Raw genomic sequence first — 70,997 nt, forward strand, 5'->3', positions numbered from 1 at the left:
GGGCCCGTGAGCCATGGCCGCTGAGCCTGCGCGTCCGGAGCCTGTGCTCTGCAATGGGAGAGGCCACAGCAGTGAGAGGCCCGCGTACCGCAAAAAAATAAAATAAAATAAAATTTCAAAATGTAATTTTGTGACATCAAAAACTGAAAGGGATGGGAAGAGTGCTGTAAAGGAGCAGAGTTTTTGTATGTTTTTGAAGTTAAGCTGGTATAAATTCAAATTAAGAGTGTTATAACTTTAGGATTTAAATGTAATCCCTGTGATAACCACAAAGAAAATAGATATAAAATACACACAAAAAGAAATGAGAAAGGAATGTAAACATTCCTCTACAGAAAAATCAACTAAACACACAAAAAAAGACAGTAATGTAGGAAATCAGGGCCAAAAAAAACCCTCTAAGGCTTATAGAAAACAAACAGCAAAATGACAGTAGTCCCTCCCTATCAGTAATTACTTTACATTTAAATGAATTAATTTTTCTCATCGAAAGATGCAGATTGGCAGAATGGATAAAAACACATGATCCAACTTTATGCTGCCTGCAAGAGACCCACTTTAAATCCAAAGACACAAATAGAGTGAAACTGAAAGGATGGAAAAAGACATTCCTTGCAGAAGACATTCCTTCCTGATTTTCTGCATTACTGTCTTTTCTGTGTGTTTAGTTGATTTTTCTGTTGAGGAGTGTTTACATTCCTTTCTCATTTCTTTTTTTGTGTATTTTAAATCTATCTTCTTTGTGGTTATCACAGGGATTACATTTAAATCCTAAAGAGAGCAGGGGTGGCTATACTAATATATAAAGCAAATTTTAAATCAAAAATAGTTGTAAGAAACTAAGAAGGACATTATATATTAATAAAAATTTCAATACAACAAGAAAATATAGGGACTTCCCTGGTGGTCCAGTGGTTAAGACTCTGTGCTTCCACTGAAGGGGGAGTGGGTTCGATCACTGGTCAGGGAACTTAGATCCCGCATGCCACGCAGTGCAGCCAAAAAATCTTTTTAAAAAAAAGAATAAAAAAAGGAAAATATGGGCCTCCCTGGTGGCGCAGTGGTTGAGAGTCCACCTGCCGATGCAGGGGATACGGGTTCGTGCCCCAGTCTGGGAGGATCCCATATGCCGCGGAGCGGCTGGGCCCGTGGGCCATGGCCGCTGGGCCTGCGCGTCTGGAGCCTGTGCTCCGCAACGGGAGAGGCCACAACAGTGAGAGGCCCGCATACCGCAAAAAGAAAAAAAAAAAAAAAAAAAAAGGAAAATATAACAATTATAAACATCTACACACCTAATGACAGAATATCAAAATATATGAAGAAAAAACTGACAAAATTGAAGGGAGAAATAGACAGTTTTACAATAATAGTTGGAGACTTCAATACCCCACTCACAATAATGGATAGAACAACCAGACAGAAGATAAGTAAGGAAACAGAGGACTTAACCAATACCATAAACCAACTAGATCTAACAGACATGCACAGAACACTCTACCCAATGACAACAGTATACACAATCTTCTCAAGCGCACATGGGACACTTTACAGGATAGATCATATGTTAGGCCACATATTAAGTCTCAATGGATTTTAAAAGGTGATATCATATAAAATATCTTCCCCAACCACAATAGGATGAAGTTAGAAATCAACAGCAGAAGTAAAACTGGAACATTCACAACTTTCTGGAAATTAAACAACACACTCTTAAACCGATGGATTAAAGAGGAAATCACAAGGAAATTAGAAAATACTTAGAAAGGAATGAAAACAAAAACACAACATACCAAAACGTACGGGATGCAGTGAAAATAGTGTTGGGGGGTGGGGGGGTTATAGCTATAAACACATTAAAAAACAGGAAAGATCTCAAGTCATCAATCTACCTTTACAGTCTAAGGAACTAGAAGAAGAAAAAAAAAAACTACACCCAAAGCTAGCAGAAGGAAGGAAATAATAAAGATTAGAGTAGAGATAAACAAAATACAGAATAGAAAAACAACAGAGAAAAGTCAATGAAACCAAAAGCTTGTTCTTTGAAAATATCAAAAAAAATTGACAAACCTTTATCTATATGGACTAAGAAAAGAAGAGAGAAGACTCAACTTACTAAATCAGAAATGAAAGTAGGAACATTAAAATCAATACTACAGAATAAAAAGGATTACAAGAATACTATGAATAACTGTACACCAATAAATTAGACAATTTAGCTGAAATGGACAAATCCCTGGAAATACAAAACCTACCAGGACTGGATCATGGAGAAATAGAAAATCTGAATAAAACTATAACTAGTAAGGAGATTGAATCAGTTGTAATAATAATAATAATAAATCTCTTGACAAAGAAACTGGACCTGATGGCTTCACTGGTGAGTTCTACCAAACATTTAATGAGGAACTAATACCAATCCTTCTCAAACTTTCCAAAAAAATTTAAGAGGAGGGGACACTTCCTAACTCATTCTTTGAGGCCATTATTACCCTGATCCAAAGCCAAACAAAGACACTACAAGAAAACTACAGACAAATATCCTTTATGAACACCAATGCAAAAACCGTCAATAAAATATTTGCAAACCAAATTTAGCAGCATATTAAAAGGATTACACACCACAACAAAGTGGGATTTATTCCTGGAATGCAAGGATGGTTCAACATATGGAAATCAATCTATGTATTGAATATTATGACACATCAATAGAATGAAGGCAAAAAAAAAAAAAAAAACCAACACATGATCTTCTCAAGTGATACAGAAAAACCATTTGACAAATTTCAAATTGATGCAGAAAAGCATCTGACAAAATTTCATGATAAAAACATTCAAAAAACTGGAAATAGAAGGAAATTACCTCAACATAGTAAAAGTCATTTATGAAAAACTCACCACAAGCATCATACTCAATGGTGAAAGAAAAAAGCATTTCCTCTAAGATCAGGAACAAAGCAAGGATGCCCACTTTCATCACTTCTATTCAACATAGTACTGGAAGTTCCAGCCAGAGCAATTAGATAAGAAAAAGAAATAAAAGGCAACTAAATTGGAAAGGAAGAAGTAAAATTGTCTCTGTTTGCATATGTTCTTAAATGTAGGAAATCCTAAAGATCCCACCAAAAATCTGTCAGACCTAATAAATGAATTCAGCAAAGTACCAGGGCACAAAGTCAACACACAAAAATCAGTTGCATTTCTATTCATGAACAATGAAAAGTCTGAAAAGAAACTTACAAAAACAATTACATTTATAGCAGCCTCAAAAAGAAGAAAATACTTAGGAATCAATTTAACCAAGGAGGTGAAAGACTTGTACAGTGAAAACTATAAAATATTTTTATATTTTACACAGTGTGAGTGTGGCCCTCTGCAGCCCGGAAGCAGGCCCTCACCAGAACCCAAAAGAAATTAAAGAAGACATAAATAAATGGAAACACATTCTATGTTCATGGATTGAAAGACTTAAAGTTGTGAGAATGCCAAAACTATCCAAAGCAATCTAAAGATTCAATGCAATCCCTATCAAAATCTCAATGATGTTTTTTCAGAAATAGAAAAACCCATCCTAAAATTCATATGGAATCTCAAGGAGACTCAAATAGTCCAAACAATTTTGAAAAAGAAGACCCAAACTGGAGGACTTAAACTTTGGGATTTCAAAACTTACTACAAAGCTACAGTAATCAAAACAATTTGGTATTGGCATAAAGGCAGGGATATAGACCAATGGAATAGAATAGGTGGCCCCAAAATAAACTCTCGCATATATGGTGAAACGATTTTGACAAGGGTGCCAAGACCATTCAGTGGGGAAAGGACAGTCTTTTCAATTGGATATCCATAGGTAAAAGAATGATGTTGGACCCTTATCTATACCATATACAAAAATTAACTCAAAATGTTTCAAGAACCTAAATATAAGACCTAAAACAATAAAACTCTTAGATGAAAACATAGTAGAAAAGCTTCACGACATTGGATTTGGCAATGATCTCTTGAATATGATACCAAAGGCAGAGGCAATAACAAAAATAGACAAATTGAACTTCATGAAAATAAAAAAATTTTATGCATCAAAAGACACTAGCAACAGAATAAAAAACCATATATCTGATAAGGGATTCATATCCTGAATATATAGAGAACTCCTAAAACTCAACAACAACAAAAGCAAACAACACGATTCAAAAATGGGTAAATGACTTGAATAGACATTTCTACAAAGAAGATATCAAACGAACAATAAACACATGAAAAGATACTCAACATAACTAATTATTAGGGAAATGCAAATCAAAACTACAATGAGATACCACTTCACACCCAATAGGAGAGCTACTATCAAAAAACAGAAAAAAATGAGTGTTGGCCAGGATGTAGAGAAGTTGGGACCCTTGTGCATTGTTGGTGGGAATGTAAAATGGTACAGCCACTGTGGAAAACAGTATGGCAGTTCCTCGAAATGTTAAAAGTAGAACTACCCTATGATCCAGCAATTCCACTTCTGGGTATACACCCAAAAGAATTCAAAGCAGTCTCAAAGAGATACCTGTACACCCATGTTCATAGCAACATTATTCACAATAGCTAAGATGTGGAAGCAACCCAAGTGTCCATTGATGCAAGAATGGATTAACAAAATGTGCTACATCCATAAAACGGCTTAAGAAGGAAGGAAATTCTGCAATATGCTACAACATGGATGAACCTCAAGGGCATCATGCTAAGTGAAATAAATCAGTCACAAAAAGACAAACACAGCATGATTCCTCTTATCTGAGCTACTCATAGCAGTCAGAATCATAGAGACAGAAAGTAGAAGAGTGGTTGCTAGGGGCTGGGCAGAGGGGGGAAAGGAGAGTTACTGTTTAATAGGTTTCAGCTTCATGAGATGAATAGGATTATGGAGATGCAAAGTGGTGATGGTTTCACAACAGTGTAAATGTATTTAATACCACTGAACTGTACACTTAATATTGGTTAAGAAAGTAAATTTTGTTATGTGTAATTTACCACACACACAATAAAAGGACATAGGAGCCAAACTGAAGGGACTGCCAATGGCCAAATGTGGGGTCATCTGAGCATCCAGAAGAATAACGACTGCAGTATATGGGGAAAGCATTAAATATGTAACAACTCATGAGTTCATGATGATACATGACGGAAGCCCCACTGGTCACCACAGGAGGTTACTGAGGCACCGGTGTCTCACTTTGGAAGTTGATAATTACAGGGAAAGAGTCAAGCATGCAGCCTGCCTCTGCTGTGCAGACTGTACTTCAGGGTAACCAACTAGCTGATGAGGGAGCACTAAGGAGCTTGTCCGAGGTCACACAGAGGTACGCGCAGAGGAGGAATTCCAGACGGGCCCACGTCTAGGCTGTGAACACCACCCCATAGCGCTTCTCAAAGGGAAAGCATGGTGGTTGCTATGGTCTAAATGAGTCCCATCAAAATTCGTATGCTGGAACCCTAACACCCAACATGATGGTGTTCGGAGGTCAGCCCTGGGATGTGATTAGGTCACGGATGGGACCAGTGTCTCACAGGAGGCCCCACAGAGCCCCTTTGCCCATTCTGTCACATGAGGACACAGTGTGAGTGTGGCCCTCTGCAGCCCGGAAGCAGGCCCTCACCAGAACCCAACCAACCTCCAGAACTGTGAGAAACAAACATCTATTGTCTGTGCACTGTGCGGTCTGTGGTGTTTGGTTGTAGCAGCCCAAACAGACTACGCCAGTGGACAGGGAGGGACATGGTGTGGAGGACACAGGTCAACAGGAAGGGAAAGGCTGAAGCCCCCGATAGAGCAAGGTCCCTGACGACAAGGAGAAGGAGGGCTCCAGTGCCAGGAGGGCTGGGGGCACGGTCACAGGTGGAGACAGAGACAGAGGACCTGTGCCTGGTGGCCACTGCCTCCCACGAGGAATGCACCCAGCAGCCCCCCCACCCAGTGCCAGAAAGGCCACCGCACACATCTTGTACTGAAGGCCTACTGTGTGCCTGGCACAGAGCTAGGACCCCCTACTACCGGCCTCACCTAGGCCCAACCACATTGCTGTGAGGTCAGTGCTACCACTAGCTCCCTGCTTTACAGATGACAACCCTGGGGTCTGCTGGCCTGTCTGTGTTCTCACAGCTAAAAAGCAGGTCAGTGAAACAGCTCAGCCATAGGAGCCTAATCTCTTAATCCAAAAGCAATGCTGCATTTTCCCCGTTTCTCTACTTGTTTCAAGAGTGTTTATAATTACTTGCTGAAGCATTCTTTTGACAGCACACTCACATTTTAAAAAAATGAGTGTGTGCAAAAGCTGATGAAATCCATGTAAGGTCTGTAGTCTAGTTAACTGCACTCTGCCAATGTCAAAATCCTGGTTTCCTTGATGGCTGTGCAGTCCGTTGGTCATGTAAGATGTTACCCCTGCGGGGATCTGGGTGATGGGTACGATTTCTGCAACTTTTTGGGAGTCTGTAAATACTTCAAAATAAAAGGTTTAAAAAGAAAACATTGTTGCATGCCAGAACTGAAAGAACATAATAAATCACACTGGGTGACTTTAACTATTTTTTTTTTTTAATGAGAAAACGGAGACTCAGAGAGTCGTTTGGGGTGAGGACTCTGTTAGACTCCGGCTCTCACCCCTTCCCAAGCCCGGCGGACTTGCGTTTCTCTCCCCCACGAAGCAGCCTTCACTCCCTCCTCCCCCCACCTCCCGCCAAGCAGTGGAAGCGACCAGAGAATGGCCATTTGGGTTTGGTCACTCCCGCACAGCTCAGGCCATCTCTGGGCCTCTGCCGGGTGCGGCACTTCAGGGTGTCCATGGCTTGTCCCTTGGCCTCACTTTGTCTTTCATTCCATTGGAACATTTCAAAATCCTTAAAAGGAACCGATCCAAAGGAATTCTGATGTCATCACGCTTGGCAAGGTCCCAGGGTCCAGGCGTCTTTTATCTTGTTCTCTGGGACCTGCTGCAATCACCTGCCCAAGTGTAGCCACCATATGTCACTTCTCACAAAAATCAATTTACAAAGCTATCCAATGAAATGTAAGCACTCAGTAAGTAAGCAGTATCACCTGCAACTGATCCATTTCAAAAGAAGTAGAACCAGAAGTAGCAAAAGCAACAGAAATGCAAATGTTAACATTTCTTTTGAGTTTTTGTTTTTCACTTTCAGCTGCTTTTTATTTCCACGTGGGGGAAAGAGAGGAGAAATGCATAATAGAAGACATTCCAAGTGACACCTTGATAACAGGTGGGTTAGATGAACTCTGTTGAATGTTGAACTCAAGATGTCATCTTACGGTGGTGTCGTGCTAACCTCTTTTGTTTCTAACATCTTTATTGGACGTGCTAACCTCCTGACGTGCATGCTCTTTGGCAGAGAGCTTCACGCTGTGCGCTTTTCTCTTGAGACACGTTAGCAAATTATGCAGAACTGGCTTGAAAACAGCCTAAAGAGGGAATTGCATAATTCATAAAACAGGAAACCCAAACACAAGACCACAGGATCCAAGCTTGATTTGTTTTTCCAGTTGTCAGGTTACCTTAAGTAAAACAATCTCTGATGCCGTTAATCATGCTAATTGTGGTTGAATTCTCAAAAGACAAGCGAGGTCTCTAGACTCTGGTCCAGTAACACAAGACAAAACAGCAGAAGTCAGTGTGTCTTCTGAACTTCAGCTTCCAGAGGCTGATTTAATCATCAGCCTGCTACTTACATGTGCCAAATACTATAATAGCATACCCTCGATACAATTCTTAAGCATTTCCTTTAAAAGTCCTTTTTATACGGGCTTCCCTGGTGGTGCAGTGGTTGAGGGTCCGCCTGCCGATGCAGGGGACGCGGGTTTGTGCCCCGGTCCGGGAAGATCCCACATGCCATGGAGCGGCTGGGCCCGTGAGCCATGGCTGCTGAGCCTGTGCGTCTGGAGCCTGTGCTCCACGGCAGGAGAGGCCGCGACAGTGAGAGGCTCGCATACCGCAAAAAAAAAAAAAGTCCTTTTTATAAAAAATGTCATTGCACATTTACTCTCTGCTTTTTGTTCACTGTGTGTTGCAAGCCCCTAAGTCTACAGCCAGGACCTTAGCTCAGCCCATCTGCTCTGAGCGTGAATACATTCCCGACCGCTGTGGGCTCTGCATGCTTAGGCTGCCTGCACCCCAAATAACTCTGTTTCCACTCCTGTCTCACTGAACTATCACTAAACCTTCACTGCCTGTCAAATCCCTGACTTTAACCTAGTGATACTTGATCATAAATGCATGTGTCAAACCCTGCCTGGTTAAGAAGTGTCAATCCAGAATATGCTATATTTAATGTTTAGATCACCATTAAAATGGAAAAACAAATGTTAAAATTTCTGTGGATCTGTGGGGACCTGAGACCATGCCTCGTGGCCCAAGTCCAGGAAGAGTACACGGCAGCTATGCCTTTTCTCTTCACATCTCTGAGTTCCTACGAAGTCCGATGAAACACACCATCTCGAACGTCCAAGAGAGATGAACTCAGAGCCAGTCATTTAGTCAAATCTACCTAAAAGCGTGTTTTTGCTCCTCTGGACTAAAAGTAGGCTGCCGCCTTCCCCAGGCGGAGGCCGTGCAGGGCACCGCAGGAGGACAGAGGTGTGCCGGCCATCGCCGTCATCGCCAGCAGCTTGGTGACTTTGAGCTTCGTCCCCTATCCATGAGCTGGAGGCAGCACCTGCCTGGAGCACCTGGCAGCCCCGACCAGCTGCAGGTGTGCGTCCCACTTTCTCCCAGCCTCTTGGACTCTGTTTCCAACCTGTCAACTCGGCCTCCCAGGGTCTGTCCGAAGGTACCAGAGAAGCAGGTGTGGCCCTGATTCTGGCTCCAACCCCTCCCTGAAAGGAAGGAAATTCCTGAGCAGCAGAGGAGAGCCTGGAATCCCTCTGCTGGAGGCTGAAAGGGAGACAAACCCACCTGTGCACCTGTGAACCGTGCCAGTGCAGGGCACTGCAGCCAAGCGCAGGACTAGAAATCCTTGCTCTGTAAATTTGCTTGGAAACTTCAAAGTCAAATATATTGTGTACTTTTATACTGTTTCTCTTAGCTTCTCTTAGTAATGCTCTTTAATGATAAATTCCAGGTTGTTTTGAATGAACACGGGGGCAAGGTTTTTAGGAGGAGAGGGACGAGAGGGACGAGGGAGCTCTGGGGGACTGTGGGGTAAGTGACCGCCGCCGGCCCGACGAGCTTTACAACCACCTACTTGCTGATCCTTGGAAACACTTTTTTAAAAAATAAATTTATTTATTTTTCATTTATTTATTTTTTGCTGCGTTGGGTCTTCATTGCTGTGCACAGGCTTTCTCTAGTTGTGGCGAGCGGGGGCTACTCTTCGTTGCAGTGTGCAGGCTTCTCATTACGGTGGCTCCTCTTGTTGCAGAACACTGGCTCTAGGCACATGGGCTTCAGTAGATGCAGCACACGGGCTCAGTAGTTGTGGCTCGCGGGCTCTAGAGCACAAGCTCAGTAGTTGTGGTGCACGGGCTCAGTAGTTGTGGCTCGCGGGCTCTAGAGTGCAGGCTCAGTAGTTGTGGCACACGGGCTTAGTTGCTCCACGGCATGTGGGATCTTCCCAAACCAGGGCTCGACCTGTGTCCCCTGCGTTGGCAGGCGGATTCCTAACCACTGCAGCACCAGGGAAGTGCAGAGACACTTTTTAAACAAGGCTGTCAGTTCTCATAGAAAGCAGGCGCTGAGCGAAGGCGAGAAGTGCCGTGGAGCACAGTGATCACATGTGGGAGGCGGTTCATTAAAAGGAAAAGAATTAGAATTCAGAAGCAATGAAGTCTCGCTCCTGCTCACTCCCTTTCAAAGGGTCCTTGGATATGACCCTTGCACTCAGCCGAAGTCTCCAGGGTTCTGCAGTTCTTTTTCTTCAGAGTGCAAACCTTCAGCAAGACCAGGAGATGGAGGAGGAAGAAGCAAAGCTGAACGAGGATCATCGCTCATCACCGCACCTCAGGGGGTCAAGGGCTGGGTGCCCCCCGAGCCAAGGAGTCAAGCACAAGTGATTCATTAAGGGGGCATCCCCCAGGAGAAGGAGGCAGAGAGGCCAGGTGAGGGGAGCCTCTGGGTGAGGCTAGGCTCAGACTGAGCCCAGGGAGCTCGAGAACGTGAGCCAGCACTGCAGATGCCCACCCAGTGCCCCCACCACCGAGAGGACACCTGGGAGTGAGGCTGGGGACACAGACAGACCCTCAGACCCCTCGTTCAGGCAGCATCATTCACAACAGCCAAAGGAGGCAGCGACCCGTGTCCGTCAACAAACGGATGCATGAACAAAATGTGGTGCATGGCACAGTGGAATATTATTCAGTCATGAAAAGGAGTGAAATGAATAAAAATGAAATTCGGAACCCACTGTAGCATGCAACAGGACAGATGCTGTGTGGTTCCACTTGTATGAGGCCCCTAGAGGAGTCAGATTCAAAAATCAAAAAGTAGGAGTGATGTGACCAGGAGCTAGAGAGGGAGGGGAAAGGCAGCTATTGCTTAAACAGGTGCAGAGTTTCTGTTTGGTGGAGAAGTTCTGGAAACGGATGGTGATGGCTGCACAGCAACGTGAACATCCTTAATGCCATCGATTTGCACACTTTAAAATGCTTACAGTGTTAAATTTTGTTATATATGTTTTACCACAATTTTAAAAAATTAAAAATTAGTTGGCTAAGAAGCCCCCCAGAGTTTTCCCACCTCCCAGCAAAGGAGCTGGCGGCCGGGCTCCACCCCACACGCTGGCTCTGACGCTCTGGACCCCTCCCAGGCCCTGCTCCAGCCTCGGGGCGCACAAGCCACAAGAGTCACAGCCGCTCTTTCTGCCACCTCAGAGGCACCACCGTCTCTGGGTGCCCCGCCTGCCCCAGGCCCTCCCTCTGCAGACACCCCGGATTCTACGGACACGGGTTCGGGAGATGTGTCTGCGTGTCCGGCCTCTCCTTGGTGACACAACTTTGACACCCAGAACGAGTGTGCAACTAAGATGCACACCTCTGCACGGAAGGACCAGCGTGGAGGACCATCCATGGGAGGGAGACACGAGCTGAAGAGCAGCAGACACTTCACAGGAGGGGGAACCCAAAGAGCCAGGAGCGGGTGGAAAGGCGCTTGACTCCGTGTCCACCAGGCAACACAAAGCCCATGAGATGCCGCCACACATGAGAAAACCGAGTGTGCTGGTAGGTGTGCACCATCACCCCCGCTCCAGGCTGCAGACTTCGCCCCCAAAATGGTGCCCCCCCGAAGATGAACACAGGCCCAGTCCACAGGCTGGGTAAATGCAGGACATGCCCAACAGAAATGCACACACGTGCTCAGCTGCACAAGAATCTTCAGAGAGGCACAACCCAAAATGGCCCAAACCAGGCCTGTCCAGTGCCCATCCACAGACAGATGGAAAATAAAGTCAACCGTTCACATAACGAGGCACTCAGCAGCAGCAACAAGGGACGGTCTCCACCTGCATGTGACACGGACAGATCCCCAACACACGCTGATGGTGTTCACAAGAGGACATGCATCATATAAAGTACAAAGACACAAAAATGCTGTGTCTTCACAAGCCAGAGGGCTGGTGGCCTCCAGGGATGGATGGTGAGGGGCACGGGGGTGCTTGGGATGTCAGCAATGTTTTGGCTGGTGAGTTGGTGGCAATTACTCATTGGCTGTACCCTGATGGCGTGTGTGGCGTAGGCAGTGTGTGCTCACGTCCGGTCAGTGACATGTCACCTCCTGCGCTCCCTCCACACAGGAAGAATCTCAGAAAGGCTCACAGGTCAGAGGGAAACCAAGGTGCTCGGGGAGCCTGGAGCATCTGGAAGAGGCCACTCTGTATTCACAGCGACTCTTGGAAGCAACTGCTTTCTATGCCCACGTTGCACCCGGGTCAACAGGACGAGCTGGCTTTGAACCCCCTCCTGCCAGGCGGCCGATCCCAGTTCCTTCTCTCGTTCCTCAGACACTGCATGGTCAGTTTGTCTGTAGAGCTCTGTGCTCAGCACTGGACAAACGACACTGGATCTTTCTTCAGCTCTCTGAATAGACCTCAATTAGGTTACAGAAGAACATTTAAGGACATAGAAACATGGTCACAAAAAAATTGGGTGGAAAAATCAAATCAGAGATGTACAGTATGATTTCATTTTTTAAATAAAATATACGATGTGTACTTACAGGGAAAAGGTTAGAAGGATAATACTGAATACCAAAGACTTCTGGAGGGGATTTTTACTTTCTAAAATTCCTACAAGAGATGCATTTTACTTTTCTAGTATCAACTCAGATGGCCCTCAGTTCCAGGCTCAAGGACTCACAGGCTGGAGCAGAAGACACAGCCACCTCAGGGGTTGCAGGACGAGCTGAGTGCCTGAACGGGGTGCACACAGGGTCCCAGGGAGGCAGGTGGCCTCCTGTGGCACGCGGCTCACACCTGGCACCCAACAGCTCCCATGCAGGGTCACTGAGTGGAGCCCCCAGGAGGACGGGTCCCTGGGGAGCTAGGTCAGCGCAGAAGTTCTGCCAGAACTACACCTGGGGTTTAACACGTGCGCCACACAGCCCGGGGCTGCGTGCAGAGCAGGGGTGGAGTTTGTGATGCGGGGCCGAGCGCTGCGTTGGGAACCGAGCCTGCGGAGTTTTCATCCGGGCTCAGCCTTTTATTTTCTGGGTGGTGTTAGACAAGTCCCGTAGCCTCGTCTGTAAAGGTGGGTATTATTATACCGACTTTCCAGGGTTGTAGGCCCTAATGGGTGTTGACATCAAAAGCCCAATAATAACGTAAGGAATCATTCATCAAGTTCTTGCATAGTGCTTACAATGTGCTAAGTGCTGCATTAAGCCGTTTACAAATACTAACTGGGTCTTCACACCCCAAGTGGTATACACCGTTGTTATCCTGATGAGAAACACGTCAGGCAGCCTGGCCCGCTCTGGGTGCCCGTCACATGGACTGTCCTGTCCACGCTGGGAGGACCGCCAGGCCCATTCAACCGCGAGCAGTGCTACTCTTCTGCCACCTGGTGGTAGCCATAGGGCATAACACCTCCCTCTGGGCCAGGAAACCGGCGCTGTAACCAGGGGCCACGGGTGCGCATCCGTTCAAAATCCTTTATCGAACACGGACAAATCCTCAGCGAGCTCTGCCCTCGCTCAGTCCGGGCCCAGGAGGCCCACAGAGGAAGACGCCGCACGTCCCCAGACTCCAGCCCCTCCCAGAATGCGGGGGGGCGGGGGCGGCACTGGGACAGTTGGCACGCGGACAAGAAGAGGGCGGATGGTGAGTGTGGGGAGAGTGACAAGAGCAGAGCCCTAGAGGACAGGGAGGGGGAGGCAGAGGGCCGTGAGCTGCCGGAGTGAGGGTGCTCGTGGTGAAAGACGGGGATGCTGAGTGCGTCCACGTGGGCAAGGCAAGCCCCGGACGGGCGAGGGGCTGGAAGAGGCTCCCGAGGAGACCCGTCGTCTCAGAGGACGGGAACCCACGCGGGCATTTCCAGGCGGCTGTCCGCCAGCCTGGCTGTGTGCTTTTCTCCAGGAACGTTCGGCGCTTCAGCAAAAGTGCCACATCAGGTTTAGGACTTTGTGGCCTAACTTGGTGAAAGTTCCACGTGCACTTGAAAAGAAATGTGTACCCTGTTGTTTGGGGGCCATCCCAAAAATGCCAAGCAGGCCCTGCTGGTGGATGGTGCGAGTCAGCTCTCCCACGTCCACTAGCCGTGTCCATGGCCGAGGAGCGCTGATGACCCATGGGGTGGACTCGTCCACGTCTCCTTTCAGCAGCTTTACTTCATGTGTTTTGAAACTGTTGATGCATTTAGGATGGTTATGCCTTCATATTGAATTGACCCCTTTATCATTACGTTAAGGCCCCTCTCTGTCCTTGGTAATTTCCTTTGCTGTGGAGTCTACTTTATCTGGTATTTATAGAGCCACGTGAGCTTTCTTTTGACTGTCATAATGATATGTCTTTTCTATCCTTTTAACTTACCTACAGCATTATATCCAAAGTGATTTTCTCAAAGACTGAATAGTTGGTTCATTTTTTTAAAAATCCATTCTGACAATCTTTGTCTTTTCTCCGTTTATACCATTTGCTTGTAATGTAATTATTGATACGTCAGGATTTAGGTCTGCTGTTTTATTATTTGTTTTCTTTTTGCTCCCTTTGGGTTTTGTTCCCATTTTCTATTTTGTACCTTCCTGTCGGTCACTTGACTGTTTTGTAATCCATTTTGTGTTATCCATAGTATTTTTCACTGTATCTCTTTGTATAGTTTTTATTAGTGGTTGCTCTAGGGATTACAATACACATACTTACCACAGTCTACAAAGATCAATATTTTACCATATCGAGAGGAATATAGAAACCGTATGACCATGTAAATCCCTCTGCCCCCTACTCTGTAGTATAGTTGTTGTAAATATTATGTCTACATACTTTGAGAACACCACCAGGCAATGTTGAATTTTTTTTTACCTTCAACTGTCAAATAACTTTTTTTTAAAGGGGAAGAGAATACTCTATTGTTGTTTCCCCGGTGTTGACTTCCCCATTGTTCTCCCTTCATTCCTGCTATTCCAAGTTTCCATCTTACCGTTTTCTTTCTGTCTGAAGAAGTTCCTTTAGCAGTTGTTTTACAGTAGGTGTTCTAGTGAAAAAATCCTTAGTTTTCCTTGACCTTAACAATATTTTGCCTTCACTCTGAAGGGTATTTTTGGTGGATATAGATTTGACAATTCTTTTTCTTTCAACACTTGGAAATGTGCCCCTTCCTTCTGGCCTCCATGTATCTGATGAGAAGTCTGCTGTTACTCAAATTGTTTTTCCCCATCAGTAATGCAGTGTTTCTCTCTGGCTATTTTTCATAGGTTTCCCCCCGCTTTGGTTTTGAGAAATTTAATCATGATGTATCTGGTGGTAGATTTGGGGGAGTCTGGCCTTGTAGGGTTCACTTAGCTTCTTGAGTATGTAGGCTTATCTCTTTCACCCAGTTTGGAAAGTCTTTAGCTATCATTTCTTCCAGTGTTTACTCAGCCTTACACTCTTTCTCCTTTCTTCTGGGACTCACAAATTATAGACCTTTGATTATTGTCCCACAGGTTCGTAAGACTGTTGGAGGTTTTTTTTTTTAATCTATTTTTTCTCCATTGACCAGATTTGATTACTTCTATTATCTATAGTTTTTTGTTTGTGGTTTTCTTTGTTGTTGTTGTTTTTTTGGCCATGCCATGCGGCATGTGGGATCTTAGTTCCCCGACCAGGAATGGAAACCACTCCCCCTGCAGTGGAAGCACGGAGTCTTTTTTTTTTTTTTTTTTTTTTTTTTGCAGTACGCGGGCCTCTCACTACTGTGGCCTCTCCCGTTGCGGAGCACAGGCTCCGGACGCGCAGGCCCAGCGGCCGTGGCTCACAGGCCCAGCCGCTCCGCGGCATGTGGGATCTTCCCGGACCGGGGCACGAACCCGTGTCCCCTGCATCGGCAGGCGGACTCTCAACCACTGCACCACCAGGGAAGCCCAAAGCACGGAGTCTTAATCACTGGACCACCAGGGAAGTCTCCATTGATCTAGTTTCAAGTTCACTGACTCTTTCCTCTGTCATCTCTATTCTTTTATTGAGTCCATTTGGTTATTTTTCAATTTCAAGTATTATATTTTTCCTGTTCTAATGTGTCCATTTATTTCTTTTTATATCTCTATTCTTTTTCTGAGACTTTCTACTTTTCCATTTAAGGGTGTTCAAACTCCTTGTTGATGCATTTTTATGATGACTTTAAAATTCTTGTCAGATAATTTCAATGTCTATGTCATTTTGGTGTGTCTACCAGCTGTCTTTTCTCATTCAAGTTGAGGCTTTCTTGGTTCTTGACATGGTACGTAATTTTGTAACGTATCCTGGACATTTTGAGTATTATAACTCTGGTTCCTATTTAAATATTCTATTTTAACAAGTAGTCAACCCATTTAGTTTCAGATCACACTTCCTAACCTTATTTTTCTGAGACTCTGCACTACTATTCTGGCCTACCCTGCTTGCATACTACCCAGAGGCCAATCTGAAACCTGGGTGTTTTCCACACCATGGTTGGATTCTCAGAGCTTTTGCTGTACTTATTCTGGTTGGTCTCATGTATAGGCTGCTTAGGGGTGTGCCCAGGACACCCCATACACAGATTTAAAGATCGCCTTCTCCAGCTCCCGCCTGTCATCCTCCCCATCTCTGCCTCTTTATTGTCCTTCACTAAGTGCAGGTCAGGCATCTCCACAGGTCTTCACCCCAATCTCCACGTGAAGCAGCCCGTGGAGAGGGTGCCGTTTCTTTCACAGGGTTCGTCTGGAGTAGGGCGGGTGTAGTCAAAGGGGTTCCATCCTGTTGGGTCACCTTATTCCAGATCCTTTTGCACGAGAGAGCAGACTTCTCCTGAGCGGGTTTTCTTTCCTCCTCCCTGCCTCTCTTTCAGTTTGGTGGGGACTGCTGTTTGCTCCAGCACCCAGGCCAGGATATGGGGGTGGGGGACAAACAGGGAACTCACAGCTGAGTCACACTTTGAGTCCTTGGCAGTCACCTTTTCTCCACCTTTCAGAGTCTTCTGATAGTTGCTTTAGACAAAAAGCCCAGGGTTTTTAGTTGTAATTAGCGGGAGAAATAGGGTGAAATGGGCTTACTCCATCTTTTCTGGTATCACCAATGAAACCTTTTTTAAAGATCCTCTTCAGCTGGAACATTCTAAACAGTCTATAATGTACACTATACAGAGTTAACAAACTTGTGGAGACAAGACAACCAGGACTGCTCAGTGAGGCCTAAACTGAAGTCACTCCAAAGTGTAGGCAGGGCTCAGGGGCGTTGCTGCCCGACCGTCCCAGGAAACCCGTTCTCTCCCCAGGGCTGCCCATGCGGTCGTGTCCAGGGTGAGGTTCCCGTCAGGGATGTGTCTCCCTCTGCCTCCCGGGGAGTCAGTGTGGTTCTGAGCTTCGGGATCAAACCACCTCAGATCTAATTCTGCCCCTACAGCTTATTCACTGTGTGACCTTGGGCTGTGACTCTGACACTCAGTTTCCGCCTTGTAAAATAGGAACAATACAGAATCCAATACTTTTTACAACCTCTGCCACTAGCACCTGGTCCAAGCCACCTAGATTACGACAACAGCCTCCCTTCTTCCACTCCTGATCCTTCTTCATTCCTTACTCCATGCGAAAAAAATGTTTAAATGAAAGCCACATCATTTCACTCACCCGCCCAATTGCTTCCCTCCAATTTTTTGGGGGGAGGGGAATAGGGTCTTTTTTGTTTTGAATTTATTTATTTTTGTCTGTGTTGGGTCCTCGTTGCTGCGCACGGGCTTTCTCTAGTTGCAGTGAGCAAGGGCTACTCTTTGTTGCGGAGCGCAGGCTTCTCATTGCGGTGGCTTCTTTTGTTGCAGAGCACAGGCTCTAGGCACACGAGCTTCCGTAGTTGTAGCACGCAGGCTCAGTAGTAGTGGCTCACAGGCTCTAGAGCAGAGGCTCAGTAGTTGTGGTGCACGGGCTTAGTTGCTCCACAGCATGTGGGATCTTCCCGGACCAGGGCTCAAACCCATGTCCCCTGCATTTGCAGGCAGATTCTTAACCACTGTACCACCAAGGAAGCCTTTCCCCAAAATTTTAAAAAAGGTTTGTAGACCATCCACGATCTGGCCCCTGTTACCCCTTCAGCCTCATCTCCTGTGATTTTCTTCCTGTTAACTTCACTCCAGCACTCTGCTGTTCCTTGAACACTCCAAGCATTCTCCTGCCCCAGGACCTTTGCATGTCCTCCTGCATGGAACGATCCTTCACCAGTGGAGGGAGCATCACGAGGTAGTAAGGAAAAAGGCACTACACTGCCTAGATTGAATCTTGACTCTGCTACTTGCTAGGTACGTGACCTTGGGCAAATTACTTTATGCTTCGGTGTCATCACATGTAAAATCATCATAAAATGTTATCTACCTACATGGTGCTGTTGTCATGAAAATTCAGATTACATGTGTAAATTTCTTAGAACGGTGCTTGGCACACAATTAGCACTGAATGTGATGTATAGATAGATATGGATATAATCTGCATATATGTGATAAACAAATATTATAAAAGCGGATATATTTTTACTCCCCTATCCTTTCAGGTCTTTGCTCAAATGTCAGAGAAGCCTTCCCTGACTTCCCCACATAATGCTTCCAAGTCCCCTACCACTCCCACCCTGTCTGTTGCTTCTTCTTGTAGCATATTTAACATCTTCAACATTATATATTTACTAGTTGTATGTTTCTCCATGGGAACGAAGACATTGTCTATTTTGTTCACTGTGTCCTCAGCTCCTAAAACAGTGCTATCCCCTTGGGAGGTGTTTGTTATACACCTGTCAAATGACCTGTCAACTGTAAAAATACAGTTGACCCTTGAACAAAACAGGTTTGAACTGCGCAGGTCCACTTACACGTGGGATTTTTTCTATAGTAAATACTACACTACTACGTGACTCACGGCTGCTTGAATCGGGGGATATGGAACCACAGATACGGAGGGCCACCTATAAGTTATACATGGATTTCCAACTGCTTGGAGGGTTGGTGCCCCATCCCCTGCGTTTTTCAAGAGTCCACGCTGCTATCCTCAGAGCACATTAAATAAGCTGATGCACACTAAGTGCTTAGGACAGTACCTGGCACATCAGGTACTGTTAGCTACTTTCAATAAATGTTAGCCCTTTTTTCATTCCCCACTTAACTTTCAAGGGCACAAGGGGGAAGTTAAGCCACGTGACACTTATCACATCCTAAAGGGATCAAGTGGGAGACTCTCCCAGTGATGCGAACTTTAGCAGGAACATCTGGATGCAGCAAAAGGAAGGATGCAATATGAATACACCTGTTCTTTAGGAAGGAACTGTGCTAGAAGCAAGTAGGTTAAGCCACAGGAGGAAGAAGTGGAAGGCAGGAGATCTGTGGGGGAGATGCTGGAAAGGCCTCTCAGGCCCAGAGGAATTTTACATTCCAGGTGCAAAGCTTTCATAGGCTACTTTTTATTATTTTCAACAGTCCTCACAACTCTGAGGCTTAGGAGCGATGTGTATTATGCCCATTTTTCTGAATAGAATGCTGAGGCTTGGAGTGGTGAAGCGACTTATAAACAAGAGTGAGAACAGAACCAAGAACTCTATATTGCAGAATCTTCCTTCTCTGCTACATAAGCTAATCATCAAAATATAAGCTGTTCAGAATAACAGTATTTTGTGATTTGGGTAATTTGAAAAATTCATTTATCAGTAATCATATATAACTATTTCTTAACTTATTTTATAATAAATGTCTTAGGGACTTCACCGGCGGTCCCATGGTTAAGACTTTGCCTTCCAATGCAGGGGGTGTGGGTTCGATCCCTGGTCAGGGAGCTAAGATTCCCATATGCCTCATGGCCAAAAAACCAAAACATAAGACAGAAGCAATATTGTAACAAATTTAATAAAGACTTTTAAAAAATAAATAAAAATAAATGTCTTATATTTTTGAAACAGGGACTTTCAAGATACAACAGTGGGACTTGGGCAGACACGATTTCCTTGAATCTGCTCCTGGTTTGGGAATGTTTGTGACTGTTACAACTTACAATGATGAGGTAAAACACACTTTTTGTCTTGCTACTGAAATTTTTTATTTTTCTAAAAAGTCATGTGTCATGTACACCCACAAACTTTAAATCTCCACAGCGCTCACTATCCAGCATTTCATTTTTAACATGTGTAGCCCTGACAGAGGCACTGCACCAAGACACAGAAAGTGCCTGGGGCTTCCCTGGTGGTGCAGTGGTTGAGAGTCCGCTGCCGATGCAGGGGACACGGGTTCGTGCCCCGGTCTGGGAAGATACCACATGCCACGGAGTGGCTGGGCCCGTGAGCCATGGCTGCTGAGCCTGCGCATCCAGAGCCTGTGCTCTGCAACGGGAGAGGCCACAGCAGTGAGAGCCTTGCGTATCGCAAAAAAAAAAAAGTGCCTGCCTTCAATGAGCCTACAGTCTAGCTGAGGAACAGAGACTCCTTAACACACAAGGTAGAAACAATACAAAGGGCAGGCCTCACACTCATCAACCTCAGGTTTTGTTGGTCTTGCTGGGCAGAGGGAACCCACAGGGCCAATGCATCCCTCTGGTTGTGCAGGGCCAGGCTTCACCTGCTCTGCAGGTGCCGCAGCCTCACCCAGACATGAGGGTTGAATAGGCCGCCTCTCCCTCCTCCTGTCTGGTGGGGTTTCTGTAGGAATGCTGCCTCTGGGTCTGTCTGGCCTCACAGGGCACCTCCTCACTGGGAGCTGCAGAGTAGAAAAGGCACCACGGTCAAAGGGAAAAAATGTGGATCTTGGAGTCAGAGCCAGGTGTAAGTGTAGGTGGTCATCTACAAGCTGAACCTTGAGTGGTTACCTGACTGCTTTAACCCATTTTCTCCTCTGTCCAACGGTCGCAGCAGATGTTGTTCCCCACCGTGCCAGCTCAAGGTACTGTGACCTGCTCCGTCCAATAATTCAAACGTGACTGCAGGAACTACTTCCCTTTGGACTTGCTGTCCTGGGGATGTGCTCATGACGCAGCAGGATGGTGGTGGAGCAGAGCCTCACAGAAAAGACAGGCATCTCTCCAGCTGGCATGGGGAGGGTACTTGATGTAGACGGGCCCAATTTCCTGTCCTCATGAGGGCTGCGCTCAAGCCAGACACTGTGACGCCCCCACTCACATGGAGACCAGGAGACTTCATTCCAACTGGACCACTGGACACCTGATTCCTGCCCACTGTAGCAGCCTTCTCCTGGTACACCAGGCACCTCCGTGACAGCAGTTTCACTGGGGCCATTTTCCTAATTCTCGTACAGCTACCCTCTCCTCCTGACACCTCCTTCACTTCCTGCCTCATTAAACCAATACAGAATTCTCTGCTGTCCTTCCCTGTAACCTTTCATGACTGATCTGGAAATGTCTCCATAGCTTGTTAAACCCAGAACCCAAATTTTAGTTGGACAAAACACCTTCACAGAAAAACCTGTTCACTGTTTTTAAGACAGAGCTGTTTCATTCTCCAAAAAACACATTTACTTGAAACAATACCCCCTTCTAGATGGGAGAAGTGTTTTCATTCTGCAAACATCCAACAAATATTTGCCACAGGCCTAGGAGAGAGAGAAAATTCTCACCCCAAAGGCCTGATTTTCAGGAAGGCTCTCTCCCTTTGGAAGTAAGAGGACCAGACACAGCTCTGGTTTAACATTCCTAACAAGCTAAGATCCTCTTTGAAGATCCTGAACAGCACCCCACCAAGGACTCGGACTGCTCCTTCCCCGGGTCGATGTGCCTGGATGCAGGGTACTCTCGGATGCTAACCTGAACACATGTCCCTTCCTATGGCAGGTGACTGGCAGGCCAAGGGGTAACATGGCTGGTAGGGTAGGCAGGGCAGACAATGACAATATACATGCACCATTCAAACTATGCATTTTGTATTCCATTGTCTATTATTCCGTGTCCAATATTCCTATTCCATTTTGTAGAAGAGAAAGCTGTGGTCCTGAGAGGTAAAATGACTTATACAAGATCACATCATCAGCAAGTGGAAACACTGAGGTCTAAATTCAAGCATGTCTTTTTCCAACACACCAAACTAACAGGCATTGCTGACTAACATGTTTGCTGACTTGAATATTCACTGGAAGCAGACTATCTAGAACCCGGACACAACATTAAGGCTCAGAAATTGAATTTAACAGGTGATGAGTTATCACCGGATATTTTTCCAGGGAAGAGTACTCTGTTTTTCATAAAAAATTAGAAATCAATTGCAAAATCTGATTCTTGAATGCAGTTTTATTTAACAAAGTTTCCCTATCAACACTCTGTTAAGTGAAATTAAGTACATGGCAAGATCCTTTAATTCTCTCCAAATCAAAATTGCAAGATTTAAAAAAAGAATCTTGGTTGCATTTTTCAATGTGTAACACATACCTGTTTTTAAAGTGATTTAATAGACTATCTTTTTGAGCAGTTTTAGGTTCACAGCAAAATTCTGCATAAAGTACAGAGTTCTCTTATGTCCTCTGCCCCCACGTGAACAGAGCCTCTTCCACTAGCAGAACTGGAATGGCACAGCTGTTACAACTGATGACCTGCACTGACACTTCATAGTCATTCAAAGCCCATGATTCACATTAGGATTCCTTCTTGGCGTTGTACATTCTATGGATTTGACAAATGTGTAATGACATGTATCCATCATCACAGTATCAACACAGAGTAGTTTCACTCCCGTAAAAATCTTCTGGAACCCGTCTATTCATCCCTCCCCGCTCCCTAACCTTTGGCAACCACTGATCCTTTTACTGTCTCCACAGTTTTGACTTATCCAAAATGGCATACAGCTGGAGTCGTACAGCAGGCAGCCTTTTCAGAGTGGCCTCTTTCACTTAGGAATATGCACTTAAGTTTCCTCCGTGTCTTTTCATGGCTTGATAACTCATTTCTTTTTAGCACTGAACAATATTCCATTGTCAGGATGTATACCATGGTTTACTGATCCATTCACATGCAGTGGGATATCTTAGTAGCTTCCAAATTTTGGCTATTATAAATAAAGCTGCTGTAAACATTTGTGTGCAGGTTTTCATGTGGACATAAGTTTCCATCTTATTTGGGTAAATAAATAGTACGACTGCAGAACTGTACGTAAAAGTATGTTTAGTTTTGTAAGAAACCACCAAACTGTCTCCCAAAGTGGCTGCACCATTCTGCATTCCCACCAGCAGTGACAAGAGTTCCTGTTGCTCCACATCCTCGTCAGCATTTAGTGTTGTCAATGTTTTGGATTTTTGCCATTCCCATAGGTGTGAAGTATCTCACTGTTGTTTTTAATCTGCAATTCCCTAATGACATACGATGGGGAGCATCTTTTCATGTGCTTATCTGCCATCTATATGTCTTCTTTGGTGAGTTGTCTGTTCAGATCTTTTGCCCATTTTTCAATTAATTTGTTCATTTTCTTGTTGTTTTCAGAATTCTTTGTATATTTTGGATAACAGTACTTTATCAGATACATCTTTTACAAATAGTTTCTCCCAGTCTGTGGCTTGTCTTTACATTCTCTTGACAGAGAGACAGACAGCTCTCTCTTCTGCAGAGCAGTTTTTAATTTTAATGAAATTCAATGTTTAATGTTAAACATTAATGTTAAATGTTTAATGAAGTTTAATTTTAATGAAGTCCAGCTTCTCAATTCTTTCTTTCATGGATCGTGCTCTTGGTGTTGTACCTAAAAAGTCATAACTAAATCCATGGTCTTCTAGACTTTCTATGTTACCTTCTAATAGTTTTATAGTTTTGCATTTTACATTTAGGCCTATGCTCCATTTTAAGTTAATTTTTGTAAAAGGTGTAAGGTCTGTGTCTACATTCATTTCTTTGCATATGGATGTCCAGTTGCTCCAGCACTATTTGTTGGAAAAACTACCTTTTTCCATGGTATTGCCTTTGCTCCTTTGTCAAAGATCAGTGGGTCTATACTTGCATGGGTCTGTTTCTGGGCTCTCTGATTCATTGATCTCTTTGTCTGTTCTTTCACCAATACCACACTATCTTGGTTACTGTAGCATTATAGTAAGTCTTTTTTAAAATTAATTTTTATTGGAGTATAGTTGCTTTACAATGTTGTGTTAGTTTCTAATATACAGCAAAATGGATCGGATATACATACACATATAGCTCCTCTTTTTTGGATTTCCTCCCCATTTAGGTCACCACAGTGCATTAAGTAGAGTTCCCTCTGCTATACAGTTATAGTAAGTCTTGAAATCAGGAATGTCAGTCCCCTGACTTTATTCTTATCTTTCAATATTGTATTGGCTATTTTGTATCTTTTGCCTCTCCATAGAAACTTTAGAATCAGCCTGAAGATATTCACAAAATAACCTGCTGACACTCTCACTGGGATTGTGTCAAATCTATAGATTTAAGTTGGGAGGAACTGACTTTTTCACAATATCGAGTCTTCCTGGCATGAACACAGAATATCTCTGTGTATTTTTTCTTCTTTGATTTCTTTCATTACAGTTTTTTAGTTTTTCTCATATATCTCTTAAACATATTTTGTTTTATTTATACCTAAGTATTTCATTTGGGGGAGATGCTAATGTAAATGGTATTGTTTTTGATTTCACATTCCACTTGTTCACTGCTGATAAAGAGAAATTGATTAACATATTAACCTTGTATCCTGCAACCCTGCTATAATCACTTATTAGTTCCAATAAGTTTTCTGTTTATTATTTTGAATTTTCTACATAGACAATCCTGTTATCTGTGAACAAACACAGCTTTATTTCTTCCTTCCCAACCTGTGTACCATTTGTTTTCTTTTCTTCTCTTACTGCATTAGCTAGGAATTGAAGTATGATGTTGAAATGGAATAGTGAGGGACTTCCCTGGTGGTCCAGTGGTTAAGGATCCACCTTCCAATGCAGGGGACGTGGGTTCGGTTGGGGAACTAAGATCCCACATGCTGTGGGGCAACTAAGCCCGCATGCCACAACTAGTGAGCCCGCATGCCACAACTAGAGCCCAGGCACCCTGGAGCCCGAGTGCCACAACTACTGAGCCCACACACTCTGAAGCCCGCATGCCACAACTAGACAGAAGGCCACATGCCGCAATGAAGATCCCACGTGCCACAACTAAGACCCCAAAACAGCCAAAAATAAAATAAATACATAATAAAAAAGAAAAGGAATAGTGAGAGAGGAAATCCTAGCCTTGTTTCTGATCTTAGTGGGAAAGCCTCTAGTTTTCCACTACGAAGTATGTTAGCTGTAAGGTTTTTATAGATTTTTCAAATCAAATCGACAAAGTTCCCCTATTCTCAGTTTGCTGAGAGTTTTTGCCATGAATGGATGGTGGATTTTGTCAAATGCCCTTTCTACGTCTATTGTTATGATCAAGTGATCTTCTTTAACCTGTTGATGTGATGAATTACATTGATTTTAAAATGTTGAACCAGCCTTGCATATCTGGAATAAATCTGACTTGGTCATGGTGCGTAATTCTTTTTATACATTGTTGGATTCCATTTGCTAATATTTTGTTGAGGATATTTGTATCTATGTCCATGAGAGATAATGGTCCATAGTTTTCTTGTGTCTTTCTCTGGTTTTGGTATTAGGCTAATGTTGGCCTCAGACATGATTTAGAAAGTATTCGCTCTACTTCTGGAAGAGATTGTAGAGAATTGGCCTGATTTCCTACTTAAATCTTTGGTAGAATTCACCAGTGAACCCATCTTGGCCTGGTGCTTTCTGCTTGGAAAGTTATTATCAATTCAATTGCTTTACTAGATATCAGCCTATCCAGATTGTCTATTTATTTTTGTGTGAGTTTTCACAAATTCTGTGTTTCAAGGAATTGGTCTATTTCATCCAGGTTACCAAGTTTGTGAGCACAGAGTTGTTCATCGTATTCCTCTATTACCCTATTGATGTCCATGAGACCTGTAGTAAGACTCCTTTCATTTCTGATATTATTAACTTGGGTCTTCTTTTTTTCTTAGTTAGCCTACCTAGAGGTTTATTGATTTTATTGATTTTTTCAAAGAACCAGCTTTTTGTTTTATTGATTTTCTCTACATATTTCCTGTTTTCATTGATTTCTGCATTACCTTTTATTAGGATGGATCTTATTTCTTTTCTTATGCTTATTTTGGATTTAGTTGCTCTTCTTTTTCTAGTTTCCTAGGCTTAGATGATTAATTTCAGATCTTTCTTTCTTTTTAATATATGCGTTCAATGTTATAAATTTCCCTGTAAATACTTACCTCACTGTATCCCCCAAGTTTTGATTAAGTTGTATTTTAATTCAGTTCAAAATATTTTTTGAGATTTTTAAATTGTGGTAAAATACACATGAAATTCATCATCTTAACCATTACTAAGTGCACAATTCAGTGGTATTAAATATATTCATAATGTTGTATAATCATCATCCTCATAACTCTTTAAATCTTGTAAAACTGAAACTCTATACTCATTAAACAATAACTCCCCTATGACTAACTATTCTAAATACCTCATATAAGTTGAATCATACAGTGTTTGTCTTTCTGTGATTGGTTTACTTCACTAAGCATAATTTCCACAACGTTCACCCATGTTGTAGCATGTGTCAGAATTTGCTTCCTTTTTAAGGCTGAATAATATTCCACTATATGTATATACCACATTTTGCTTATTCATTAGTCAGTGGACACTTGTGTTGCTTCCACATTTTAGCTTTTGTGAATAATGCTGCCATGAACATGGGTGTACAAATATCCTGATACCCTGCTTTGAATTCTTTTGGGTATGTATCCAGAAGTAGAATTACTGGATCATATGATAATTCTATTTTCATATTTTTGAAGAGCCACCATAATGTTTTCCACAGCAGCTGCACCATTTTACATTCCCACCAACAATACACAAGGGTTGAAATTTTTCCACATACTTGCCAGTATGTTTTTTGTTTGTTGTATAACAGCCATTCTAATGTGTGTGAGGTAGTGCCTCACTGTAGCTTTGATTTGCATTTCCCTAATGATCAGTGAAGTTGAGCATCTTTTCATGTGCTTGTTGGCTTTTTCTGGTTGTTTGGGTTTTTTTAAGCACTTTGAATGTACCCACCCACTGCCTCTGGTCTCCAAAGTTTCTGATGAGAAATCTGCTGTTAATCTTATTGAGAATCCCTTCTATATGATGACATCAAAAATCCCTGACATTTGGAGGACAAGGTCTTTTTGCCTACCCTGGCTTCTAAAAGATGCATGCAAGCTGCTCCAGGAACACCTGTGCAGCTGCCTGCCATGTGGCTGGCAGGGGGGTGGAGGGGTGGGAGGTAGGTAGCTGCTACTGTTCTAAGAGCTGATATTGACCAAAATTAACCACAGTTTACCATCCAAGTCTTCCCCTGGAAGTTGCAAGCCTTCAGTAGACTCCAGAGTTCCAAAACAGTTCCATCAGACAGATTCTTCCAGTGTAATTGTTGCCTAGAGACAGATTCCTGGTGCTTCCTATTCCACTATCTTCCCAGAATTCTCATCCAATTCAAAATACTGTTAGTTTCTCTTGAGATTTCTTCCTGGACTCATGTGTTATTTAGAGGTATGCTGTTTAATCTCTAAATATTTGGGGACTTTCCAGCTATCTTTTTGTTATTGATTTCTACTTTAATTCCATTATGGTCTAAGAGCATACATTGTATGGTTTCTATTATTTTAAATGTGCTAAGGTGTGTTTTATGGCCCAGAATGTGGTCTATCTTGGTGAGTGTTCTATGTGAGCTTGAAAAGAATGTGTATTCTGCTTTGTTGGATGAAGGAGTCTACAGATATTGATTATATCCAGTTGGTTGATGGTGCCATTGAGTTCAACCGTGTCCTTACTGATCTGCTGCTGGATCTGCCCACTTCTGATAGAGGAGTATCCAAGTCTCCAACTATAATACTAAATTCTATTTATCCTTGCAGTTCTATCAGTTTTTGCTTCATGTATTCTGACACTCTGTTATTAGATGCACACACATTAAGGTTTGTCTTCTTGGAGAAATGACCTCCTTATTACTATGTAATGGTCCATTATGTAATTATCCCTGATAATTTTCCTTGTTTTGAAGTCTACTCTGTCTGAAGTTAATATAACTATTCCAGCTTTCTTTTGATTATGGTTAGCTGAAAGTTGACATATACATCTTTCTCCATCCCTTTTTTTTAATTAAAGATTTTTTTGATGTAGACCATTTTTAAAGTCTTTATTAAACCTGTTACAATATTGCTTATGTTTTGGATTTTTGGCCATGATGTGGGATCTTAGTTCCCCAACCAAGGGATCCAACCCACACCTCCTGCATTGGAAGGCAAAGTCTTAACCACTGGGCCACAAGGGAAGTCCCTCCATCCCTTAACTTTTAATATATATGTGTCTTTATATGTAAAGAGGGGTTCTTGTAGACAATACATAGTCGGGTTTTTTTTTTTTTTTTCTGGATCCACTCTGACAATCTGTTTTAACTGGTGCATTCAGACCACTGACATTCAAAGTGTTGATATAGCTGAGTTAATATTCATCATATTTATTATTTTCTAGTTATCATCCTTGTTATTTGTTCCTATTTTTGTTTTCCACTCTTTTTCTGTCTCTTGTGGTTTTAATTATTTTACGATTCCATTTTATCTCCTTCCATAGTTATCAATTATACTTCTTTTAACTTTTTGTTGGTGGTTGCCCTAGTGTTTGCAATATACATTTACAACTACTCCAAGTCCACTTTTGAATATCACCATGTCACTTCACAGGTAGTACAAGTACCTTATAATAACAAAGTAATCCTAATTCTTATCTCCCATCCCTTGCATCTTTGCTGTTGCTAATTTCATTTATATATAAACTATAATCATCAAATACATTGCTGCTATTATTTTGAAAGACGTATCTATTAACTCAGTTAATAAGAAAAATAAAAGTTTTAATTTTACCTTCACTTATTCCTTCTCTAATGCTTTCTAATCTTCACGTAGATCCAAGTTTCTGACCAATATCATTATCCTTCTCTCTGAATAACTTTTAACATTCCCTGTAAGACAGGTCTATCAGGGACAAATTCCCTCAACTTTTGTTTGAGAAAATCTTTCTCTTTTACTTTTGAAGGAGAATTCTGCAGGATACAGAATTCTAGGTTGGTGAGTTTTTTTCTCTCAACACATTAAATGTTTACTCTCTCCTTGCTTGCGCGGTTTCTGAGGAGAAGTCGGGTGTAATTCTTATCTTTGCTCCTCTATAAATAAGGCTTCTTTCTAGATTTCCTCTTTATCTTTGATATTTGCAGTTTTAATATGATATGCCTAGGTGTAGTTTTATTGGCATTTATCCTGCTTGGTGTTCTCTGGGCTTCCTGGCTCTGTGGCTTGGTGTCTGACATTAATCTGAAATTCTCGGTCTTTATTTAAATATTTCTTCTGTTACTTTCTCTTTCTTCTGCTTCTGGTATTCTCATTATGTGTATGAGACACCTTTAATGGTTGTCCTGTAGTCCTTGGATATTGTTCCTTTTTTTCCCCAGTCTTTTTTTGCTTCGTAGTTTTGAAAGTTTCTGTTGACATATCCTCAAGCTCAGAGAGTCTTTCATCAGTCCTGTCCAGTCTACTAATGAGCCTATCAAAGGCACTCTTTATTTCTGCTACAGTGTTTTTGATCTCTGGCATTTCTTTTTATTCGTTCACAGAATTTTGATCTTTCTACTCACACTACCCATTTGTTCTTTCATGTTGTCTACTTTTTCCATTAGAGACCACAGACTATTAATCATAGGTTTTCTAAATTCCTTATATGATCATTCCAATATCCCTGACATAACTGAATCTGGTTTTGAGGCTTGTTTTATCTCTTCAAACTGCGTTTTTTGCCTTTGAGTATGTCTTATTATTTTTCTGTTGTTGTTGAAAGTTGGACGTGATGTGCTGGGTAAAAGGAACCCATACTGGTTCCCACAGAGGTTTCTGCTCAGGTAAGTTGTGACTCTTTGTATTTGCTTGCCTCTCCAATTTTGCTGGCAGCAGTTTACCCTGTGACCTCAATTCTCTGACAGATCTAAAAACTGATTTTTTTTCTATGCAGCTTTTTACTTGTTAAGACAAAGGGACAACTTCCAAGCTCCTTATATGCCAGACTTGAAGTCCTATACCTGTTTTTAAAATGCCAAACAATATAGAAATGTACTAAGCAGAAAAGTCAAAGTTCCTCAACAAATATAACTGCCTAATAACTTGGTATATATTCTTTAGAATCTTCTTCTAAGCACGTGTAGTTTTACAAATGATACTTTCTTACAAAAATAGGATTCTATACAGACTATCCCTGAATACTGTGGACACCTTTAGTATAGATATGGGTGTAATAGTCTCTTTTACTGCTACCTAGCATTTCTTCATTTGCCTTTGCCTAAATTTAATCAATCCACACTAAAAGGTATTAGTTATTTCAAAACACAAATTTTTAAATAAATAACATCACACTGAATATCCTTTTACATATAACTGTCCATTTGGGCATTCCCATAGGATAAATTTCTATATGCAGCACTACTGGGTGAATGGTTTTATACACTTGGCCAAAGCACTCTCTGAAACGGGTGTTCAATTTACATTCCCCAGTGTTTAGAGATAGTATTTCTCCATACTATCCCCGCCCCAGGTACTTTTAAGTCTTTTCCAATCTGAAAACCAACAAGGAATATCTTACTGTGGTTTGTATTTTTTTGATTACCAGCAAGACTGAATATTTTTCATGTTATTGGCCATTTGATTTCTTCTTTAAGAATTGCACAATTTTCACTAGATTACATGCGGCTGATTTTTTTTAATGGAAAGTAGAGAATAATAAACTTAAATTATGGAAATCCTCAATCCTAGGTATTACTGTCAAAGTTATATGGCCCACAAGGAACATTCTATTTCACTTCACATTCACCTGGCGAACACATCATTTGCTTAGAATCTAATTCTACAAGGCTTGTGTCATTTGGAGGGAGTAAGCTGGTAAGTATGTGCCTCCGTGTACTTGTTGATGAGCAGCGTCAGCACTATTCAGGCGTGACAGTGATATGCAGAACCATTATACCCAGATCTCAGCACAGCAACCAAAGAGGAAGCTGGAGAGCTTGGAAGGGGTTCAAAGGAGAGCCACGGAGTTGATTAAAGGGCTTGAAAAATGAGAACTGGGAGGGAAGCTTAAGAGAACTGTGATTATTCAGGCTTGAAAACAATTGAAGGCTGAAGGGTGAATTAATAATGGAATTCCAATAAATAAAACTCTTACATGGTAGATGGTGATTGGCTATTTTCTAAATGTGCTGAGAACAGATGAAGGGAATTTGTACTTCAGCATCAGAAATTTAGTTATATGTAAAGAACATTCTCCTGAGAGTAATCAAATTCTCTCAGGGCCAAAGGCTCTTGACTAAGTCTATAGTTAATATAAGTACTCTTTCAGGTCAGCAGGTACTATTTAATGCATTATTATTACAAAGAAAGACTACTGGGTATAACAGGGAATAGAGCGGCAGTGAAGAAAAATAGAGAGCTCGAGAACGAAGTAGTGTTTGCTCTCAAAAAGGGAGAGTGGAGAAAAAGGAAGGAATGGGAGGACACAAGGAGGGAAAAAGCAAAGAAAAAGAGTGAGCCATGTTAAAAACATGTTTCTTCCTTTTTACTGTTTGCACAGCGGATCCACTTAGATATTCGAGTTGGAGAACATGACCTTGATGCAGCCATTGCTCAAGCAAAGGACAAAGTTAATGAAGTTAGCTTCAAGCTTGAACATCTAATTGAGCAAATGGAGCAAATAGTCAAAGAACAAAACTATCAAAGGGTCAGTTTGCCTATTCAGCTTATGCTCCCTCTTCCTGCCCAGTACGTAATTCTCCACAAAGCCCCCGAACCAAGGGAAGAGTAAACTGCCTGTTCCCCGGGCTTTCTGAGCTAGGACTGCGTGGACATGCAGGGGATGGGGGGACAGTGCTCTTTCACTGTTCACTGGACCATGAGCTCCTCTAGGAAGGGGACTGTGGCTCACTTGCCTCTGGGGTGTGAGCTTACAGAATGAATAAATAAGCATTTCCAAACACACCCCACATAGCCGCAGAGCCTCAGTGTGCCCACTTTCTAAATCACTATTTTGTTCTTGTGACATTATGTGTTTCCTGGGTCACTGTGCTCACTGGACCCTGGTCAGACGTGGGCTCAAATCTGCCCCCCCACTCACTAACCTTCTGTCATCTCTAAACTTCTGTTTCTTTATCTGGAAAATAAAATGAGCACAGTGCCCAGCTTAAATTAAAGTAAGAACCTGAATGATGAACATCTGTCAATTAGGTAATGTTCACTTTGTTTGATGGTAACAAAACATATAAAGTAATAGATCAAATACCTGATATTTTACAACAAAACACAAAAGTGTGTTTTATAAGGTTGACTCTTCTTCCTTGTCTTTGACTAACAACACCCCTTGGCTTAGAAAATGATACTGCACTTTGGCATAAGAGATTACCTGGGTGACATTAAGTACCTTGAATGCATACAGCACCTTCCCCTCAAATTCATGCATGAAGTACCTTAAGAAACTTAACCTGACTATTTCTCTTCTGCGTAGGACCGTGAAGAAGAATTTCGAATGACCAGTGAAGACACAAACAGCAACGTTTTATGGTGGGCCTTTGCACAAACACTAATCTTTATCTCAGTTGGAATTTTCCAAATAAAGTACCTTAAAGACTTCTTCATAGCTAAGAAACTTGTTTAAAAATATTAATAAAGGCAAATAACTACCTTCTACCTTGCATGTTTGAGTTAATATCAAAATATATTCATAAGTGTGCATAACTTTTCTGATTCAAAGACATCAGAGGTTGGAATTGATGTTATATCATTATAACACTGATAAAATGTCACTTTAACAATGTGGCTTCTGAGTTTGATAAAATAAATACATGATCCAGTTCTTATTTTAAACTTGGTATAGGTCAGCACTGTCCAACGGAAATAAAATGTGAGCTATATATGTAAATTTTAAGTTTTCTGGTTGCCACATTAAAAAAGATTTTTTAAGAGTAAAATTAACCCTAGTGACCTATATTGAACCCAATAGATCAAATATATTACCATATTAACATGTGATCAATACATAATTATTAATGAGGTAGTTTACATTCCTTTCTTGATAGGAAGTCTTAGAAACCCAGGTGTATTTTGCAATCAAAGCACATCTCAATTTGGACCAGTCACATTTCAAACGCCAATGGCCACACGAGGTTCATGCCTACAGCACGGGACAGAGGGAGTACCTCGTTTCCCCACGGCGTTCCACTTAGAGTGGTCCTGAATCTCTGCATTTCTCTATTTCCCTGAAAGATGGCCACTTTTCTCCACACAAGTGAATGGCCCAGAGACTTTCTCTGAACCAAGTTTTCTCAGTGGGACGCACTCTGATCCACCTCCACAGGCGGATGGAAACTGCTCTTTGGAGAGGATGGGGCATCACGCGAGGAGCGTAATTATATGAAAAGCAACTTCCATTTATTTCCTCTAAATTTTAAAATAAGCATAAGCTCACTAGAAGTTGCAAAAAAACAGTACAGAGAGTCCCTTCCACCAACTCCCCTATCCACCGTTTTTAAAAGCGAAATAACCTCCCCCAGGTCAAGCCTTTTCACATGTGCGTGTTAGAGGCAAGCAACGGCGCCTGGCCCGACCCGGCCCACCTCAACCATGGGGTCCAGCCAGTGGGCCCTGGGCCCCACTCACACCCCATCCTGATCCTGACCTCCGTCCTGGGCTACCAGGTCTCCTAATGCCCCAGCTCCAGAGCTTCCCATCCCCTACCTCCGACTGCCCAGACCCCCTTGCTGTTCCTCTGGTCCCTCCTGTCTCCCGGCCCTCATCCTCCGGGGCCCAAAGGACCCTATGCCTCCCACTTCCAGTATGGCGAGCACTGAGGGCCCCTCCCCCTGACCTCCCCCCCCCACCGCATAATGGAGGGCACGAGGGGCCACCTGGTCCACCTAGCCAGTCCGCTCAGCGCACCGTGTCTCAAGGTCGATGCACATCCCGCCTCCATGCGATTACTTCCACCCAGCCCTCAGGAGCGGCCTCACCTGACCTTCTCGGGCCGCTGTCGGTTTGGGAGGTGCAGCGGCCTCCCACCGCTCTGCGCCGGCGCCGGCGTCCCGGCGCACACACTTCGGCGCCGCCCGGGGGCCCACGTAGGTCCTGGACTACAACGCGCCGCCCTCAGGAGAATCGCTGGAGATTGCAGCGTTGGAAGGAGCAAGGCCAGGCCCTCGCCTGTATGTTCCTCCTCCCCGACGTCCAGCCAAAACAACCCGCAGAGGGGAAAGTCTAATTCTAACCTCCCTCTCTTTCCGGGTTGGTACCTTCCAACACTTGAGTTTTGGTGGGATCAGCGCCGCACTCTGGTGCGCAGGCGTGGAGTCGCAGCCCTCGGGCCACGCCCAGATCCCGCGTCCAGGTCTCGCGTGGGTCTTAGGACGGCTTCGGTTGGGCCTGGGCCTCGCGGTGGTGGCGGCGGCGGCGGCGGCAGGCGCTGCGGAGGATGGCTTGCTGGGTGTTCTGTAATCGCTGTTTCCAGCCACCCCAGGGGACGACGTGTTTCAGCCTGACTAACTGCGGCCACGTGTACTGCGATGTCTGCCTGCGCAAAGGTCAGGGCGGGGTTAGGGCGTTGAGGGCCCTCGGGCCAGGCCCACACCTGGACCCCTGGGCTGGTGGGGGGGCGGGGGCCTTCCAGGGGGTGGGGCTTCTGGGGGAGGGGCCCTGGGGGGAGAGAGTCAGCAGGCCTGGCGGGTGGGGAGAGGACCTCGGGAGCAGTGGGCCTTGGGGGAGGGCGGGGCGTGCGGGGGTGGGGGGGGCACAGGCCGAGAGGCTCCCGGTCACGACTCTTGGGCTCCTGCCTTTAGGCTGGAGGTGGGGCAGGGCCTGTAGGGGCCACAGGGAGGGCAGGCAGCGCGCCGGCCGAGTGTCTCAGTTCTGGCACTGGCCCGCCTGCCACGTGGGGTCTGACCTCAGGTAGGTCCCTGTAAGGACAAGCGCAGCCGGAAGCGGGGGGTGGGGCGGTGGGGGATGCAGAAGTGTCCCCAGCAGAGGGGTGGGAGGAAAGGGGAGGCCTGAGGCGGGAGAGGACTTCGAGGGAGGCCCCGGCCCCGCCTGTGGGCAGCGGGCAGTGACGTGATCGACGTGTACTTTTTTTTCTTGTGAAATGTTTTTATTGACGTATAGAGTTTATACAGGAAAAAAGCCTAAATGGAAACGCAGTGAATTCTCATAAAGTGACCTACCTGTGAAACCAGCTCACAGGTTAAGACTCAGAACATCTCACACACACACACCCCAGGCCTCCTCAAGGAAAACCACTGTCCTGACCCGCGTTGGTGTCCATCGCCTTGGACTGTTTAACGCCGGTGAGCGGGTGGTCCAGCGGGCAGCAGGCTCCCCACACACACACCCGCCCCGGGTGGCCCCTGCCTGGGCCTCTCGCTGCGGGATCCTCGGTGCACACTTGCCCCTGGTGCCCCTTCCCTGCTGCTCGGGACCGACGCCGTGTCCTGGTGTATTTACCAGCTCGCAGCTGACCCTCGGGCTCTTCCAGGCTTTGGCTGTCACAGGTGGTGCTGCAGGCATGTTCATGCTGGGGTCTGGGGGCGAGCACCGTCGCGTGCCCAGGGGTGGTCTGGCTGAGTCTTGGTCTGCGTGGCTGGGGGAAGTGGAACTTGGCGGGCGACAGGACTTGGGGAAGAAGCGGCGCCCTGCACAGGGGAGAGGTTTCAGAGGAGGACAGCTGCCCGCGGGGCTGGACAGAAGCAGCGGGCAGGTTGGGCAAACCTGGGTGCAGAAAGGCATCTCGGTTTCCAACGTGTGGAGCTCGCCGGGGTTGTCGGTGGGGTTCCCGTGGCCATCCAGGACGCTGCGGGGAGACAGCGGGTTTGAGGTGAGGCTCAGGACCTCACTTTTGGACACGGAGGTTCCAGGGAGAGCCATGCAGGGAGAGACCGAGGGGGGCTGTGAGGACACATGAGGGTCTAGGAGTCCGGGCAGCTGGAGCACAGCAGGGAGAGGTTAGTGCAGAGAGGAGAGTGGAGATGCTGGGGTGACGGGAGGACTGAAGGCAGGGGATGCAGGAGCCTGTTCTCACCTGGGGAAAAGCATTTCCTAAAGAAGGTAGGTGGAGACGGGAGGTGGCTGTGAGGGGAAGAGAAAGCAGAAACGTCAAACCAGGCATCCCAGCGCAGTCAGCCAGCACATCAGCATGTGGCCCTGGCCTTAGTGGGTGGGTGACCTGCGTGATGCTGTGGGGATGGTGGGGACAGGCTGGCCTGGCTCGGGGCTGGGAAGCGCCAGGGAGGGCTAGGGGCGGAGCTTAGTGGGAGGGCGCCTGAGTGAGGATGGGAGCCCTCGGGCTGTGGGAAGGAGAGGAGGTGAGCACAGGGTGGAGGGTTAGGCCTGGCCTGGGGGGCCGTGGCCACCGTGTGGTGCAGGGGGAGAGAGGTGCGCATGACGGGCCTCTTCCTCAGTAGACGACACGGTGGCTTGTTTGAGTACCCCCTGCAGGGAACTGGGGGGAAATGACCCAGAAAAGCAGAGGGGTGCCCAGCAATGCTGCAGATTCCGCAGTGTTGGAATCCTGCTTCTCAGCCGCGTTGAACTGCAGGGTGAGGGGGAGGCAGCCCCGGGTTTGGGCTGCTGTGCTGCCTGGAAGGACCCGTGGCGGGTGGATGTGGACCTACAGCTGGTCTCCAAGCTGCCTAGTGGAGAAGCCAAGATCAGAGGCTGTGAGGACCAGGCAGCGCCGAACCAGGAGCTGGAAGCGAGGGGGATGGAGTAGGGGGAGCCCTAAGGGGTGCGGGGCCAGCCAGTGGGGGAGGAGCACGTGGAGGCGGGCATCCCACGGGGAGGAGGCCTAGCGAGGGAAGGTGGCGGTGAGGGGGACGTGACATCTCCATCCTCAGCCCCTCACACTGCCTGGCCTGTCTCAGGAGCTCAGTAAATGCTCGGACGCCCAGTGAGTTGTCCCAGTTGCCACAGGGGTGAAGCCGAGGGGCAGAGCAGAACACTGTAGCTGCCAGGTGGGTGGGAGGGGCTTTTCATTTTGTAGAGTTTAAAATTTTAAGTTAAGTTATTCCTATAAAACCTGATTGTAAGAAATATCTGGGACTGATCTAAGTCTGTGTTGTTGATCTTTATGGCCACCATTTTGGAGCATATTTGCAAAACAAGAAAAAAAAGATTGTTACTTATGTAAGTCTTTTCAGCTATGTGCACGCCCACAGGCTTGTCCACTGCAAGTGCTGTAATCCTGTGTACTTTTGCAAGAAGGTCTGCATTTATGTATATTTAAAAGCACTACTCACTATAATAGAATAAAATTTGCTTTCTATTATAGGTAAAAGGAATGAATGCTTGATTTGTAAAGTTCCATGTCGTACAGTTCTGCTTTCGAAACATGTAAGTTGAAATCTGTAGTATCTGAAAGTTAATCACAGTGTTTCTTTTTAAATGTGACATTCAATTTTTAGTCATTTGCGGTGTCTAAAACTTTTGTTTGTTTTGCTACGTGCAGTAAGAGATCTTACAAGCTTTCTGCATAAAGTCCAATAGCGTGGTTCTGAATACCTTGCACAACTTTCTCCTTAGCCAGAGCCTGGCCCCATTAGGAGGTGTGGTGCTCCTGGGAACCGAAGTCGGGTGCCTGTGTTTCTTCAGTACAACATCAGCTCCTCAGGAAGGTGGTGGAGTTTGGTTTTCCTGGGGTCATTTCCAATTAAGAGGGCTGAGGGAAAGTCGGTGAAGTTGATTCCTTCACATTTAGGGTCTAAGATGTGTATTTGATCTGATGTTTAATCTATAAAAATTGCTTTTCTGATTACAAATATAAAATTACACAAAGCTCAAACATAACAGAAAATCATAACAGAGAATGTGAAAGTCCCCCAGATCCTACTTCCCGAAGATGATGACAGCCAGGAGTGTGGCTCCTTTTCTGGGTGTTAGTGTGATTAATCTTTTATAGGGTGTTTCCCAGTTGACACTACATTTTCTAAAATGTACACACCCACATTCTCTAAGTGATTGCGTGGTATGACAGTATCTTCCTATTGGTAAGCCTTTGGGTTTTTTCAGTCTTTTTACTATTTCAAACAATCTTAACAGTGAACTTTTTTTTTTTTTTTACCATAGTTCCACATACTTGTAAGGCTATTTCTAGAGCATAAATTCCTAGAAGTGGGAAAGCGAGGGCTTTCTGTTGGGGTCTCCGTGCATGTGGAGTGCAATCACTCCCCCGCCTTCTGTCCCATTCGGGGACTCCGTCTGTAATTCCCCTCAGGAAGGCCCTGGGACCTAACTACAATGAGGTATCACCTCACACTGGTCAGAATGGCCGTCATCAAAAAATCTACAAACAGTAAACGCTGGAGAGGGTGTGGAGAAAAGGGAACCCTCCTACACTGTTGGTGGGACTGTAAATCGATACAGCCACTATGGAGAACAGTATGGAGTTCCTTAAAACACTAAAAATAGAACTACCGTGTGACCCAGTAATCCCACTATTGGGCATATACCCAGAGACAACCATAATTCAAAAAGACATATGTGGCTTCCCTGGTGGTGCAGTGGTTAAGAATCCACCTGCCAATGCAGGGGACACAGGTTTGAGCCCTGGTCCAGGAAAATCCCACATGCTGCAGAGTAACTAAGCCCGTGCGCCACAACTACTGAGCCTGCGCTCTAGAACCCACAAGGCCACAACTGCTGAGCCTGCATGCTACAACTACTGAAGCCCACATGCCTAGAGCCCGTGCTCCACAACAAGAGAAGCCACTGCGATGAGAAGACTGTGCACCGCAACGAAGAGTAGCCCCTGCTCACCGCAACTGGAGAAAAGACCTCACACAGCAACAAAGACCCAGTGCAGCAAAAACTAAATTAAATTAATTAATAAAAAAAAAGACATATGCACTCCAGTGTTCATAGCAGCACTATTTACAATAGCCAGGACATGGAAGCAACCTAAATGTCCATCGACAGAGGAATGGATAAAGAAGATGTGGTACATATATACAATGGAATATTACTCAGCCATAAAAAGGAATGAAATTGAGTCACTTGTAGAGATGTGGATGGAGCTAGAGACAGTCATACAGAGTGAAGTAAGTCAGAAAGAAAAATTTCGTATGTTAATGCATATATGTGGAATCTAGAAAAATGATATAAATGATCTTATTTGTAAAGCAAAAATAGAGACACAGACGTAGAGAACAAATGTATGGATACCAAGGGGGAAAGGGGTGGGGTGGGAGGAATTGGGAGATTGGGATTGACACATATATACTATTGTTACTATGTATAAAATAGACAACTGATGGGAACACACTGTATAGCACAGGGAACTCTACTTAATGCACTGTAGTGTCCTAAATGGTGGAGATATATGTATACATATGGCTGATTTATTTTGCCGTGCAGTAGAAGCTAATCCAACATTGTAAAACAACTATACTCCAATAAAAATAAATTTAAAAAAAAAAAGAAGGCCCTGGGCCCTGACAGGTCAGTGCTGACACCCTCACCTCCCTCCTGGCCCATGGAGGTCTTGGTGTAGGACTGGGTTCTCTGTGGGCGTTAGTCTGGTCTCCACTCACTGGGGCCCCTGCCCCTAGTGTGTAGGCCTCACCCAGGCCCTCAGGGGAGGTGTGGCTTCTGTCCTGTTTCCCTTGGAAGACGGGGCTCGAGGCGTTGGGTGCTGTCCAGGGTCTCGGGTAAAGGTCAAGCGCAGGGCTCACGTGCACGTGGAGCCCTTGCCATGGGCCCCTGCCCTCCTGGCGCCCTGCTCACCCCTCCTCTGAGCCGGCAGTGGATTCTGGAGCCGCTTCCCCTGCAGCCGCCCCTCTGCAGGGTCCTCCAGAAGCTTCTTGGGGGGCCTGGCCCTTCGAGTGCATTTCCTAGTTTCTAGCTCGGATCTCGCTTTCCCTAAGTGTGGTGTTACTGTCATTTCAGCGGAGATGGGGAGCGGCTGGGCCCGTACACTTGGTACAGACTGGGAGGGGCGCAGGCTCCTGGTCTCGTTGGCCTGTGTGTGTCCTTGTCCCGGCCCTTCTGTGCCTCTCGTGCTGCTGTGGCCGGGTGGTGGGTGGGGGTGGGAGGCAGGTGTATCTGCACGAGGAGTGTACGTGGGCAGGTGCCAGTTCGTAAACCCTACTTTTTCATGTTTACTTTTTAAATAACACGGGGCTTTCCTGGTGGCGCAGTAGTTAAGAATCCTCCTGCCAATGCAGGGGACATGGGTTCGAGCCCTGGTCCGGGAAGATCCCACATGCCATGGAGCAACTAAGCCCATGTGCCACAACTACCGATCCTGCACTCTAGAGCCCGCGAGCCACAACTCCTGAGCCCGTGTGCCACAACTACTGAGCCTGTGCTCTAGAGCCTGTGAGCCACAACTACTGAGCCCGCATGCTATAACTACTGAAGTCCGCACACCTAGAGCCCACGTGCCACGGCGACTGAGCCTGTGAACCACAACTACTGAGCCCGTGCACCACAACTACCGAGCCTGCGCTCTAGAGCCCGTGAGCCACAACTACTGAGCCTGCGAGCCGCAAGTACTGAAGCCCCCACGCCTAGAACCTGCGTGCCACAGCTGCTGAGCCCATGTGCCAAAACTGCCGAGCCTGTGCTCCGCAATTAGAGAAAGCCCATGCACCAACAACGAAGACCCAACGCGGCCAAACATAAATATTAAATTTATTTTTAAAAATAAATAACACATACTTGTGAGCAGTTTGAAGTCGTGCCCATCGCTCTTCCCACTTCTGATTTCACTGTTTCCTTTGTATGCGGCTCCCCCCAGCAGCCTGGAGCCCCTCAATACTGCCCTTGGTCCTCGAGGAGGTGGCACCGTCCCTCACCCGCGCCGTGGAGTACTCGGTGCCCCTTGGACGCAGCCGTGACGTCCTTGTGGCTGAGTCTGGGCCCTGAAGCACATAGAGCCCTGGCCCGTGGAGGCAGTGGCGATGGAAGCAGCCTTTTCTCTTTCAGACGGACTCCGACATCCAGTCACTCTTCATGGGCATAGACGGCCTGTGCAGGAAGTACGCAAGGGAGACCTCCCAGGTGAGTCCTAGGCTTTGCCCTCAGCCCTTGGAGACTTGGTGTTGTGGAGACCAGTCCACTCTGGACACATGGTCGGCGAGTGTCTCCCACCCGCACTGTGACGAAGCCGTGCTCTCTGTCCTGTGGTCTCTGTGCCTTTGCTGGGCGTCAGGACACAGTGGTCCCTTGATCAGGACGCCCCACTGAGCCTCATGATTCGAGGGACGGACCTTAGATCTGGGGTTTGGAAGGTGGGGCTGGGGCTGTCTGGACTCCGGACAGTGGGCTGCTTTGTGACGCTGTCCTCTCCTGAGGGTCACTTGTGCAGCCCTTGCCCACCCTGTGGCCCCTGTGGCATCTGTGCCTGCCCGACCCTCCTCCTCGTCACCGTGCACGTCCCCCCTTTGCTGCTTCACACACTCGCCCCTGTGCCCAGCCTCTAATGCTGTGCATCCGTGCCCTCCTCACGTTCCTCCCTGGACGTCACTGGACAGCCTGTGGTCCCCCCAGCTGTCCTTCTGTTAAAGGCGGAGCCCCCACTGTTGGCCGCCTGCCACCTGCCCTCGGAGGCCGTGTGGAGGAGCGGCCAGGAGCCACCTGAGGCCGAGGCCCTTCCCTGGGGCAGCGCCGCTTGCCCGACTGTTCCTGCCCTTTGGCCTGCATGTCTGGAGGCCATGGTCAGCCAGCCTGCCGAGACCATCCCCTCCCCTGGGAGGCTGCTCTCTGGCTCCGACGTGGCCAGAAGCACTGGTGGGGCCATGGCTGTCCCCCATCATCCTGGGACTGCTCCAGGGGGACGCAGGGGTGCCCCAAGCCTCAGCATCAGCACAAGGTGAGTGCTGGGGTCGGCGGTTGGGGACTGCCCGCATTGCCCCTTTTGCAGTGGGACCCTCTTTCCGGCCAGGTCCCCGGGGCCAGAGCTGCCTGTGTTGGGAGGTACACAGGTAGCCCTGCGCCTGGAGGAGTCTCACCAAGAACAGCCCAGCATGGGGCCTGGGGCCGCCCCTCCATCTCAGGCCACACGCCCCCGGCGTGGAAGGAGGACCGTGGTGGGGGCAGCCCAGCGGCCTTGGGTCTGCCATCTGGTGGTTACGTGCCCGTCTCAAGTGCAGAGCGGCCGCACGACAGAGGACGTTGCAGCTCGCTCTACGTGCTGGCCTGTTGGGTTTGCTGTTACTTTAAATGAATTTAATAAACATCTTAAATTTCTCTCAAGATTAGTTTCTTGCAGGGTAAACGTTGGCAGGTAAGACCCACATAACAGCCTCTGTGGGTCCTCAGCGACCCGAGGAGTGTGTGGCCGGCCTGGGACCGAGGCTGTGAGCGCATGGGCGCGGGCCCTGGGTGTGCCAGAACCGGGCCAGTTCCTGCACCGGGACTGCCCACTGACCCTCCCGATCTCGTTCTGCCCCTGAAGCCTCCTTCCTCTGACGCCTCTCCCCCACCAGCCTCTCCCCTATCAGCCTCTCCCCTGAGACCGGAGGTGGGACGCAGGCCAGCGTACTGGGCAGCGCCTGAGCACTCGGCACGGACGCCCGCAGCCTGTGCTGCTCCCAGGCCCACGACCCCACCTGAGGGCCCTGTGCTCCTCCTCCGGCCCCGGTCCTCCTGCCGCCCGCTGGGCACCAGCACAGAGCGGCTGTGCGAGTCAGCCACTCCTTGGTTTCTGAGCAGAGCTGGAACGGCTGCCGTCTGGCGCGGCCTCTAGGCTTCGTGCAGTCTCATCAGGCCTCGCCTGTGTCTCAACCCAGATGAGGACTCGAGCCCTTTTTCATTTTGTTTTGTTGGAACCATTTGACCCCTGCCAAGGCCACAGCGCTCAGCCTCGGGCACCCCAGCCAGTGCAGATGGCGTGTGGCCGCAGGGTCCGGGCTGCCCGGAGCCCGCATGAGCCTTGCGCTCTCAGTGGGGCTGCTCTCGCCTGCCGCTCAGGCACCCCACCGGCCGGCCCCTCTCCCAGGGCCAGCTTTGCCCGTGGCCCCGCCCCTGCTGTGGCCTCACCTGTCCTGTTGCTTTTGTATCAGCCACAGAGGGCCTGCATGCTTGTCCTTACCAGGGTCCTCATTCAAAAATGGCCTGCCAGAGTCGAGATAGCCACTGGCCTGTCCACAGGCCTTGCTGAGCCCCAGTGCCTGTGAGGCGGGGTCCCACGTGCCAGCTGGAGCGTGGCCCACTCCCAGCTGCTCCAGAACGGCCCAGGGCTGCTCCCAGAGGCGGTGCTGTCTGTTTCTCAGTTTGGTCCCTGCACCAAGACACGAGGTCAGGGGTCAGCGCAGGACATTAGTCTCTCGCCGCAGGCATAGGACACACGGAAGAGTGAGCTGTGGAGACAGGTGACTGTCACTGTGTCTTGCTGAAGGTGATTGGGGAAGGCGACTTGAGAAGTGTCTGTACAAAACCCCTCCCAGCTGTGCATGGCCGCCCCTCAGTTGGGAACCTGACGGCCCTGCCTCAATGCCCTGCACGCTGTGAGGAAAAGGCACCCGGTCACGGGCTGATGGGGGCTTCACCTCGCCCGGAGTGAGGACCCAAGGGTCTGCCTGCTGAGGCCCGGGGGCAGCAGGACTTGAGAACCGTTGGTGCGGTCCAGAGCCTTTCTGGGACAGGGCCTCGCGAATCACGAGGACTTGTGCAGTGGCGGCATTGGGGTCCCCTTGGGGCACCCCTTCCACAGGCTGACGCTCTGGGCAGAGCCTGTGTCCGTCGACCCTCCTCTGGGTGGAGATACGCGTCCCTGGTCTCATGGAGGGGGTGGGCTCGCTGGAGCACTGTGGAGCATGTCCCCTGCCCCAAGGGCTCTGAATCCCTCAGGATGTAGGAGCCAGGAGGTCAGGAGACTCTGAAGAGGGTTTGTCCCTCCTGACCACAGCCCCGCCCTCTGGAGGTGGGCTGGGCCAGCCTCCTTTCCACAGAGGGATTTTTCTCCCTCAGTTTGGACCAGACCAGTGAGCCCCAGGGAAAAGGCCACCGTCCCTGGATGTTTGCACGCATGTTGGCAGATTCCTGGGGAGGGGGTGAAGTGGGTGATGCGTTTATACAATGTGGACTTCAAATCCCAGTTTGCCCAGCACCCGGTTCTGCTGTGTGTCAGCTGTGCACTGGCAGCAACAAGAATTAGGTTTAAGCAATTCAGTTTAGTGTTTTGAGAGAGTGGGTGTCGTTGTCTGAAACTCCAGTGGTGAAAATAGCTCTCTTTCCTTGAGGAAATCACAGTCGCCATTTTCTAATGTATGTGGGCCCTCTCAGGGACCGGCCCAGGCTCTAGGCACCACAGACATGGAGGTTGGGGCTCATATAAATGGAGGACCAGGGAGGGTGCTGGTTCCAGGCGCTGCTGGCCCTGGATGTCCAGTCAAGGTCACTGGGCTCCTGGAATGGCATGGCCCTGCGTGTCTGCCTGGTGGCGTTCTTGCCCGATGCAGGCCCAGTCGGGGTGGCAGGTCAGGGGGTTCCTGGTTGGTCTGTCTGGTCAGGAGGCCATCTGTGATCCAGTTGCTGTTGCCTGAGGGACAGCACACGGTGATCGGCCCTTGTGGAATGTGTCCCATTCCATGGCCTGGGCCCCAAGGGCCACTGAAGCCACACGGAAGGGAGGCACAGCAGCCCTCTTGCCCACGCGATCCTCACGTGGAACCTGTGGCCCTCGCTGCCTCTGGGTGGCGTGCGCCTGACCGTGACCATCCACTCAGCCTGGGCTCTGCCGGCATCTGCTCTGGCTGCCAGGCAACAGCGGGGCCACGTCTTGGGAAGAGCTGGCGGCTGCAGGAAGTCCCCACCAGCCTCTGCGGCAGCCACTATGCGCACATCAGCAGCTGACACGTGTTGTCTTTGCAGGTTTCAGAATTTCAAGAAAAGCACAGGAGGAGACTGTTAGCCTACTACAGAGAAAAGGTAAGTCCAGTTGACTGGCAGCGAGGAGAACAGCGGTCGCGTCACCCAGCGCTTATTTCCTACACACGTGATTACCTGGACCTGGTGCACGTTCACTCATAAATAGCGTGAGGGGCGCTGCCACATAACTCACGTTCTGATTTGTGGTTTAAGAAATTGAGGATCAACGTGTTCCGTCTAAACCGTCACTTGGTGTAGTGCGTGTGGTAACTGGAAGTCGTTCAATTGTGTTTAGATTTCTCATTTGGAAGAGTCCCTCAGGAAGTCAGCGCTGAGGATGGAGCAGCTGCAGAGGTGAGTCCCCGGGGCACGAGGGCGGCAGTGGGCCTTCTGTGGTGACTGGTCATCTGTCTCAGCCCTGTCATAACCAAGGGTGCAGAGGAAAGAGCATTTCCGTTGGCCAGGAACTTCTGTCAAAGCAAAAATGCAGGAAACTAGAGGGGAAGAAAGGGAGACAAAAAAGAAGAATTTAAAAAAACATGAGTGGTTCCCCTTGGGGGGCCCCCTAGTGATTCCTGGGGTGACGGGAGGGAGCCTGGGAGGAAAGTGAACCCCGCCTGCAGTTCCCCAGAGAGCACATGCAACACACCCATCCCCTGGTCCGGGTCCTGTGGCAGCCCTGGGCCCATTGGCCCCCGGGGGTCAGTACGGCACTACCCGTGTTCAGCCACGTTCTCGGTTTTATGAGACATGGTATGAACGCAATGAACGTTCAGAAGTCCCAACTTGGGGGCCACAGGTTAACCTGCGGGGTTGCTGCCTGCCCAGCGATGACCCCCCTGCCCCAGTGCGTGGACTCCCGCCTCCTTGCTGAATTGGGCAGCTGAGGGCAGTATGGGCGCCCAGGGACCACCAACCAGAGTCAGAGCTGGGCGCCTGCCAGTGTGGACTCAGCCTCGTCTGGGGTGAAAAGGTCTCCACCCACCCGCCTTCATGATGGGGCATGAGCTGCCGGTGCCGCCTGTGAAGGCGTGTTTGGGGTCCGCGAGCTGCGGGCCAGCGCAGCGGCAGAGGAGGCCTCTCCCTACCCTGAAGGACTGCGGGGAAACAGCGCAGCCGAGACCTCCTGTGGCGGGCGAGGCCTGACCCTGACACAGGGACAAGAGGCCCCCGGGCTAGTCCCTGGGATCTGTCCTCCTCGGTGTGCAGTTTGCTTTCTTTCTGTGGAATCATGTCTTTCCTTAATTCTGGAAAATTTCCAGCCCTTACCTTTCCCATTCTCCCTCTGTGGCTCTGTCCCCACCTGGTGTCTGCACGTGGCGACCTGCTCCTTCAGACCCCGGTACCTGCAGCGCCCGCTCAGCCCCACCGTGCACGCCTTCTCCCCACGTCTGTCCGGCTGCTCTGTCTCGCCCTTCCAGCCCATCCCTGTGGCCAGTTGTGGTGCCGTATTCTCGCTCTGCCTCACAGGCACTTTGTTTCCCACCTGGTGTCTTCAGGGTCCAAATCTGCCTGTTTCCCTCGGGCTCCAGGTGGAGCATTCCTGGTGCGGTGGGTTCTGTGCCAGGCCCACCCGCTGACCACTCTGCATGCACCACATGGCCTGCGTCTCCCTCTTGGGGGAGCCTGTGCCCCCCACGCGGCACCCTTGCCCCAGACCACGCCTGCCTGGGTCTGCCCCGCCAAGCACGGCGTGGTGTCACCGCTGCTGACCCTGTCACAGGGCCTGTCTCGGGGGGGCCTTGGACACTCGCCCTCTCCACTCGCCCAGCGTGGCACCCAGTTTGTTCCACTGAGTCACTTGGAAGCAGGAGTGAGTGCCCTTCAGGGAGCTGGGCCCCAGCACGGCCAGTCCCCCTGCCGGTCGGTGGGCCGCTCAGCAGGCCTTTATTGAATGCCTGCTGTGTTCTCAGCACTGTTTTGGGCTCTGGCGAGTCAGAGGGAGCTCCCTCCATCCCTGTGGGATGCAGCCAGGCATGTGCAGTAACAGGCTGTGGAGGGCGCCAGGGGGCAGCGCCATGGAGAACAGAGGCTGTTTCTGTTTTCTTTACCTTCAGGTTGGAAGGAACTACTTGGAAGTAAACGTTTATGGCTCAATTAATGCCTTTTCTCCATCTATTTAGTGTGAGATTGTCGCAACAAACGGCTTTCAGCACAACAAAAAATCCAGTTTCAAGTAAGTGAAGTGATGCCTGGCAGGGGAGGGTTGTGACGAGGTGCGGAGTGGACCTGATTGGCTCCAGCACCAGGTTTCTCGCCACAGCTCCTTCGACAAAGCCCAACGGGCCTCTCTTCCTGCCACCTGACTCGTCAGCCTCTGAAAGGTGTGCACCCCCAGCCCCCAACCCCCGAACGTCAGCGGGCAGTGTTTCAGACGCAGGGGTACGTAGCACAGGCGCCGGCAGCTTGCGCCTGCCTCCGTTTCCATCCCTGTGGCCTCGGATCGGTGGGGGGTGGTCACGTGACCCGGGCTGGACAGCTGGGTGTTGTCCCCAGGACCCTCCTCTGATGCTGGGACAAGAGGGACGTGGAGGAAACAGGACGAGAGAGGGGTGGGTGTTTCTCTTGGGAGGTTGGAGTCGAGCCCACGGGTAGCAGGTGTGATGAGGGCGCCCGAGGCCCTGTCAGCCTGGCCGCCCCCGCCCCAAGCTCGTTCAGGAAGTAGGGAGCAGGCCCTCTTCCCGCCTCCTTGTGCTCCTGCGGGGACGCCGGCCACGTCCCACGCCAGCCTTTGGGCTGATTCATTAGGGAACTGCCGTGGGTCGAGTCCTACCTGCATAAAACGTGGGGGCCAGGCAGTAGGGTGGTCGGAAGTAGTGCTCCTGCTTCCGGGAAGCCCAGCAGGAAGCGGAGGAGCCCAGTGACAGTGGCCGGAGCGGGGCAGCCAGCCAGGAGGCGGCCACGCAGGGGCCTTCTGGGGGAGGCGGTGGGAGGGCAGACAGGAGGGCTTGTTCAGGCCAGACAGCGGGGGCTTCCATGTCCTTGGGTGGGTGCACGGTGGTTTACAGGCCTCGCTGACCACGGCGGGGCTGTGATCACCGGGCTCCCCTGGTACTCAGCAGCTACAGGAAGGAAAGCCGCCCGCGGGGCCTCGTGTGTTTTTGTTACTTGGTCATAACCAGGCCCGTGACTGTGTTTCACTGTCTGTAACAGGGCGGAGTCCATGGAAGTTGATCTCAGGCCCTCCCCAAGGAGAAAGGTAAGCGCACCTGCCCTCCGCGTGCCTGGTTCTCACATGCTTCGCGTGGATGGTTTTCTCGTCACTGATGACCTTGGAGCACGCCAGCTCCACAGACTCTGGGTGGCCAATCTCCAGGCGGCTCCCAGGAGGGACCTGGGAGGGAGGCTAGGGTGCGGCCGTGGGGCCACTGGGCTCTCGGGGCTGGGGGGGGTGCCCTCCTCCCACCACTGGTGTCTGAACTCAGTCCTGCCTGGAGGCCTCGCGCCGCTGTGGTCACTGAGTACACACGACCTGCGAGGTGAATGCCAGCATGTGGGCTGGTTGGCGAGAAGTGGTGCTCATTCCCAGGGAGCCATCCTAGAAGCAGATGTGGAGGAACCTGGGCTGCAGGACTAGGCCATCAGGGGCGGGTGGGCAGCAGAGCCACTCCGGGCTCCGGTGGGGAGATGCTTCCCACCCACTTCCCCTCGTCAGCCGTCTCCCATCGCCAGAAGGGGGTGTGGGTGCACCTCCGCCCTGCCCCAGACCTCAGCCGCTCATGAGGCAGTCCCCCCAACCTGGAGCTCACAGGTCCCTGCCAGCTCGCCTTTGCCCCAGGAGCTGGACCGCGAGCCTCGCCCCACATGTGGCCCCATTCTGGAGGTTAAAGTTTCCGGAGGTTAAATGTTCCAGAGATTAAGGCTGACGGCTCAGCGATGGTGTGTTCCTGGGCAGCACATGGGAAATTGTGCCTTGGGACCAGAACGCCACACACTGACTTGAGATTCCAAAGTGAGGTTCTAGACCAACATCTACGCGGGCTTGGGTGGACCCTTGTGGACCCATGTCCCCATCTCAGCACTCACCCCTCGCGGTGTGGAGCAAACAGGCACGGCCACGTTCCAGGAAAACCATCAGTCACAGGCTGTGGCTGCCAGAATGGGACGCGCGTTTTCAGGGAAAACTTGTCCCCCCAGTGACCCACCTCCCGGACACCCCGTCAGCCCTGGGGTGGGTGTGCGCACACCTCTCTGGTGGGGCTGCCCTGAGACCCCGAGCGGGGCAGTGAGGTGTCTCCTGGAAACCCCAAGACCCCCCAGGAGGTCCCACAGGCGGCATGGCTGGGCCCACCCTGTGGCCATGGAACAGAGGGCAGCACCCGCGCTCCCTGAGGTGACCCCGAAAGGAGTCTGGTGGTCTTGGCGAGGGAGGTCCTGGAGGAGGAGAGCGGGATCCTGCCCCCCCTCCCAACCCCCTGCACCGGGCCTGGGTCCTAGGAGGGAGGGAGAGGCAGAGCCTGCCACCTGCCCTCAGCCGCGCCTGCGAGCAGAGAGGGACCTACCGGTGAGGTTCTGCGTGGGGACTTGGACCGTGGATGCTCGAGGGCTAGCTCGGCAGGTGCTGGTTCCCCGGAGGGGGTGACCCACGTGTACAGTGAGGGCGTGCTTGAGCCCGTGGACCGTGGGGAGGCGGTGCTGCGGGCAGTAGGCGGGGGCCTCCCAGTCGTCCCGTCCAGGATGTGGCCTCCAGTGAGGACGTGGACCCGCAGAACCCCGAGGGGCTGCACACACGCACGGCCCCACCACGCCTTCCTGGCACGGGGCCTGGGCCTCTCCAGAACGCCCATCCTCTGGTGGCAGGAGCTCCCCGCAGAGTGAGGTGTGTGGAGGAGGCCGTGAAACAGCGTGTCAGTCACGTCCCACAAGCCAGCCCAGTTGCATCACGAGGACTTGGTGGCTGATGGGCCGGTGGAGGTCAGGGGACCCACCCCAGAATGCAGCCCAAGGTTGGGCCCGTCCCTGGCCCTGGCTGCCCGGATTGGGTGTGGTCCCGCTCTGCCACATCAGCCCAACCACCTGGCCGTCCACGCAGAGATGTGCTCGCAGCTGAGCCCGGGGTGACCGTTGAAACCCTGAGGGCAGCCGAGTACGGCTGCCAACAACCCAAATCCTCGACAGCAGCTCCCAGGCGTGCTCGAGGAAGCGGGTCCTGTGGGGGCCTGTCTCAGCACCCCCACTTCCTGGAGCTGCTGCGTCCACTCCCTCCCCCGGCCTGGGCCAGGGCCAGCGCTCACCTGCGTCACAGCCACCATCCTGGACGTTCCGCATCTTTTAACTCTTTCTGTTTCGCCTGTTACTGGAGCCTCCCCCAGATAGGTGTTAACCCTACAGGAGCGATTTCGTCTCCGTTCTTTGATAACTTTTCAGAGTTGGCCTGTGCTGGACACTCGTGGCCTGACATGTAGGACGTGCCGGAGGTGGGAGAAGGGGCAGGGGCCGGTGCACAGGCGGCCGCAGAGGGGCCAGGGAGGGTGGCCGAGCTGGAGGGAGACTCTGAATGCAGCCAAGAAACAGCAGCAGCAGGAAGGGCTGTGAGGTCAGGCCCTGCTCACCACGAGCCACGTTAAAGCTATGGCAGCAGTGGGACGAGGGCACCCTGAGCAGTGAGCGTCCCCAAGCCAGCCCTGCCATTCTCACGGACCCTGGAGAGGCCCTCGCCTTGGGCACGAGCCTGGAGTGGGTGGGCCGGGGAGGGAGGCCAGAGGGAGGGGAAGCTGCTCCGGTGGGTGGGCACCAGGCTGCCAGGCAGTGTGACAAAGCGTTCGAGGGTGGGGGCCTGTCCCTCCAAGGTCAGAGTCTTGCCAGCAGGCGTGAGCCGGAGGCAGGGCCGGGGTGGGGGCGTTTGCAGAGAGTGCCCTGAAACGAGGCCACTGCTGAGCTGGCGGGGAGGCTGCTTGACAGGAGCAAAGGGCCGTCGTGGGCGCGGGAGCTGGGAAGGTGGGCCCGAGGTCACAGCAGGGGCACAGGTGGGGCGGTGGCCGAGTCTAGGGCCCCAGGAAGGGCCAGGACGGGCTATGGAGATGAAAAGACGGGCACAGAAGCAGGGCCAGGCCTGGGTTCCTGGCAGCGGCTGTGTGCCCCACCCCAGGTCCCACCGTGCAGTTACAGTGAGGGGGGCGGCTCCGGGGGCAGAGCGGGTGGGGTGGGGCGCCGCCTGGCGGACGCTACCGTGTGCATGGCGTGGAGCAGGCCTGGCGCCGGGCACTGCCCGCCAGCCCTAGCCACACCCGTCAGCATCTGGATTTCAAGGTGACAACACGCTCCCCAAATGAGGATTTACTCAGGACTTTGAAATTCCTAATGTCGGCCAAGAAGTTGGGTTACTTTTCCGTTTCTGAGACTCTTAAAAGTACTCAGTGGATCCTTCGTCCACTCACCGCCGTGGGCCCTGCCCACTCAGCCACGTTCGCACACAGAACGAGGTCAGACAGGAGTTTGTTTCTCAGGCAGATGAGACTGAGGAGCTGTGTTCTTAGCAGATGAGCAGATTCTTTCCTCCTGAGTGGCAGCGCTGGAACATTAACAATTGTTTTTTTCTTACAACCTAGTGTGAGGTCGCCACTGGCCTGACTAGGATCTCTCTGCTCAGTCCACCTCGGGATGGACGCATGGGTAAGTGGAGACCCGCCACCTTACCCCAGTCCACACGTGCTGAAGGACTTACCCGGTGGGTGCGGGTCCATGTGGAGGCATGTTTCCCCCAGAATGGGCCCCTCCTGGGTCCATCCAGGGCACCTATGGTGCCCCACCTGACCCAGCACAGGGGAGGTGGGCCCTTGTGGCCTGTCTCCTAGGCTTTGAACAGGAATCCTAGGACCTGCTGTGCTTACTGGTGCTTGCTGGAGTGGCTGCTGGGTGAGCACACGGCCCCTTCCCCGGGGGGTCAGCGTGAGCCTGCCCGCCTGCCCAAAGCACTAGGCTCTGGTGCACACCCCATCTCCACCCCAAGTCCCTCCCTCACCAAACTCGGGCCAAGTCCCTGGAAGTTTCCTCGGTGTCATCATGGAAATGTTTACATTTGAGATGAATGCTTATTCATTCTTAATCATCAGCTCCTCTGTTTTCTTTCTTGCCATTGCTTCTTGCATCTCCGTCCTTAGATTCATTTTTTTTCTTGCTGAAGTGGAGATTCTGATAGTTGCCTCTGAGGTGTAGGTTTTCTGAGCCGCATCTGTCTAGGGCCTCTTGGTGCCGCCCTTGCACCTGAGCACCTGGCTGGGGCTTGATTTGCTTCTGCACTTTGGAATCGCTGCTGCACCTGCCCCTTCCTCCCTTCCCCTCCCCTCCTCTCCCCTTCATGGACGCTGTGCTCCCAGCCTCAGCTCACAGGTAAGGCCTGTGTCTTCCTGTCTCCCTTGCCTGCCCTGCCCTGGAATCCCAGGCCGTCTGTCACTCCAGGGCCCTTTCCTCGCATGCTTCCCGCCTCTATCCTCCTGTGCAGCTGGAGTGTCTGCCCATCAGGGTTCCCTTGGTTTTGGAGGTGGTGTTTCCCCTGGGCGCTGGGGTGTCCTGTGGGCGTCAACGTCCTCTCCGCCCTCGTGCCTGGCCCAGTGTCCCCGCCTTGTGCCCCCACCGTCATGCTGCTGTGCGGGTGTGGGTTTCAGGTCAATGTCTGCAGGCCGGCCTGTGGTAGGAGCCCGGCGCTGGGAGCATCTTTCCCTCAGGAAATGGGGGTCTGGCAGATAATGAATGTAGTTCCCTGTACTGTTACAGTAGGACCTTGTTGTTTATCCATTCTATCAATATCTTGTAACAACCTAAAATGGAAAAGCATCTGAAAAAGAATATATATATATGTGTGTAACTGAATCACATAGCTGTACACTTGAAACTAGCACAGCATTGTAAATTAATTATACTTCAGTTTTTAAAAAACAAAAATGCAGTTTAAAAGAGGAATTGAAATAATTACATTGAAAAGCATTTAGAAGGCGACACGGGCAGACTAACAGAAAAGAGAATGAGGTGCAGACAGTAAATAGCAGAACGGCAGGTGCAGGTGTGCGTCAGCCACCCAGTACCCATGAGCAACTGGCCACACCAGTGAAGAGGTGCCCCGCATGCTCCCACAAGAGATGTGCTTGAACTACAGCAGCACAGACACGTTACAAGTGAAAGGACACCGTGCGTGTGGCAGCCAGTTGAGGGCTGGGGTGCGGCATGAGCATCAGAGAAACAGACTAGGACAAGGACTGTTCGGGAGACCAGGAGCAGAAGGAACACCCCGTGGTAACAGGGTGTCAGGAAAACACAACAGTTACAAATGTTTATACACCTGACAGCAGAGCAGGTACGCAGAGCAAAAGCTGCCCATGGAAAGAAGAGCCGACCATCCAGTCTGGGGAGCTCGGTGTTTTCCCTTCAGAGGCGGAAAGCTGTGAGGGAAGCAGGAATGAAAAAGACACAAGACATGTAGGGAACAAAGAGCAAAGTGGACACACTGATGTCAGCCACGGACAGCATCGGGTATGAGTGTGTGGCAGATGCACACATCATCTGATGCAGACATCAGACTGCTGCACACTCTCTGCAAGGGACACATCTCGGACCCAGAGGCACAAATAGGCTGAGACAAGATGACATACAGGGTGCATCAAGCAAGCCAGCCAGTACAGAGCTGGAGCAGCTGTCTTCACATCGCACACACAGGTCATAAGATAGGAAACATCTCTAGAGACAGAGGGACATTTCATGATGATTAAAGGTCCATTTATCAGGAAGACATAACCGTCAGTGCAAACACACCACAAAAGAAAGTCCCCAAATGCATGAGGCCAGAGTTAAAAAGAGAATTAATTCAACACATGATTTGAGCATTTCAGTAGCCCACTATCAATAGTTGGTGGGACAACTAGACAAGTGATCAGAAAGAAGATAAGAGACTGCTTATCTGACAAATGTGATACCACCAGCAACAGCAGAGTGTACAGTCTTTCCAAGTGCAAATGGGACATTCTCCAGAAAAGATCACACAGTGGGACATAAAACAGGTCCTGATACTTAGGACTGTTCATATGGAGTGTATTTTGGGGCCACAATGGAATTAAATTGGAAATCAACAGAAAAAAAATTCTGAGAATAAAACAAATATTTGGAAATTAAACAATGCAATTATAACTAGCTTATGGACCAAAGAAAAAATGTCACCAGTAATATCAGAAAGTATCTTGAACTGAGTGGAAGAAAATACAGTGTACCAAATTTATAGGATGCAGGTAAAGTGGAGCTTAGAGGGAAATGTATAACTTTAAATGCTTATATTAGGAAGGAGATCTAAAATCAGTAATCTAAGCTTCCACCTTAAGAAGCTACAAGAGAATAGAGTAGAAATCTACAAAATAGGAAACAAAAACAATAGAGAAAACCAATGGAACCTAAAGTTTATCCTTTGAAAAAATTAGCAAACTCTTGCCTAGACCAAGAAAAAAAGAGAACACAAATTACTAGTATAAGAAATGAAAGAAGGAACATCATTACACATCCTACGGATAATAAAAGAATTACAAGGAATATTATGAACAACTCTGCCAACAAAGTAGATGACTTACATGCAATGGACAAATTCCTAGAAAATATCAAAACTACCTCAAGAGGAAATAGTAAGTCTGGGTAGACCTCTATCAAATAAAGAAGCTGAATTAGTAATTTTAAAATCTTTCCACAGAGAAAAGCCTAATTCTCACTGGCTTCATGGGTGAATTCTTTGAAACATTTAAAGAAGAACTAATACCAGGCCTACATAAACTCTTTCAGAAAGTAGGAGAGGATCAAAGACTTCCCAATTCATTTTATGTCAGTGGTATCTTAATAACACAGCCAAAGATAACATGAGGAAAAAACTGAACAATAATTTTCATGAATATTGGTGCAGAATTCTTTAAAAATATACGAGACAGGGCTTCCCTGGTGGTGCAGTGGTTGAGAGTCCGCTTGCCGATGCAGGGGACACGGGTTCGTGCCCCGGTCCGGGAAGATCCCACATGCCACGGAGCGGCTGGGCCTGTGAGCCATGGCCACTGAGCCTGCACGTCTGGAGCCTGTGCTCCACAACGGGAGAGGCCACAACAGTGAGAGGCCCACGTACCGCAAAAAATGTATATATATATATGAGGCAATCAAATCTAGCAACATATAAAAAGATTTATATACCATCACCAAGTGGGGTTTATCTCAGGAATTCAAGGTTATTGACATCTGAAGACCAATTAACTATATTAGTAGAATGAAATACCTAAAAAACAAGATCTTTACAACAGAAAAAGAATTTGACAAAATTCTGCAACCATTCGTGGTAGAAACTCTTAGGAGACACGTACTAGAAGGGCACTTCCTCAGTCTGATACAGAGCAGCCAAGACCCTAGAGGTGGAACCTTTTCCCTGGAGACCAGGAACAGGGCAAGGATGCCCACAGCCGTCACGTCTGCTTGCCTTGTCCTGGAGGCGCTAGCGGAGCAGAAATTAAGGCGCATAGGTTGGAAAGGAGGAGGTGTAACTACTTTGTAGACAGCTGATCTTGCTGTAGAAGATCCCAAGGGGTCTGTAAGAATACTGTCAAGAATTATAAATGAGCTTGGGAAGGCTACAGGGTGCAAGATCTATATGCAAAACTCCATTGTAATTCTGTATACTGACAACCAACAGTCCAAAATTGAATGTAGCTGATAGATCATAACTGTCAAGGTTTCCTTCTGGACTTCCTGTTCTGTCAATGAGTATATTCCATCCCTCCTTTCATAAATGCCACATTGTTATGGTTACTTGTGCTTTATGGTTAAGTTTTGAGATCAGACACTTTGTTTTTAATTTACCAAAGTAATCTTGGCTCTTCTAAGGGCTTTGCATTTCCATATGAATCTTAAGATCCACTTGTCACATTCTACCAAAAAAGCCTGCTGGGGTTTGATCGGAGCTCATCGGTTTCGGGGGAGTTGCTCTCTCAACTCTCCTGCGTCTTCCAGTCCATAGACCTGACGTGTCTGCCTCTCCGCTTACCGGCCCCTGATTGACCTGAGGAATCATCGTTTTCAGTGTATGGGTCTTAGGCGTTATCCATAAACTGGTACCCGAGTAGTGAGTTATCTTGATAGTGGAATTTTCTTTAATTTCAGATTGGGTACAGTTTACATGGGGCATCTTTTCGTTCCTTGCTTTCGCCTGATTGTCTTTGAACCCAAAGTGTGCATCTTGTGGACAATGTGTGGTTGGATCCTGCTTGTAATCTCTGCCTCTGACTGGAGTGTTTATGTTTAGTCCATTGAGTCAGCATAGTTACTAATAGGTTTGGATTGATGTCTGCCTCTTTGCCATGTGTTTTTGGGATTTTTTGTTTATCTGTATCTCCTTAACTGCCTTCTTCGGCATTAACTATTTTTAGTGCCCCGTGTCCCCTCAGAGCTGTGACTGCATTCGGAGTCGGGGGTCTCTAGGAGGTCAGCGCCGTCCTGAGGGTGGGACCTAATCTGATAGGATTCGTGTCCTCACAAGAGACGGCACACGCAGGAAGAGGTCACGTGTGGACACAGCAGGAAGGCACCGTCTGCAGGCAGGAAGCGGGATCCCCTGGAACACCAGGAGTCAGGTCTGCCGGCGCCTTGATCTTGGACTCCAGCCTCGGGGACTGTGAGAAATAAACGTGTGTTGAAGCCCCAGCCTGCACTGGTGGCGTGGCAGCCAGAGCGGACTGGGAGACGCGACCTTCCATTGATATTTATGCTGTCTCGTTGTTTTCTTGCCTCAGGGGTAGCCTTGTGCCTCTCATCGGCCACCCAACTGGATCCTGGTCAAATGCAGCAGCTTTGCCCGTGCAGTCCGTTTACCCGCTGCTTTGTGATGCTTTGTTTATGTGTAGTCACTTAGGTTACATAGAACCCCAGCGATAGGCCTGTAATGACTTCCCTTACAGAAACTCCCGTGTCCTAAAGATCAGGAGAGGAAGCAAAAGCACACGCTCCCCTCGCGCTTGTCAGGTTTGGGCCCACTTCCTTCCTGTGGAACCAAGTGCTTGTCGGTGGGTATTCCTTTCAGACCCAAGTACCGTTTTATTGTGGGGCCGTTTGGCTAGCTGTGAATTCTCCCAGTTTTTGTCACCTTTGAATGATGATGTCTTCATTTTGAGGATAGTCTCACTGGGCAGGGAATTCTCAGACGCCTGTTCTTAGCACTTCGCAGAGGCATCCTGCTGCCTCTGGCCCCTCCTGTGTTTCTGGTGAGGAGTTGCCACCCTCAGCCATGTCCTCGTGTCCTGTGTGTGATGAGTCGCTTTTCCCCTTTGATCTGAAGACTATCTCTGCCCTTTGCTCACTGTGGCTTTGGAGGACTTTTTGAATTCGTCAAGTGTGAGTCCTTTGACCTCGCCCTGCTCTTCCAGGGTGACCGTGGCTGCTCTGCAGGTCTGTGCGAGCTGGCGCCCAGGCATCTCTCAGGCAGGGCAGCCTCTCTGTGCTCAGTTTCTGCGGCAAAGCTGTGCCCTCCCAGTTCCTGCAGGGTCACACCCGGCCGTGCCCTTTCCTCCTGCTCTCAACCCCCGACACAAAGGCGCAGGTGCACAGGGGCCCGCTCACGGCCCAGGCAAGGAAGCCCCCTTCCCAGGCAGGCGGCAGTGGGTGTCCGAGCACAGACGCTGTTGTCTGTCTTAGACAGTGTCCTAAAATGGTTCCGTCTCATGCTCGGTCTTGGGGAGGGGCTTCGCGGATTTCAGCTCCATCCAGCTGGAGGTCCCTTCTCGGCAAACGCTGCCTGGGTGAGTTGACGAGCCGCGGGTGCCTCAGCCTTGCTCCCCTGCCGGTCTGTCCCACGAGCTTGTGCACGAGGCCAACCCGTTCCCACGTCTCGGGCCGCCCACCCGTCAGTGCCCAGGTCTCGTCCACAGGACGCAGCCTGTCCACCTGGCAGCACAGGGACACGAGCGTCCCCACATTGCCGACCTGGATGGAAACTTACCCTCTTTAAATGTCAACATGTTTTCCGTTTAAATTTTTCAATGGAAATCTTTCCAAATGTATTGAATCACACCGCTTTCCTGAACAGAAACTCGGCCCTGACTTGGATGTGTCCTGTTGGCTGTGGAGCCTCATCCGGTCATTGGCTTTCAGTCAGGCTGTAGCACCGGCCCTGGGGGCGGCTCCTTGGTGCTGCCCGGGCCTCCTGCGACGCCTGGGGTCACCGCCCTCAGGACCAAGACCTGCCATGGCCCATGGTTCTCAGGCAGGACCCGAAAGACCCCCTACTGAGGGCCTGGCACCCGCTGTTCCTGTGGTCAGAGCACTGCCCACACGACCCATGAGTTGTTGACTTCCTGAGGCCTCGGTAGCCTCAGCTGTGTTGATAACCGTTGTCCCCATGAAGTCCTGTAAAGCATACGTGAGAAACTGCTGCTGCTGCTGGCCATCGTGGGGTCGAGCATGTAATCACTGAATAGACGATTGTACCCGGGACCCGTCAGGTGTGTGAAGCCAACAGATCAGGAGCCACTGCCGTGCAGGAGGAAGGTGGACTCACGGTCCCTGGAAGCAGGCGGCATGGCTGCCAGGAAGGGTGAGGTGGAGGCCTGGGCCAGAGCCTTGGCTGCGGTTTTCAAGGGAGGAATGGCAGGGCCGCGGGAGAGGCTGGCAGGCTTGAGGTTGGCTGGCTTGAGCAGTCTCTGTGGTTGCAGGTGTTGGGGCCGTCCCGCTTGTCTGAGGTCCAGCCAGGCTGATGAGGGCCGAGTGGGGCAGCAGATGGAGGGGGGGTTCAGAACTGGTTCTGGATTGGCCGCTCTTCATATCAGAGGCATGCTGCACTCGCTCACAGGCAGACCGGGACCACCTCTGGGAGTCAGCCCGCCCTGGGAGGGGCAGTCCCTCCGGGGTCAGCAAGGCCCCCAGACGCCAGACCCTCATAAAGTACAGAAAACAACAAACACGATGAACGTAACTGCCGAGATGGTTTATCCTCCTGGTTCTCAGCTGTTCTCTGGGGCTTCCTGAGGGTCACCTGCAGTGGGCAGTGTCCTCACAGTCCACACAGCCCAAGACAAAGAGATGAGACCCCCATTGCCCACTTCATGCTGTGCAGCCTTGGGAAAGGCACTCACCCTCTCTGGTCCAGGTTCTTTGGTTATGAAAGGGGTACCATGAAAGGACACAGAGGGAGCCTAACCTAAATGCTGTCTACCCTTCTTTCCCTGGCTTCCTTCTGTTGAAACTCTCCAAAATTTAGATGCAGAGGAATTCAGGTATTGAGGAAGAGCAGTCTTTTCATGTCTGCTCCCTGGTGTGACTAAAGCATATCAGGGATCATTTACGTCTTTAAAAGAAGCTTCTTATTAGCCCAGAAGCTGTCAACAGGCGGAAGTCGAGCTGTGTAAAACTCCTGTGGTCTGGGTGGAGGTGACACGGCGGTCCTGGCGCCAAGGATCGCCCGCAGCCTCACGCCCTCCCTCTTGTCCCCGGAGTGGTTGTCAGAGTGACAGGAGCCAAGGCTTAGAGCGCAGGTGTCCAGACATTTATTGAGCACCTGCCGCATACCAGGGGCGGCCCCCAGCGGAGTCCGCGGGCAGTGTGGGTGTGGGCCACCAGCCAGCGCACATGGGTGAGAAGATGGGGAAGAGGATGGGATCCGCACCCTCCCGGGGCGGGGGCAGGGCTCCACCTGTGGCAGGGATGGGGAAGCAGCTCATTCACTTCTCACCCGCCCCCAGGCAGCGTTGCCCACTGCCCTCAGCACCTCGGCCTGACACCGCATCACCCCAGCAAGCCCCAGGCGCTCAGGTAGGTCCCGCTCGCTCGCGGCTCCTGGGGGGCGACAGGGTTAGGTGGGGGCGGGAGGGACCTGCCCGTCCTGGCGCCGTCTGCGGGCCCCGAGTGAGGCGGTGCCCAGTAGACCACGTCATGTTCTTGAAGCTAAAACGTAACTTAAGCAGGTGCCCTGTCGCGAAAAACCCTGGAAGAGCCATTACGGCTGCAGGGCGTTTTACTCCAGGACAGCCCGGGGTCAGCAGGGTTTCCTGAAGGGCAGGTGGCCGCTCCGGCCGGTGCTGCCCCCTCTGCCTGGTCAGGTCCCAGCGCCACCGTGTGCACAGGAGCAGCTGTGCCCTTCCTGGACGCAGGGCCGCCTCCACGCAGGGCTCTCTCCTCAGCGCTGGGCGCTCAGGTGGTGTCTCCAAAGGTGGACCCTTCCCTGACCCCTCTCCCAAAGCCTGTCCACGCTTTGCCGCTCGGCACGGTCCAGCCACTGGTCTCCAGACTGTGTGCCCGCCGCCCCTCGACTCAAAGAGCCACCCACCTACCTCCCTGACTGCAGGCTGCGCCTGTGACCTCTGTGAGGCTGCCTGCACCCCACTCCACGGCAGGAGCCGGCCCCAGCTCCGTGCCCTCTGACTGTAACTTGACTCTTTCAGCGTCAGCACAGAGGGACCCTGTGGGAGGGTCCAACGATACAGGTCCTGGGCCCTGGTAACGGGCAGCAGTTCTCGGAGGCCCTGCCACGGTCACTACGGCCCAGAGAAGCCCTCCTGCGGGGCTACCTGCCGTGCACTGCGCGTGAGCTGCTCCCGCTCTGCCAGCGGCCCCAGGCTGGCCACGCCACCTTGAAAACCAAGAAACAGTCCACGCTTGAATGACCTCGTTGCCAAAGGCGCTGGTGATTTTGTCTGTTGAATTTACCACTAGGATCCCAGCCCTGCAGATGCCCTGTGAGTGGCCCAGCCAGAGCCCTGCGCCCCAGGCTGCAGGCAGAGCCGGAAGAGGGGCGGCACCCTGGCAGCCCCTCAGCATCTCGGGGCTGCTGCAGAGGCAGCATTTAGGTAAGTGCCGTGAGGAAAGGCAAACTCTCTGTGAGGAGCCGACACAGAGCTTGGGGTGTCCCCGAGAGCTGTGTTTCTGAGCCTTTGGTAACGGTCCAGAACCCAGCAGTGCTCACCTGTGCGTTCCCTGGGGCTTATGACTCTGCCGCTTCCTGCAGGGTCTGCCGGCCTCGGGGGGCTCATGCACAAGCAATGAGCAAGCTCCCGCCCGTCTGGACCTCGGCTCTGCGCCCGCCCGCAGCATGTGCACGTATCCAGTGTCCTGATTCTGCGTTTTCCTGATGGGGTGACTCAGTGATACGAGTGAATAAAGTGTTTTTCGGACTCTCTTGGGACAGCAGTGTATGATGTGTTTGCAATTAGTACCTTAAAACTTCCTTAGGGGCGACCATCCCCTGCCTTCTCCCTGCTGGGGGCTTCCAGCCTCGGCTCCTGGGTAGGCAAGTGGGGGTCTGGGCGCTGACCACTGAGGCCTGCCTGCAGGTGGCCACGTGGGTCAGACCCACCCCAGGGCGGGGGGTGCCTCTCTTTGCCCAGGTGGGCCCATCACGTGAGGCTCATCTGTCTCCAGGCGTGGGCTTCGTGTGTGACTTCTTCCTGCAGGCCGATTGCGCCCTCCTCACCCCAGGGTCACTCTGGACAAGGCCAGCTGGAAAGACGGTTAATTATGACTCTTCCTGTTTCTGTTACCTGAGACTTGCCCCTGCACTCCCGGGTCCTCTCACCTGGCTCAGGCCCACAGCCTAAGGGCGGGAAGCAGATGCCACCCGCTGCGCACTTGGGAAGCCGAGGCTGGGCAGATTGCGTTTTGTAGCTTTGTAGCCCAGGCGGGGCAGGGAGGATCCCTGCTTCCCCAGGGCTCTCGGTGTGCAGCCATCCCTGCTGCGAGATAGCAAAAGCCGTGGAGCGTCAGAAAATGCTCCCATGTTGTAAAATCCCTGGCCCCGTTGTGTCCCCTGTGTGCATTCAAGTACGGTGAGCATGATGACCTCAAACGGGAAAATGTAGGTACGTGTGCAGAGCAGAGTTCACCTGTTTACCACTCGGCAGCAGGTGATGAGGGGGAGGGGCTCCGAGAGGGGACGGGGTGGCCACCTCAGAGGAGCCCCACGTGGTGCTGCCCCCGGGCTTCCTGCAGATGGAGCCCTGGCTCCGCAGGTTTGGGACCTGCTCGTCGGTCCGAGGTTCTGAAACCCTACCCTTCCATCACCTCACCTCGCTTTTAAGACAAAAACTTTGATGCCACGTTTTTAGCATTTTCTGTTCTTTATCTTTGCTGTTTTTCACAGTTGAGCTTCAGTCCCATGGGCATCTGTCTGGTCAGCACTTGTGCCACCTGCCCTTTCAGCTCAGTTGACCACTAACATCAGCACATCCGCTTTCCTTTTTCAATTCTCATCGGAGAGGCAGAATTAAATAAAACATCCAAATAATAGCGCACGCCCTGCTGTAGACAAAGGCGACGTCGCAGTCCAGCACCTGGTATCACACCAGCTCAGACCCTCTGTCTGTGGACGCACAGATGTCCCAATTCAGCCTGGACATTGACCGATAAAGGGGAGTGTGAGCCGCAGGAAAACAGGTGGCGGGGAAGCCCAGGGCCAGCCGCAGGGTGGAGGGGCGTCGTGAGGTGGCACGAGGGGCGGGTCACAGCCAGGGCCTGGGGATGGGGAGGGGGGGGCGCCGGCCCTGCACGGTCCGTGTCAGGACCTCAGTGTCTCGTCTGCGACGAAATTAAGTGAGACTGTCCCACCCCACGTGTCACAAAAGGACAGCGGCGGGCGTCTCGACACCTGTAGCCTGGGGGTCGTGTGACTGCCAGATTCACCACCCGGGCCTTTCTGTTCCTGCAGCTGCCGCGCAGACGCGTGGGCCCCGTTCTCGGGAAAGGGGGCCGCTGCCGGGGCTGCCAGGCGAGTCTGTGAGAGCTTTAGGCCAGAAAGAAGAAAGAAAACCAAAACCACACAGACAATGACGTGGGCGACGTGGCTATGCCCCGAGGCTCAGTCTGCAGAGTGAGGACCACGGAGCAGGCTGGCGGGATGTGCCCCCGAGGCGAGGGGTGGGCAGAGCGGCCACAGCAGCAAGGCGCCCGCACAGCCTGGTTCAGTCTCGGGACCAAGAGTCCCGTGCAGAGTGCAGATGTGAAGTCAGGGGCCTGACCGCAAGCTCGGGGCAGGGGTAGCACCTTGTTTTCCTTTCCATAATGTGTTCTATTCAGAGGTGCCTTGCTGTTATTTGTATCTTATACCTGATCCATTTAGAAACGGTGTACTCAGTGGGTGCTGACTAAATACTTGACAGTGTATCTGCCACTGTGGTTTTATCTTGTTTCTCATCTTTTAATTACAATGTGATACCTATTCATTCAGCCCCAGGACTGAGTGAGCGGAAGCGAGTCCCCTCAGGCGGGCCCCACAGGCACCTGGACAGGGCACGGCTCGTGGTGCATCCGGCTGCCCTGCCCAGGCAGCACAGCGTCTTCCAGACACGTCCCATCTCTCAGAACCCGGCTCAGTGGGTGGGGTCGTTGGTTGTGGTTTTAATAAAAAATGGGATCCCGCTACGGGACCCGTGGGGCCGCTGGGCTGTGAGCTCCTCCCGTGGCTTCCGTGGCGGCGTTTGCGCTTGCTGTCCTCTCTACAGCCGTGTGGCTTCCACGGCGTGACGGTCAGCACCACAGCCACACTGCCCTCAGCACCTGCGACGGGGACGAGGCTGGAGAGGGACGTGGAGGCCCCACGGGCAGAGGCACAAGGCTGAGGCCCCAGCAATTTGTGAGTGTCCTCAAGCCCATGACCCAGGAAAGCTGGGGGGTGGGAGCATTTGGGGGATGCGGAGAGTCCAAGGACGACAGGTTCCCGGATTTCTGACGGGGGACTGGGCTGGGGGAGCCGGACTGGACTCCCCCATTAGGACCCCCCTCCCTAACAGGAGACGTGGGCCCAGAGGAGGCCCACAAGGCTGGCGGATGAGGTGGGACACGGTGAGGGCTGCGTGGGGTGAGTCAGAGGACAAGGCGAGGGGCAGGTGAGGACGCGCCGCAGGCTGCGGGCACCTGGTGGTCCCTCCTGCAGCGGAGATGCTGGCTGGCTTGGCAGAACGGCCCCCGCACGAAGCAGGAGAGGCCACTCAGGGTAGACACACGGCGCCCCACGGGGACCCCCAGGCACACACGGAGAGGCACACTTGTCTCCTCGGACCCTCTGTTTTTAGGGGGTGCTTTCAATCTGATCTGTTTATAATTGCATCGCATATTTCTGTGCTTCTATAGTCAGACCTACCCAAAGAGAAATCTTCGAAGAGGCCAGCATCTGTCTGATCCCCGCCTGCTCCCCAGTCCCCTGGACAGAGCTAGTCTTAGGTTCGGGCTTCCATCTTTACCACCTGGAGGAGGCATTCCTGCCCCTCTTCTCCTTGGATAAAGACGTTTTCACTTCCTGCGCCCGAGGCATCGCGGGCAGTCAGCGCCCAGACCCGTATTCCAAGCTGCCGCCCTTCCCTCGCTGCTTTCCTCGGGCGTTTCGGGCCCTTCGTGGGAGGAGAGGCCAGTGCCTCGGACTGTGCAGGAGCCAGACCTTCTCAGTCTGGACATCGCCGTCTCTAAGAGACAAAGCTGAGACCAGCTGGCAGAAAGTTCATTTTCAGCCAGAAAATGTGCATGGACAAATGGTATCGAGTTACGTATTAATTTACAGTCGCTGGATGTGTTTTTCAAAGGTGAAAGAAAGGGTTCCGAGCAGCACTATTTCCCGGCTCACAAAGTGAACTGCCGCCAGCCAGGGAGCCAGGGGCCAACCCTCCGTGGCTTCTACCCGCCAGCTCACAGCAAGTTTTATAGAATAATCCAGAAAGGCCTCCAGACAGACAGGAAGCCCCAGGAGGCGCTGAGCTCTGGAGAGAAGCCCCCTGCTGCCCCGGGGTCAGCCCTCCCAGGGAGCGTCCATCCACCACCAGGGCCCTCCCTAGACGGGCCTGGCCCCAGGGGAGCAGGAGCTTGGGCGGGGCACCTGGGAGCAGAGCCCCCACCCCCGGACACAGACACACGGCCGCACGGAGAGCACGAGGCCCTTCCACGCCCCTCGGTGGGACAAGAAGGAGGTTTTGAAGGAGTTTTCTTTTCAGACTAAGAGGAAATTCCTAGAATTCTTCGGTGGTAAATCCAGGCCCCTGCGTGGAGCTTAGGGAGCCGCGGAGCCAGGATGCGCGTGGCGAGAGGAGGCCGGGCATCCAGTACTCCCTGTTTGTGCCTCCTGGGGACTCCAGACCCCTGAGGGTCTGGCCATAAAGGAAGGCACCCCGCCGGTCAGGTCCTGTGGCCAGAATGTCCGCAGTCCTCTGCGGGAGCAGCCTGACGCCACCCTTGGCCAGGTGACCCACCAGGCTTCAAATTCGGGGCCCCACCCGCCATCTGTGTGAGTCAGTGCCCAGCACCCAGGAGAGGCCCCGGGAGGGACTTCCACCAGCCCCGAGTCATGGAAACCACACATCACCCTGTAACAGGGATGCAGCCGGCACGCAGGCGAGGGCTCTGGACACCGCCCGCCTGGACACTGGCCATTCACCCCCAGAGTCTGCTCAGGCCCCACGGTCGAGCCTTCATCCTAACTTCCAACTTGGAAAGAATCTCACGCAGAAAAGTTACAAAGTAACATCGATGCCAAGGACAGGCCACCCTTTCCCCAGACTCGCCCATCGTGGGCAGCTGTCCATCTGCTTCACCACTCGGCTGCACACGTACTCTGCACACGCATGCCCAGGACTGTTTTTCAAGCAGAGTGGTTCTCATTCTGGCTTCACTGACGTTTTCTCATGGCCAGTTGCAGGCGTCTGGACAGAGAACCACTCGCATGTGATTCCAGGCAACGAGGGTCGGCACCCCTGCTGGTGACCAGCACCGCGTGGACACACCTCCACACTCAGCACGGCTCCCTCAGCCTCCTTGGATTTCAGGGACGCGAGCACGATGCAGTGGAATCCTCTGCGGTGGGTGTCCTGACGCCCCTGTGCAGACACGCGCGGGCTTCAGGAAGGCGAGCATCACCAAGCCCCTGCCCAAGTCTGGCAGCCGGGCGGGAAGAGGCTCAGGAGCTGCCTGGGGAGGCACCTGGTACCCTGAAATGGGACACAGGTGCCCCGCGCTCCCCACACAGAAGGGCTTTTGCTCTGAAACTGCCAGCCTGTCACAGGGCCATACTTGGGTAAATATGGCAAAGAAAAGAATCACTAGAAGATGAAATTTTAAAAGCACAAGCCTGTTTCCTTCTTATGAGATCCAACAGATGTACAATCTCCTGGCCAACTGCGACAGGAGTTTCTAAGCGCAGGCTCACGCTGACCCCTGCACCCCGAGCATTCTCCAGGGACGGTCACCAGTAGCTCAGGGATGAGGACCGCAGCAGCCTCCTTCCCCACCCCACCCCTCCGACTTCAGGAAGCCCTGCCTCCCACGACCCTGTGGTAAGAAGTGGAAAGTCTCTGAGTGTCCTGAGGGAGACTGTGGGCCGGCCGGGAGATGAGGCGGGGCCCCGGGCTCAGCCAGCTCTCAGGGCCTCGGAAGGAGGATGCCAGGCAGAGCTGGCCCAGGCGTTGCTGCAGGTAGCTCCGAGGTGGGAGGCTTTGCAGCCGTCGTGCAGCCACTGAAATCCTCGAATGAGGGCCAAACGTATCCACAGGACTAACCCTCCAAAGCCGATGTGAGGTGGATTTTAAAATGAGAATAGGGCTTCCCTGGTGGCGCAGTGGTTGAGAGTCCGCCTGCCGATGCAGGGGACACGGGTTCGTGCCCCGGTCCGGGAAGATCCCACATGCCGCGGAGCAGCTGGGCTTGTGAGCCATGGCCACTGAGCCTGCACGTCCGGAGCCTGTGCTCCGCAACGGGAGAGGCCACAACAGTGAGAGGCCCGCATACCGCAACGAAGAGTAGCCCCCACTCACCGCAACTAGAGAAAGCCCGCGTGCAGCAACGAAGACCCAACGCAGACAAAAATACATAAATAAAAAAAATAAATTAAAAAAAAAAAAGAAAATCTGTTCTTACACAGCACACATTGCTGCCAAGGGAAACGCCCCCCCAGCCCAGTGCCTTCCCCACCTGCGGTCAAGGGCCAGGCTGGTGGCTACGTGGGCCCAGAGGCCGGAGGACGTGCAGCTCTCGCGTCTTCTAGAAGCGAGGCCCTTTGCCCGCAGCACCAGGGTCCCACAGGAGCTGCCCCAGCGAGTGAGCACTGTCCACAGCAATGGAAATCAGGTGATGCCACCCCTGGGGGGAGCTGGGGGCCCATGTGTCGCTAGTGGTCACTGCTCTGCCTGCTGGACTCATGGACACAGGACTGGCTGTGTCCACAGCCCAGGATATCAGCACTGGGTGGGGGCTGAGGCTCAGGACAGGCACGCACAGCCACCTCCCAGGAGCCCGGCACAGAGGGCGGCTGCAGGTCCGGCCTGCTCCAGATGGGCACGGGTGAGTAGAAGGTACTGGACAGGCTGGCAGATTCCAGAGGCAGCACGAGTCCCCGTGAGGCTGCGCATGAGATGGGGCTCGGGCTGCAGAGAAATCGTTCCTCATCTTTCTGAGTGCCGTGTATTTCAATTATCATCCTCTCCTTTTGGAAAATTGCTTTCAGAAGAGCCTGCCTGACCTGAGAAGCAGGGAACACACTCAGTGACGCTGTCGTCGTTTGGCAGGTATACTCGGTGCTCGCAGTGCAGGACTCAAGTTAAATCGGGCGGCTCGGGCACCGTCCAGAGCAGGGAACAGCCGAGACCCATCATGGTGGTGGTCTCGGGGGCCCCCCCTTGGGCTCCACAGAAGATGTGTGGACCCAAAGCGGGCAGGGCCTTGCCCACCTGGGGACCGGACCACTGCCCTCTGGCAGCAGGCGGACAGCTCTGCACCCTAGAGACATAGGGCGCCCTGCCTTGTTCCCCTTGACCGCCTGCCCCAGCAGAGTCAGCAGCAGGCACTGCCCGGGTGGGGCCGGGGGTGGGCGCCTGCAGACTTGGGCGCAGCAGCGCCAGGAGGGGCTCGGGCAGCTCACTGAGACTTCGCCCGCTCCCGCTGACGTGAGGATGGCGCCCAGTACCCTGGAAGCTCCAGGCAGCGGCCTGGCCCCCAGGAGAGGCTCCAGCATGGGAGTGGGTGCTTGGACCCTCAGAACCTCGGAGGAAGGGAAATTTGGCGCCGCAGAAGCGCAGGAGGAGCGGGAAGAATTCCATGACTCAGGTCATAACCCGTTTTCAGGAAACGTGTTTTCTTCCTGAATCCACGGCACACAGCACCGTCTGCAGGCCAGACTGAGCAGCTCCGGGCAGCGTGCGGACCCCCGTGGCGGGGCGGGGCTCGGTCCAGGCGGCCATGAGCTCAAGGGGACGCCGAGCAGAGTGCCCCGGGCCCAGGCCCAGGCCCAGAGGCCAGAGCTGCCCCACTGGCCTCCCCGCACCCGCCCTGCTCCCGCGGAGGGGCCGGCTGGCGACATGGTGAGCTGAGTCTGTGTGTCGCCATCCAGGTCAGCGTCGCTGGTGTGCCCGGAGCCCCCACAGAGGGTGGGGCTGACTGGGAGGGTGGAGAGCGCAGGAGTCGGGACAGGACTGAGGGTGCGGGCTCGGCAGGGGGTGCAGCGCTGCCCTGTGGCCACGGGGCTGCGTCGAGCCCCCGCCCATGCTGAGCAGGGCAGGACCCTGCTCTGGGTGAGGCGCCCCTCGCCCTCATGTCCAGAGCGGCGTGCACCTCCAGACGTGGCCCTCAGGACACACTCCAGCCACAGGTGCCACATGTGAGTGGGCCAGCCTGGGTCGCTTTGTCCAGGAGTCCAGCTGGCACCTTCCCCAGCCAACTCTGGCACCTTTGGCTAACCCCTCCCCTCTCCGGGCACCCACGACACTCTCCCCCAACCCCACGAGGCGCAGGACCCCTGAGCAGAGGCCTCCAGCCTGGCCTGGGGCGGCACCAGAGCTGGGCACACTGAGGGACCAACAGACGACACCGGGATGGATGCACAGTTGCTCACGCATCTCTGAGAATGTGGACGGGGACCCCTGCTCAGCCCCTGCTGGGGGCATCTGCACACCGTCCTGGGGCCTTGGTCTGGGTTGGCAGCTGCTGTTTCTGGCCCCAGGTGGCTTGGTCCTGACTCCAGTCTCAGGCCAGCAGGGAGTGAGCCTGGCGGGCGTGAGCAGGACCCCGGCAAGGCCCCCAGTCCCAAGGCCCCCAGACAGGTGGTCGGCACCCGGGGCCTTCCAGATCTTCTTCCCAAGCTGACTACTCCAGGCATCTTCTTACTTTTATTGCTGCTGGTTTTCTGAGTTTTCTACATCTTCCCCCCAAATTTGGCAGAAAGACAATCTGCCTCAGGGCTTTTCCCACCAAGGCCCCAGTGGATTGATTTGGGAGCATGGCGGCTGAGCTGGGGGAGCATCCTTGGAGCGGAGTTTGTTTTCTTTTCCGTGGAGCTGGAATCGGCAGCTTCCGCGTAAACCCTGAGGGCGTCATGCCCCCGGTGAGGAAGCATAGCCATGGTTTCCTGGCTTGTGGCCTGGTGCTGGGGGCCCCCTCCGGCCCCTCTGCTGGTCCCCCACCCCAGGGGGAGCTGGGATTACTGAGGCTTCTAGAGTTCCCCACAGGATCACAGGAACACTTGGCTCCCCCAGGGCTGAAGGACGGCCTTGGCTGGCTGTCCTTCCTGGGACCACCTCCAGCTCCTGCCCAGAGGAGCTTCCACTGGGCGTCTAGACCTTCTGCCCAGGCCCCCGGCTTGCTGTCCGCACCGTCAAGCTGGGAGCACCCTTCAGGCAGTGCGGTCGGCGGGGGCACGGGTCGGAGCCGCCAGCCTTCCATCCTACACAAGACGGCCCCACTTCCAAGTGCGAAAAGCTTGAATCCAGCCCTTGGAAGCGTTTCCAGAGGTTTTTGGCATCAGAAAGAGCCTTCTGTGAACCTGGGAATGTGGCCGGTGGACGCAGGGGTCCCCATGGGCACTTCTGGATGGGCAGCCACACTGCACCAAGAATGTCTGCTGCTTTCCAAAGCAAACAGGCCTGCACTGGGCCACTGGGCACCCCTCACCCCTGGCCGGGGGTGTCTGGCATGGATGACACACAGGGACCAGGGCAGCAGACAGAGGAAGCCCGGGACCTCTGCATCCTCCCTGGAGAACTGTTCGCCCTGTCGTGCCGGGGCACTGGTGGCTGGAGCCCTGCCCTGACCCCTGAGTGTGGAGGAGGCTGGGGACACGCCCAGACTCACACCGCATGTACACTCACACAGGCACGGACACGTGCGTGCACACCCAACCTGGTCTCCTCTGCACACACCGTGTCGGCAACACCAGGTGACAGGTGACAGCTCCCCAAGCCCCAGAGCAAACCCACCGTCCTGCACCCTGAGACCCCTGGAGCCCAACTTTGCACCCGGTCCTCATGTCCAGCTTGGGACGTCGGGGCACACACAGGATCGAGATGGCGGCTCCCAGGGCTTGGCCTCCCTGACCTTGGGGTTGGGTGCAGCCCATGAAGCCCTGGGCGGTGGATGACCCCACGGGACAGAGAAGCCCTTCCTGACGTCTCCCTCCTACTCTGGCCACAGCGGCCCCAGCTCCCCCACCTCCCCGGACCTGGGCCCGCACCCCAGGTGCCCCTCGGCCAGGCTAAGGGAAGTGTCCCCCCAGAACTGCGGGTCGGCCTGCCGCCTGGCCCTCCGTCAGCTGCCCTGGGCCTCAGCCATCACCGAGTGAGCGCTGGTCAGGAAACTGGATATATTTGCAATTATTTAAAAGCTCAGAGCCAGCGTTCAAAATGGGGCTGTTTTTCCAGTGGAAACTGTAACGTGAGCCCAGAAGCTTCCCACTAACCCCCTCGGCGTGTGAGGCCGACACCCCACTCGGGGCCACGCCAGGCCAGCTGCCCACCCGGCCTGGCCGACACGAAGGCCAGGAGGAAGACCTTGCGGCTGAGCGCCACACCCTGCACCCTCCGCTTTGCTCAGACCCCAGGTGGCACCGGACCCGTCATCAGCCGGCCGGCCGGGTCGCAAGAGACTGACCACAAGCACTTGGCTCCCAACAGCCAAGCCCCGGAGCCCAGTGCCCTCAAGCGTGACTCCCTGGACCACCAGGCTGTGGTTCTCGCTCACCCTCCCCAGGGACCCCCAGGCTGGGCCCACCTGCACGCACTTGTCCTCCTCAGAGGAACGGCTGTCCCCACTTGCATCGGCTTAAGCAAGGGAAACGGGGGACAGTGCTTATGGCTTCGTGGCCCAGAGGGCGGCACCCAGTGGTGCTTCAGGGCTGTTCACGGAGTGGAGCCTCCAACCACTCCAGGCGCCGGCGTCGGGCAGACAGAGGAGGTCCCCAGCCCCAGCCTTGAGTCCCTGATCCCAGCGGGGCTGCCCTCACCCACCACTCACTCCAGGACCTGGGCCCTAAAGAAAGGGGTGGGGGCCCCAGACCACTCTCTCCCACCCCTCAGGGGCCTCTGCTCCCCCCTGCTTCGGACACTGAGCACCAGGTCCATGACACAGACGTGCCCTAGAGGACAGACCCCCCACGGGCTGGACACACCTGGGTGCTGCCTGCGGGTCCCTGGAGATGACAGGCGCCGGCGGGCAGTTGGGTCCCCGTCACAGCCGCCTCTTCC

At 51.1% G+C, this 70,997-nt stretch overlaps 1 protein-coding gene across 1 annotated transcript; it reads left to right on the plus strand.

The window, feature by feature from the left end:
- Window positions 1-34,201: 34,201 nt before the first annotated feature.
- RNF212 (ring finger protein 212) lies at window positions 34,202-57,813 on the plus strand. Its single transcript, XM_060096629.1, has 12 exons — window positions 34,202-34,310; window positions 37,046-37,107; window positions 40,699-40,773; window positions 44,587-44,643; window positions 44,879-44,937; window positions 46,707-46,759; window positions 46,847-46,907; window positions 47,737-47,782; window positions 51,132-51,195; window positions 52,135-52,174; window positions 56,974-57,151; window positions 57,676-57,813. Exons 1-12 carry the CDS (start codon window positions 34,202-34,204, stop codon window positions 57,811-57,813), a joined length of 942 nt encoding a protein of 313 aa, XP_059952612.1.
- The last annotated feature ends 13,184 nt before the right edge of the window (window positions 57,814-70,997 follow it).

The sequence above is a fragment of the Mesoplodon densirostris genome, chromosome 1, assembly GCF_025265405.1.
Source record: "Mesoplodon densirostris isolate mMesDen1 chromosome 1, mMesDen1 primary haplotype, whole genome shotgun sequence".
Taxonomy (NCBI): domain Eukaryota; kingdom Metazoa; phylum Chordata; class Mammalia; order Artiodactyla; family Ziphiidae; genus Mesoplodon; species Mesoplodon densirostris.

Excerpts from the sequence above, each read along its gene's own strand:
- RNF212 (XM_060096629.1), top strand. The coding sequence starts at position 34,202 with ATGGCTTGCTGGGTGTTCTGTAATCGCTGTTTCCAGCCACCCCAGGGG. Across the intron at positions 46,908-47,736 it reads GACTCGTCAGCCTCTGAAAG|GGCGGAGTCCATGGAAGTTG; the intron begins GTGTGCACCCCC and ends TGTCTGTAACAG. Across the intron at positions 47,783-51,131 it reads GGCCCTCCCCAAGGAGAAAG|TGTGAGGTCGCCACTGGCCT; the intron begins GTAAGCGCACCT and ends CTTACAACCTAG.